At 35.0% G+C, this 72089-nt stretch overlaps 1 protein-coding gene and 1 pseudogene across 1 annotated transcript; both read right to left on the bottom strand.

Annotated features, from left to right (window-relative positions):
* Window positions 1-15880: 15880 nt before the first annotated feature.
* LOC149246817 (ubiquitin-conjugating enzyme E2 enzyme activator PEX22-like) lies at window positions 15881-19048 on the bottom strand (annotated as a pseudogene).
* A 30974-nt stretch (window positions 19049-50022) lies between these two features.
* On the bottom strand, window positions 50023-51132 carry LOC149246816 (NDR1/HIN1-like protein 2). The gene has a single exon (XM_089455768.1). The coding sequence runs from the start codon at window positions 50690-50692 to the stop codon at window positions 50108-50110; it is 585 nt and encodes a 194-aa protein (XP_089311894.1). The 5' UTR covers window positions 50693-51132; the 3' UTR covers window positions 50023-50107.
* Window positions 51133-72089: the final 20957 nt, after the last annotated feature.

The following is a 72089-nucleotide window of genomic DNA, read 5'->3' as shown; positions in this document are numbered from 1 at the left end:
ATTTTAGGGAGTCTTAGTGAACAAATTGACACCCTTAAAATAAAAAACAAGGAAAAAGTTGAAAATGTTGCATTGTCCATTTTTCCCCTAAGTGCAAAAAGAAACATGCCTTGAGAGAATGTCCTCTTGATTTAAAGAGTGTAGAAACATGTGTTATATGTGCGGAAAACCATGATACAAAAGAATGTCCCTCAATACCAGGTCTTAAAGTTGTCAATCAAGAAGAAGGAGTACCAAATCAGGTAGACCCTCTTTGTTTTATTGCTAAAGGACCATGGTAGAATCCACAACCAAATACAACTCAAGTTTTTAACACTCAACTATTTGCACAATCATCACAAAGTAATTGGAATACCCCAATTCCTTGGAAATCTTGGACACAACCTTGGTCACAAGGATGGAAAAATCCTTATGGAAAGTACCCTCAATATCCTCAATTTCCATAATTTCAACAATCATATCCTACGTTTCTCGTTTCCTCCACAATATTGTCCTCAGCCTATTCAACAAACTTAACACCACAATTTGAATCCACAATATTCATTACCATTTCCTCAAAGACCAAATCAATTGCCTACAAAACCACTTCCAAATCCAATTAATAATATAAATCCACAACCTGTTTACAATATGGAAGGACAAAATTTCTAAACTTACATGATAACTCCATTGGATCTAAAAAATGTTCAACTTAGATCTAGTAGAATATTAGATAAAAATTATCCATGAATTGTTATTCAAGAAAGTGAAAAAGAAAAGATCTCTAAAGAAGAGAAGTCCCTTAATGAAAAAAAAAAACTTAAAAACAAGTTACTCCAACACATTCAAATAACTCAACTCCTATTATGGAACAACCTTCAATATCTGTTTCAAAACCATCTTTTCGTGAGAGATTAAAAATAGATGAACGGGTAGAGAAACATATTTTATTGTTTGATTATGACATGTTAGATGAATTGAAGAATGTTCACATAAAAATCCCTTTGCTACAAGCCATTAAGGAACTACCGATTTTTTGAAAGAAAATTAGGGAATTGAGCATAAAAAGACCAGGAAGAAAAAGAAAAGAAGTCAAAAGAATCCAACTAGTTGGAAAAATTGCAGATACCATGATGGGTAAACAAAAAATTCAGGAATATATTGATCCAAGAAGTCCCATTGTGAAAACACACATCAATGGTGTACAGATCCCAATTACATTGATTGATCTAGAAGTAGCTATAAACATCATGAGTAAACAAACTATGAATCAATTAAAACTTTCTAATCTTCAGTATACACCTACATTGTTACAATTGGGAGATATATCCGTAATCAAACCCGATGGTGTATTAGAAGATATATATGTATCCTTAGATTCTTGGGAATACCCTATCAATTTTATGATTTTAACACTAAATAATAACGTAGGAGGACATCCATTGATTCTAGGAAGACCATGGCTAGCTACAGTCAATGCTTTTATAAGTTGTATATCTGGTGATATGTTTATTTCTGATGGGAGCTCAACAAATAAATTCACACTCTATCCACCTTCAAAAACAACAATAGAAGTTGAAAATGAAGAATGGATAGATGATGATATTGATATAAGACCAATCTTTTCTACTTCACAAATAGATGAAGAAGATCAAATTTTGAATTTAATGGTAAATAATGAATCTTCATCATATTGTGAATATAGTCAAAGTTTTCAAGAGCAATACAATATTGAATATTTATCATCTCGACAAATATCCTTGCATTCAATGGAAAATTTTGGCAATTCCACAATTGCAATCTTTCCATGAAAAACTTTGAATATCAATAATAATTTGGAATAATTTCAAAATAAAGAACTAATAAAGATGTTACAAGAACATTCATCTTCTTATGCATGGGAATATATTGAAATGAAGGGAATTGATCCTAGTAATCATATACAGCATATTTACACTGAAGAAAATGCCAGACCAATTTGACAACCTCAAAGGAGAATGAATCCAAATCCAAGGGAAATTGTTAAGGAGGAACTACAAAAACTGCTGAATGTAAATTTCATCTACCCAATATCAGACAGTCAGTTGGTTTCACCTTTACTAATTGTTCCTAAAAAGAATGGAAAATGGAGAGTATGCATTGACTACAGGGAATTGAATAAAGCCACTTTAAAAGATCATTTTCCACTTGTTTTTATAGATAAAGGTCTAGATACTTTAGTGGGAAAGAAATATTTTTCATTCTTGGATGGTTTTAGCGGGTATAATTAGATCCAAGTAACCCTAGAAGACCAAGATAAAACTACCTTTACCTGTCCATGGGGAACTTATGCTTATCAATTACTTCCTTTTGGATTATGTAATGCACCTGCAACATTCCAAAGAGCAGTATTAGGCATTTTTTTTTATCTAATTCATATTATGTGGAAGCATATATGGACGATTTTACAATTTATGGAAATTCTTTTGAAGAAGCTCTTAAAAAATTGGAAAAAAATCTTATTAAATGTAAAGAAGCAAATCTCTCATTAAACCATGAAAAATGTTTTATGATGTTTACTAAGGGAATTAGTTTAGGACACCATATTTCAGGAAATGGAATTAGAGTGGACATATCTAAAGTAGAAGTTATTTCTAAATTATCAATTCCAACTTGTCAACGAGATGTTAGAAGTTTTCTTGGTTTCACTGGCTACTATCGAAGATTCATAGAAAACTTTACAAAAAATGCATCCCCACTTTTCAAACTGCTCACAAAAGACTGTGAATTCAATTGGAATTCTGATTGGGAAAAAGCCTTTGAAACATTAAAGGAGAAAATCTCTGAAGCACCCATTCTTAGAGGACCAAACTGGAAACTACCTTTTCACATTTCAACTGATGCTTCAAACATGACTTTAGGAGTTGTACTAGGACAAAAGTATTTAACTCCTTATGCCATTTATTACACCAATAAAATTTTTACTCCTACAGAGTTAAATTACACTATAACAGAAAAGGAGTTTTTAGATGTTGTCCATGCCATCAATAGATTCAGACATTACATTACTGGCTACGAAAATGTCTACATATAGATCATTATGTAATTAGGTATTGAATGAATAAACTTGTCACTAATGGCATAATTACAAGATGGTTGTTGTTGTTGCAAGAGTTTAACATCACTATTTTGGATAGACCTAGGAAACAAAATACAATTGCTGACTTTTTATCTAGGATTCAAAATGATAATAATGATGTACCTGTAGAATGCAATTTCCCTAATGAATATCTTTTTGCGATATCTATTAAATCTCCAAGGTTTACATATATTCTAACTATTTGGCTACATGGAATTTACCATCATATTTGTCTCCTCGAGAAAAAAGGAAGGTAATTCAAATTAGTGCATCTTACTCATGGAGAACTGAAGAATTGAATAAAATAGGCCCGGATCTAATCATTCGAAGATGTTAAGAAAGGATGAAGTACTAGAAATGTGAAATCTTGTCATGAAGAGCCATGTGGAGACACTTTACCGATAAAAGAACTGCTTACAAAGTCCTTCTCTTAGGATATTATTGTCCTTCCCTTTTTAAGGATGCCAAAGAATATGTTAAGAGATATGATAGTTGCCAAAGAATGGGGAAACCTGTTCCATCTGACGAAATGCCTCTATAACCTCATGTATCTATTGAGCCTTTTGAAAAATGGGCTCTGAATTTTGTTGGTCCAATCAATCCACAATAAAGACATAAAAGGTAAATTCTTGTTTGCATTGATTATGTTACAAAATGGGTAGAATTTAAAGCACTCCTTTTACTACTGAAAATGTTGTAGTTTCATTTCTTTTCAAGGATTTTTTTACTCGTTTTGGTGTCCCAAGGGAAATCGTAACAAATCAAGGTACTGAATTCACATCCAAGATGGTACAAAAGATAATGGAGGAATAAAAAACAAAACATCGGAAGTCCACTCCATACCATCCGCAAGAAAATGGACAAGTGGAGTCCATGAATAAATTAATTGAAGCAATTCTCACCCAAACTATGCATCTGCATAGAAGAGATTGGGAAGAAAATATTCCAAATTATTAATGGGCATACCATACCACATGGATAAACACTACAGGGCACACTCCCTATGAACTTGCTTATGGGAAGAAAGTCCCTTTTCCTATTGAATTTCAACTAAGAACTTTCAAGAAAACAGTTAAATTGGGTCTTGATCTTTCAGAGGCACAAAAAAAATAATGGAGCAACTAAATGAACTTGATGAGATAAGACAAGATGTTATCCAAAGAACCGGCCTAATTCAACAACAAAGATCCAGGTGGCATGAAAAATACATAAAAGAAAGAAAATTTCAGCCAAGAGATTGCACATTACTTTTTGACTCAAGGTTAAAAGATTTCCAAGGAAAATTTCAAACTCATAGGCTTGGGCCCTATGAGCTTGAAACAATATTTGATAATGGTGCAATTAGGATCAGAACTGTTGATGAAGAAAATATCACATTTCTTGTGAATGGTCATTGATTGAGAATCTATCATAAGCCATTGACAAAGGAGGAGTTTATCAAACATTTGCAAGACAACACTGATTTCTAGTTGGTTCAGAAGGATTTTCCTTCTCCTCCAGCTTGACTCGCAAGCCTTTTTCTTTTAAAAATAAAAATAAAAAGTAATATATATATAATAAAATTTATATAAACATGAAAACCAACATTGTTGGCATGTTTATACAGAAAATTCAGGATGAAAACCAACTAATTTTGGCATCCTAAATTTTCTTTCCCATTCCTATTTTCTTTTTATCCCTCTTCTTATTTTAAAAATAATTAGCTGCAGAATTAATGAGATTCTGCAGCTTTGACAGAATTTTGCAGCTGATGTTTGACAGGAACCACTAATTGGATCAATTGAAGAAATGATCAAATCCATCCTTGGAAGCACCTGAAGAAAATGCAAAAAGGACCAATCAAATGTTAGAATCATCAATTCAAAAGGTAGGCAAATATTTAATTTAATAATAAGGGTCAAAACATTAGTATATGAATTATATGGATGATATACCACCGGTTCAAAAACCATCATTGCCGAAACTAAGATGAAAATTTCTTGTCATATCAAATAAAAAGTCGTAAACCACCCATTCATCCCTCATCATTACACAACACATGTATCAAATTCTGAATTCATTGTTGAAATTGCCCAAGCCACATTAATTCATACCCTAACGCTCACTTCACTCGTTTTTCCTCTCGCTCTCTTTCATGCTCTCACCTAAGCCATCATCCTAAAACTCTGACTCATACCCTGTCAAGAAGCGAATTTTGAGGTTAAACTTCTCAACCATGGGTGTCATAGTGAGAACAGAACAAAATGGAAGATTCATGAAAAGATATCCACAGGTGAAGGAAATTTTGCAGAAAGCACAATGGCTAGGGTTCATGGAAAAGTTTGATGGTTTTAACAAGGAAGTAACCAAATCATTTTCAAGAGTTGTTGATGGCATAGAGGTTGAAATTGGAGACATCAAGTTTGCACTGACAAAATATCTTATTGCTGAAACCACCAAACTGTTAAGAATCGAAGAGAGATGGTTTAAGAACAGAGGCGTTGAAGGAGAAGAATGGAAGACTTTCTTGAAAAACCCACGTATGGATATCACAATTTTTAAGAAAGGAAATCCCAATACAACACTTAAGGGTAAATGGAGGAATTTGTTGCTAGTAATTCAGAAATTTGTCACCTGTGAGGGAAGATTGGTTGTATGTTCTTCTACCATATTTGTTTGATGATGCATTTTATCGAAGGGAATGAAATCAATATCCCTTATTTTCTATTAAATAACTTAAGGAAAATGTCTGGGAATGTTCAGAAAAGGATCCAATTCATAGAAAATACCATGTATCACCACAACATTATAAAATTACTCATTAAATTTCATCTGGAAAGACTAGGAGATAATTGGGATTGCTTCCTAGTTAAAAATAATTTTAAGGAGGAGGATCAAGAGCCATCTAGCAGAAGTAAAGCAAAAAGAGGAAGGAAGAGAATATATGATAATCCTATTAAAAAATTACCTCAACAACGACTACAAGAATAGTCAGAAGATGAAACTCCTATTGCAGAAATTTTAGTAAGCATTAAAAGGGAATTTGTTAGGAGAAAGAAATTCAGCAAAAAGGAAGAAAGCACGTGCAATAAAATAGAGGAAGTTAAAACAAAAAATAAAAGAGCTAAAACTAAAATTCCTCTTCCATCAAATGTAAGAAGAAGCGTCAGTCTTAATAAAAAAACCATATCAACAGTCTACATATGTTGTTAATTTGGAGAAAGAAGAGAGAATGGAAGTTCCATCGCCTACTTTCATCTCACCTATTCATAGCTCGAGCTAAAAAACACCAGAAATAGATGTAGTACAACAAGAAATATATGAATACATTGAGTCTCTAGAGAAGAGAGCTGCAGGAAAGGCATCTTGTTCTACAATCCATGAATAATAAATCCAGTCTAGCAGTCCACAAGAACCTCCACCCATAAAAACTATGAAACGAGAAGTCTTTGAGTTGGAGACACTGAATAGACATCTGAAGAAGGAACATGAGACATTAAAGATGCAGAATGAGATATAAAGGACTGAGAATGACTACTTCTCTTACATATGGGTTTATGGTATGAAAAGAACAAGAAGTTAAAGAAAAAGAATTAATCTCTAAAAAGGAAGGCCATGGTTCTAAAATGCAAGATTTTGATGAAGAATCCCAGAATGAAAGTTGCAAGAAAAAAGGTAAAAAGGACAAACTTGGATGTTTTGGCCCAAGTTTCGAAGAGAGAGAAATAACAGAGAAGCACTTCCAATTTTGAATTTTTGCATGAGGACATGCAATGGCCTCCATGTGGGGGAATGTAGAGCCTCATGAATGTTTCATTTTGACACTCTCCCTTACCAATCTTTCCTCTGTTTTACCATCATCATCAACTTAAAAGGCATCAAACTACAAGATTTTTGGCATGGTAAGGTATTTAATTGTATTATCTTTCATATTTAATAATGTTTCTTATTATTGAATTAATGTTTTTATTAGCTACCGAATTCATGTAATTTTGCAGCTAATCTATGTTTCTGTAGCCGGTTCCAAGGTTTATGAGGATATGGGGTGCCAGCTAAGAGGAGAAATATATGAACAGGTCGAGATTGATCCCTCTAACGATTTCCTCCTATTCATCTGAACCATATCACCAAAGGATTTTTCGATTATGTGGTCAAAGGGTAAAAGTCAACATGTTGCTGAATAGGCGAACGAGAGTTTCAAATCCTTGCGTTTCAAGATTTTCTTTGTGAAATAGAAAAATGTGAGCAAATGATATTTTGATATTCGTTAGAAGCTAAAATTAGAATTATGTTATCTAGGGTATGCATAAAAGCCTCGAATAGTTATTGGCACAGGCGTTTATAAATACCCTGCAACAAACATGAATAGGAGGTTAATTTTATATGTGACAATATTGTTTTAAAACTCTGTTTTTACCTGTTAATTAAGAATGAAGTTTTGATACATATCTGACTATTTGAATGAAGTTTTGTGACCACCTGTTTGTGGAGGACCCCTGCAAACAGTGAATGTTTTTCATTTTCATATCTTTTCTTTATCATTTGTTGCAGTTATTTACATGTTTTAGAATCATTTTGGAGTATTGATTTCAATTAGATAGCGATAACAAGATTTCATTAATCATTCTTTGCAAGTTGATTTATAATGATGTTAATTGTAGTGTAATCAATTTTGACATATTTTGTTATAGTTACATTACAACACATGAGTTATTTCTTTACAGTATTTCATTACATAGCATGAGTGATTTCTTTATAGTATTTCATCATATAGCATGAGTGATTTATTTACAGTATTTCATTTCAAAGCATGAGTGATTGATAATGAGAAAATGTGTAGTTTTCGTTTTAACTAGAAGTCAAATTCATTTTGGTTTTTATGCAAAGGATTTCTAGAATATTAGATGAATAATTCTACTTTTAGAGATTAAATTTGTGTTGCAATACGTTGGTTAAGTTCTCTTAATTTAATGAGATAGTTTGAGTTTGCTTTAGTTTCAATTTGCAAGTGTGTAGAGCATTTTTTTGTCATTAGAAAGGAGTGAGAATGAATGTAATTGAGATTGAATTGTTAATTTTATTTTCTTTAAAGAGTAAAATAGGAACACAAAACATCATTAGAAATGATTTTTCAATAACTCAATCATACACATTAATAATCTGAAGGCTTCTAGCATATATAGTGCACTTGTAGTTCACAATTTTACCAACTCCGGTCGATAATTTATGTAGCAATTTAAGAAAATTAAATTGACAAACAAATTGTATGAATATTGTTGGATGTTTTTTGTTGGATTAACATGTCACTTTGATTTGTGGACTATTCTGCATTTCGGCTTGTGATACCATTCCGCACGTGTGTTCCCTTTAAGCTACATATTATTACAAACTTCTAAGAGGCACACATCATTTTCCCCTCTGTGTGTTAGAACCCCCATGCATCTCACTTGAATTGTTGCAAGGTCATGTAATTCCTTGACTGCGGTAGCACACAGAGAAAATTATGTTAGCTTTGGGTTGAAGCATGGGGGTTCTAACACACAATTACAACCCACTACTGGGGACATGTGCCAAAAATTCCATTTTCCCTTTTTAAAGCCTTTTCTTTTGCCTTTGCCAATTTCCCTTAGCCATAAACACATCTAGTGATTCCCACTAGGATATCTTTGCCCAAAATTCAGCTTGGAATAAGTGTCCCTTAACCGTGGTCTTCTTTTGCCTTTATTAAATTTTATTACATGGAATTTTCACCGGGGATGTTACACTTTTCAAGGGGAGAAAAACATCTATTTCTCTTCAATGAAGGAAGAGAATGGCCTCAAGGGAGGCTCAATAAGTCAAATGTAGGAAGCTAGAAGGAATAAACAAAAGTGCTTCTAAATGTTGAAGGTATGACTGAGTCCCCCTGCTGATTGCAGTAATGAATTTGTTTATTTGAAATGTATCATCATAACAAGGGAAAGGAGAGAGCAGCCAACACAATTTCAAGGGGAGTACATAACAACTTTTTATGTTGTGGAAAGAAGAGATGTCACAATAGAAGTGTGGAATGAAGTCAGGTCCACAGGATCTGTCCCCACACAGATGCAAGGAAATAACTGCAGGAGATCAGAGAAAATTAGCTCAAGGGGAACTGCTTTATTAAGAAGTAGCAACCAACAATTATCAGCCTGAGGAAGAAAGATTGCATAGAAAATGAAAATTTTGCATCTTTGGTGAAATACCCTTATTTCATTTAAGTTGTGAATTTGTTTTTTCCTAACAGTCTTGTATTGATAAAACACAATGGGTACATGATTTGAATGCCCCTTATCTTTCAATTGGGACCATTATGTCAATTAGTGGTCTGATTTCGTATGGATCAACCTTTTATCAAAATGGGAATTTCTTTCTAAAAGGAACTATTAGAGTTTGCCTAATACAATATCCAATTTGTATCAATTTCTTAGTGCAATTGGTATTATTTAAGAAACAATTCATATTTGGAGTGGCTTGATCTCAGGGGGAGAAGAGTTGGTTAATGAAGATGCTCACGAAAAATGAGCACAATCCTAGAAGAAACAACAAAAATGAAGAGAAATCTAAAATGCATCATTAATGGTTGGTATTTGCAGAAACAACAATATCATAAGAAATTTATATTAGTATCGATTTATTTTTAATTGGTACAAAAGATGCATTGGAAGAGAGAGTGTTCAGCCAATGTCCATAAGGTATTCAGAAATAGATAAAGTCAAACAAGAGGTAGTATATGTTCAGGGGGATCATATCACATATGTCTAGTTCATAGAGCAACAACAGCTACAAGAGAGCTAAGCTTATTTGACAGACTTCTAATGCCTCATTAGAGATATCAACCCTTGAGAAGAGAATTTTGCAGAAGCAGATTGCACATCAGTAGCCAAACCCTCAGTCATTGATCGTAAGAGGAAGAAAAAGAAACTTATATCCGTTTACCATTGATGTTAAAGGGGGAGACAAATATGGGAGAGTAAGTTATGATGGCCCATGCAGAGGAGAGAAAGCCATCGGTAGCTCATGCAAGGAAAAGTATGGAAGCAACCTAAGGATTGGCCATCAATGTGGTTAAGTGAAGAGGTGTTTCCATCAATGCCAAAGGGGGATATTATTGGAGAGTTGGAATTGCCTAGATGGCTAGGGGTAGCAAGTGTGTTGGCATTGATGTCATCAGTCATACTGGGAGTGGTAGTTGCCATTGTCTAACAATCAGAAATAGTGTTGGCATTGATTTCAACTAGACTAGCATGGCTGTTTGTGGTAACATATGCTGGTTTTGATGTCCACTTGCCTAGATGTGATGGTAACTCAGCTAGGTTTGAGGTGCTTGATGTGTTAAGATCGGGTGGATTCCCATGGTTGCTACAATCTCTTGTAGAGAATCACCATCGTAACATGCTTATTGGAGAAGCAATTAAATGATGATTATGGTGGTTGGTAGTCCCATGCTTCCCAAGAGGTTATTCCTCAAGAGATCAACTTAGATACTGTTGAAGATTGCATAGTTGGATAGTTTTTGAAAGATATTGCCAATGGTATATTGAATTTTTCAAATGACCTCTTGGATCAAAACTTATTTCTAGTCAAAGTTGTTGTGCCCCAAAGTCAAAGTGACAGAGCTAGAAGTGGTTGGAGGATCCGTTGGAGTGCGTTAGTTTTGGTGTTTTTCCAAAATTAGTAGTGAAAAAGTTAGCAGACCAGCCAAAGGATGACCAAGCATATGTGGCCAGACACACAACAGTGGAGATAGTTCTCATTGGCCAGTGAAGGACCCACTTAACCTGCAATCTCGATGGAGTTTTACAAGATTTTTTTTAAGCACACAAAGGAGGAGGTGGTGATGGAAGCGTCAAGCGGACATGGATCTAGCAGCAATTGGGAGCTCTTCCATTGGCGATAGGTGGACCCCACCTTATAGCCTGGCTCGATGGCGGAAGCCTGATAGTATAATTCTGACACAACCTTAAGGCTCACACAGTGAATGCGCCAGGATACAGGCACCAGGACACGTTGGCAGACTACAAACATTTAGGGATTTGAGTGGGAGGTCCCCACTCCAACAACTCAGCCCATTGAGGGCTAGACTAGAGGAATTACAAAGTGACATATGATGGAGAGTAATCCTGGAGGAAATTAATGCAGTGTAAAGAAAATAATTTTGGAAGCGAAAGAATTTTTATAAAGGAATTTAGTGGAAAAAAGGCCTCGAGGACTCTTCTCTCTCCTATCTGACAGTGTGATAGTTGGTAGAATTTAATTGACCTAGATGACGGAGGATGATGATGTCATAACCCGCCCAATAGGAGATGGACATGCGGCACGAATATTCAACATTTTTGGGTAGTCTAATGGGTCAAATCTGGGCAAGATGTGTCACCACTCGGGATGCACCATATAACACTAGTGATGTGAGCTTGACGTCATCCCATAGGTTAGGGCATAAAAGGTTTGAGTGGTGTTCACAGAGGAACCAATGGGCTCACTAGGCATCAGGCAGATTTGGTCATGTTAGAGCACAAGGCAATAGGAAATGCTTCAGGTGGAACACATGGGATGCGTAAGCCCACAAGGCTCCTCTTGGTGGAAATTGATGGGCGCACAGAGTTCTGGTAGAGAGGATAACATCGGGACATGTCAATGAGCTAGCACACTAGCATCTACCAATGCGAAAAGAGTGAGAGGACAACACAATAACTTTCATCCCACTAAGAAGAGTTGAGCGGTTTACAAAGGAGACCCAAACAAATGCATCGTGATTTTATGGAAAAATATGGAGCAGGAGAAGGAAACATTCCCGACAATTGATGACTTCATCAAGGGAATGGAAAGCTGCCCAAGACTTGATTTTGCGGTGGTTTTGTATGGTAAGCGATCATGGGTTGTTGGGCCAAAAACAAAGAAAAGGCATTGGGATGGAAAGGCCTTATAGGGGTGCTACATGTCATCTCGACAAGCTTATGATTGGCCAGTGCACACAGTGAGCAAAACCCATACTACACGTAATCCCATGAGGAATACCACAATGATTTCTAACTAATGCAAAAAAGCAAGAGGAGGGTAGCATGCACTGGGACATGATGGAACTAATGAGGCTTTATTGAAGAAGTGACAACTAATGAAAAATTGCCAAGAGGACCCCACAATATAGCTAAGCCGAAAAGTCCTAGCCTGATGGTTTATAAAGCAACACAAGTCTAAAAGTGCCAGGATTGTGAGCTTTGGCCTTAGCGCCAAGCATGGGTCATTTCACATAGAGATGAGACCAAGGGCATGGAGAAAATAACAATGATATTTTTGCCCATAACAATTGTAGAGTGGCTTGACGTCTAAAGGCTTAGCTGATGGTCACAATACTAAGTCTGGTGGTGGAAAAGAGGCTAAGAGCCAGCATGAGAGGGGCTATAATAAAAAATGGGCGCAAAGTTATATTCAATAGAGTTTTGGCACCTTGGAGCAAGTTTGGCACTAGTTCCATATTTGGAGGACCTCTATAGGATGGTTAACGCGTATTGAACAGGTCGGAAACTATGGCTTGAGAATTTGAGTCAATGAAATTGCCAAGAGCTCTGGTTCAAGGAAGAAAGGACCACATTGCGCAAGAAAAAATTAATGGAGCCTTATGAGAAACAGAAGTAGCCATCCCTAAATGTCCCTCACACAAGAAAGAATTAAATGAGAAGCAAAATTGGAATGGAGATACATGTTGTGTGTGCAGGTAGACTTTAATGGAAGAATTCCTTGAGTCTGCAGTTTGACTGAGATTTAATTCTAAGTATGGAAGAACACTCAAGTGCCTATTCCTTGAATTAACTCATCTCTCGTGTCTGAGAACAAAAGTGACTATAGTATGGGAAGCCATGCATTGAGTACACATTGGCAGTATGGAGGAAAAAAAATATAGCATCAACCAGTGTGCAATAGAGGAACAAAAATCATGATTGCAATTGAGCATGTAGGGAACAAAAAATTATTGAATGAGTTGTTTGGAGAGATCTGTATGTGAGTGAAATACTGAGAAGATTCCAAGTGTGCCTGTGATGCAGAAAGAGGCCGAGAGTGCCTATGTAGAGGAAATAGGTTGAGAGTGCCTCACTAGAGAGCCATGTTTAGGTGTATGTTGCTACAAAGTGGAGAGAGTGAAAATATGTTTGTGTATGAGTGACTATGGTTGAGCAGAACAAAATGCCGAATGTTGAAACTATAGAAGAGAGCAGAGCTGATATGAGGCAGAGTGGCTGCCATGTATAGTGAGAATTAGTTTCCTTATTGAGCGTGGGTTGGAGCTTGCATATAAGAAGTTGGTGATTCCATCTCTAGTGGGTGTCTAGAGAAATATTGAGGGTTGGTGCCTCCTGCAAGTTTGTTCTTGCATAAATCCAAGAATCTTCAAGTTGGTACTAGCAACAAATCTTTGAATTCGGTGCTTCACTTGGTGCTTCTGGTAAGTTGATCAGATGTCTATAAAAGGGGGGAGTTGGTTCTTCTTGCTAGTCGGTTCTAGCAAAAAATCAAAGGGAATTGCTTCTATCTGTGAGTGGTGGCTCACAAAAATTTATGTAATAGAGTAGGATCTCATATTTACATCAAACAACAAAGAAGCTTTGGTGGTTTTTTCTGCTAGAAGGGTTTCCACATTAAACCTCGATGTTTTATGTGCTTGCTTCTCTTGTTGTGTATGTGTATGTGCTTGGCACAAAATTTTAAACTAGCCTTAATACTGATTCACTCCCCCCCTCTCAGTATTAACATTGTTTCCAACAACATTAGCATGATGTGGCAATATGTAGGACACATGGCAGGCAATTTCGACATTTTTGGGTGGCCTAATGGGCCAAATATAGGATACATGTATCACCATGCAAAAGGTGCCACGTGGTCTAGATGATGTTAGCATGATATAAGCTAGTGATGTGGAAAAAACTCAAAGTTTGTGCCAAGGGGTTGTTTTTTGAAGTTTTTCTTGTGTATTTGGTTTTCAACATTGAATGAAGAGAATGGGAAAAAATATTGAAAAGGGACCCAAGTCTCGCCTATAGGAAAATAGAACCCCCAAGAAATTCCAGGCTATGGGAAAGTTGGGGTTCAAGGAAAATGAAGACATATAAGCAGGAAAAATGGGCCAACTCAAGACCTCCCAACCAGCATTAAAAGGGGTGTCCAACAGTTAGTTTTGGGGTGCTTTTTATTGTTAAATAATTGGTAGACCTCAAGGTCTAGTCGTGAAGTTGAAGGAAAATACAAATGCATAATAGCTAGAGCAGGCTGACCAACGTCCTTTCAACCCCTCGATCAACATTGCAATGTGCACCCAAGATTTAGTTTCACATGGTCATTGTGTGTTATTAGTGACTTCACTAACTATGGAAGAGGACCAACATTGTTTCCAATATTAATAACGACTATAGAAGATGAAGACAAGGCAGCGAGGACCATGACTTGCATAGCTAATTTACTAGGCCTAGCTCAAAGGAAGTAAGCCATCCCTAATCTATCCTACATGCTATGAAGAATTCAATGGAAAAGATGGTTGGGTACGAAAAAGTTGATTACAAAATAAGAAATCCATGCCTGAGGTGCAAGTAGATCACTGTGATCATTTTATAAGAATGGAAAGCCTCGTTGGAGTGCATGATTTGACTGAGAATTAATTCTAAGCATAGGGAAACACTAAGAAGTCCATTCTCCGCATTAACTCAACTTTTGTAACTGAGAACATAAATCACAGTGAAATGGGGAGCCTTGATGGAGTATGTAGGATGACCAAGTGGTCTATACAAAGTGAACTCATTCATGATTCTTGTTGAGTGCAAAGGGAAGCTTCAGATTCAATTAAAACTACGGGAGAACACTTAGGTGGCCATTATTTGCATTGATTATAATGTAGCTGTAGTTTTTGAGTACATTGAGATGGCCATTCTGTGGTTTAATGTAACTGCAATGTCCAGGAAATTCTATGTAACAACAAACATGGAGAGGCATGATGTGTATACTCTTAGGCATTGTGTAATGTACATTAGAGACAACATTGTTCCTAGCACTGCAGAGGAACAAAATAGTGGAAAGAAATTGAAGCAATGTGGGGGAATGTAGAGTTATAGTAAGCTGAAGAGTGCAATGTTGTGAGCATGTAAATGAGAAGGTGATTGGTCTAAGTGTTTAATAGAGATATAGTGAAGCAGAGGGTGTTGACCATAATTGGTTGAGTAGTAGAGAGAATAGTTCAAAGGAGAACTGCAGAGCTGAAGGAAAGGATTTGGTACAACAATAAATCATATTTATATTTTTGTGTATATGTATTAGCCCATGTTTTCAACTTCAAATTTGTATGAAAAGTATAAGAGAGGCTAGAGCCAGTATTTTACTGCGTCTATAGGAGGTTGGTGCCTCTTGGAAAGTTGTGGCTTTCTATATGAAGGGGGTTGGGGCCTCCTATGATTGGGTGCTCACAAATAACTTGATGTAATTAAGTGGGTGCTTAATTTAAATCATAATAACAAACAGATTGATGTTTTTTTCTCTTTGGGTTTCCACATAAAAAAAAAGTGTGTCAATATGTGTGTGTTTCTCAACTGATGAACTGTGTGCTCATGTGAATAGTTTGCTTTACTGCACATTTAAATTGTAGTCTAAATGTTAACACAAATAACTAGCAGAAGTCAAAGAAAATATAATAATTGAGCATAAAATTTTAATAACCTCACAATTACTGATTCACCCCCTCTCAGTAATTCCTTATTCCAACAATTTCTTTGTTGGAATCTATGCTATGTACATATAACGAGTTTCCTATTCGTCACTGTCACTCAACCCAACAAATGTAAATATTCCAACAACATCCAATGCTGAAATAACTTTTCCTTGCTATCATCATTAAGAACACTTGAAATTAGATAGAGATCACACCCTTTTGGAATCTCCAACATATCATCCACAAACATGGCCTCACAATAACATGTTCCAGCAACTCTTCTCGAGTAAACTCCTCAAGTACCATGCCAAGCAACTAGCATGTAATCTTTTGATCACCATTCAATCGCTAATTCACATCTTGTGCCAAACTTGGTTGCATTGTAGTAAATTCCTAGGGTCAAACTGTTGTTTTGTTCAAACTTGAACTCGGATGATAGAAAGTAGAATACAATATTATTTTTTCGATTGATTGGGATTTCGTATCAAAGTTTATTGCTTCATTTTTCCAATCTTTTGTGGTGTCCTCTAGGAGTTTTCATGTACTTTCACATGAAAATTGGTGCAAGAGAAATTCATGTAAGGGCTTCAATTGAAACAATAGTCTTGTGATTAATCAAGAGGGTGATGATATCTAACATATTGGCACTCACATGGGTGTTGTATATATTTATTATCTCGAGAATGGCTTCCCTCACATGCACTTAATTGAATTACACAGTGTCTTCTCTTTACAACAACGACTTCTTCGCTTTGCATAGCACTCTCTTGCAGCTAAACAATGCCCCCATGCAATAACCACTTCTTCAATGCTTCTCACAAAAAAACACATACAAACTTGGGCAGATTCCATATAAACAACAACAACACTATCACAAAAAAAATTCATACACTCTCTTAGGCCATAGATATACAAGTTACAATGTTAGTAGCAACTCTTTGGTAGAAATGGCACCTTCAGTTAATCATAGGCTCAATTCTCTTTACCACTGACTTCACACACTAGTCCCTTTTTCTTTGGCTATGATCTATTTCGAGTCCTCTCAAATTCAATGACCAATGATAACTCCATTCTCCACACATGGGAAACATACTCTAACACGACTCTCAATTGACAACAAAACTCTTCTTCCACAACAATTTGTTACACAAAGTAGTGGATGCTCCACATGTCTTAGAGATCTTCAATAAATGTCTCTTCAAATTCGATAACACCAAAATTCAAATTTTTTATGCTTGAACCTTTGCTTTAAATGTTCATTTGCATTCATTGAGATGTTATTGTTATAGCTTATTCCATTGGAAATTTCTGAATTTATGTATCATTCTTTAGATTCTTTTGTCTTTCTCTCGTGAGGGTTATCTACAAATGTTTTAGGCCTTTAATTGTGCACCTTGTTCCATAGGTAATGGTAATGAGCTTTTCTATAAAATAAAACAACTTCCTTCTTGAAACATTCACCAATAAAGCCAATGAAGTGCACCTTTCTCTCTACTATCTTGAAGAGGAATATAACATCACAACCTGTTTATAATCACTCCACAAGCATTTGACATATGTGTGCCTTCATCAACATGCTTCAGCTATAAACAATAATGTTTGCAAAATCTAGTTAGATATCCTCTTTGTATGGTGTTGTCTTCTTCATAGGCTAGACTCCTCATTGGATAGACTTTTTACTGGCGATACTATCTTATCCAACACTACAATCAAGAGTGGCTCCCTTCACTTTAATTGTGGCAATAATATTGGACAATAATTCTCCGAGATCAGTTTCATAGATCTAGCTTGCAAATCGATACCTTGTCTACTTTTCCAAAGTAGAGCGCTATACCTTACTTTTGTTAAGAAATGGAAAACATGGAGAAAAGATGCACTTCTCAATATTTAAAATCAGTTAAATAGATTACATACATAGGAGACATCAACATTAAATAACTAAATTGGAACTCAACTGAACTAGACTAAACTCTAACTAACTATGACACTTGGATGAACAATTGTGACACCTAGCAGGTATTTGGAATTTGATTCTCCAACACTCCCCCTTAATTACAACAATGAAAATTTAAACTAAGAATCATGTTGGTCTAAGTCTCAACTAGGCTTACAATTTAAAAAAAAAAATGACATCAACTAGATTTATTTTTCTTTTTCTTTTCTTCTAGATCCTATAGCCTCTAGATTGTTTCAACTTTTTATTTTTTTTTTAGGCTTCAAATTTGGGATTCTTCATTTACTGATGCAACTCTTCCATTGTTCTGGACTATCTAAGTATGTCCTTGATTTCTTCAAAAATCAACTTCTATGTGGACTACTACAACATGTCATTTTCTATTGTGTGCTTCTCATCATCAATATTTTGTTGCAACATAAGTTAATTATACAATTTCATATCTTCACCAATCCAATACATGAAAATTTCATTAATGTTTTCATCATATTTGTTGTCTTCAACATTCATTTCTGCAACTTATATGCATACTTTATCAAAACATGGTGTTGCAAGCAATGTTTTAAAGAGCTTTAATTTTTCTTCAAAATTGGTTTCTTCTTCCTTCTTTCTTCTTTATAATGAGAGGTTTCTCTTCGTGTGCTTCCTTCTCTACCTCTGTCGCTTCCACTTCTTTACTAACATGTGTTGCTCCAAATAGGTTTTCTTCCACTTGGTTTTTAGTATCAAGTGAGATTCTCTAATCGAATAACATCATGTCTATATGATGTTTTTGTTTCATCATTTGTGACCATTCACCTTTGGCAAGTTGGTCTTAATCAAAATTAACATCAACAAATTGAATTATCGAATTCACCATAACATTGGTTGCTCCAATGGAAGCTTCATTGTAATTAGCAAGCATTTTTGTTGGATTCACCAAATTGTCATCCACTTCTTGTTGTGCATAGTGGGATTCACAAGCATATGTGTTCTTTTTCTCTACTGCTAGTAACACATAATCAACATTGTCATCCACTTTCAAGTGGGATTCACATAATTATTCATCTAGTTGTAGATCTTCCGTTGCAGATCCACCTTCATATTCAACTTGAATACTCCCCTTTACACCAAAAGTACTCTCAAGGGTATCCCAAGATTTTTTTGTTGTCTTTGCATTTGCAATGAGGGGAAAAATGTTGTCATCTACAAATTCCTTTATGTATTTCAATGTGAAGGCATTCTTTTGCTTTTTGTCTTCCAATTCTTTCAAATAGACATTAAGCAATTCATGTTGTTTCTTTGACTTCCGAAGCCTCTTGGATTTTCCCATTTGTTGAGAACTGACTCACTACAACTCATCAAGAAAATCAACTTGGAGACATAGTGGCTAGCTGCAATAAAATTTCCGTTGTGGTGGCTTCTTTCTTGCTTAGCTTCCACAAAATAGATGGGTGTACAAAGTTCTCTACAAAAGGGACACTTTCCCAAAGCTTTCACAAATCCCTCTTTCATTGTTTCAAAAAAATATTTTAATTCTCACAACCCATTTGAAAAATGCCCACTTTTATTTCTTGACTTTGGATCTATTGAGATCAAATGTATTTTCACTTTAAAAGAGATTTTCACCTCAAAAGATTTGATCCCTCTTGACAGTAATCTTATATTTTAAAAATAAATAAATATTTAATATAAAATAATAATTAAAAAATATAAACTAACATAAATTCATTTAATCTTATATTTTTCAAGTAATTAATTTTATATTTTTCAAGTAATTAAATGTTTCACTTACACTCAAAAGCATTAATATGAATCTATTTATATTTGAATATTTTATGTATGAAAAGTTTGTAGTTTATATGAAGGAAAATTTTAAGGATGGAAAATTATCTTGAAGTTTAAAACATTGGCAAATCTCACTACCCTAATATGCAAACTATAAAATGTTTATTGATGTATTTGTAAAATTATTCAAATTTATAATAATTTTACATATACTCTCTATATCATATTGGCGATTTTTAAGGTAAAATAATTTTATACTATAAAATTTGGGCGAATGATTTTTATAAAAAATGGAAATTGGAGAATCTCTTTTTTGGAAAAATCATGGAAAATTAGCAACTTACCAACATTAGCCCCTAAAATTTTCCATGGTCATCATCATATATATATATATGTGTGTGTGTGTGATGATGATGATGATGATGATGATGATGATGATGATGGTTAACATCCACTGAGACCAAACTTTGGTCTATCGAACCTGAAGAAACAAATTATTTAGTTTGATTTAAGATTTTATTCCTATGCTCAAAAAGCTTGGAGAGAAGCCTCCCGAGGTCACTATAATTTTGACATCGTAAAAGGCTAGGAAGGTGAGTATTACGACAAAGATTATGAAACTGAGATCTAATGTGGTTGTAAGCAGGGAAATCTAAGAGGAAGTGGTTTTCATCATCGATGTTCCTATTCTCACAAAGATGGCAGATGCTTTCCATCCATGATGTTTTAGGAACTACCCAACGACCTGTTTCACTATAAAGCTCATGAGAGTTCGTTCTAATCTTCGCTATATTAATTTTCTTCTTTGAGCTAGTTAAAACAGTGATATAATTTTGATCTTCTAGGGTGGGGTTGATGACCTTCTTATAATAACTTAATTTTCTTTTAGCTGCTAAATATTTAAATAATATATATATATATATATATATATATATATATATAATTTATTTTTAATAACAAGGCTCAAAGTAATTATATCAAAATTTTTTATTTTATAGACCATTCCAACCATTTCTCCCAACCACATAAAATCAACATAGTTGAAAAATTAAATAATAGTATGTATATATATAATTGTATTTAGCTTTTGAATTTATTTTATCAAATATAAAAAAATATAAAAAAAAATAACAACATTTCTCCGAATTTCATTAAATTAACAATAAATTAACAACAAACTAGAGAATTTATATTGTATTAATATACTATTAATTTAATTAAAACTACCATGCTCTATACTTTCATATATATATAATCTTCTAAAAGTCTTTTAATCATTTTTTAAAATTATATTTATAAACATTGACTTATTATTATATATTATTAAAAATATACTAATAAAAAACTATTTCAAATTTTCCATAATGGAAATTATAATTATATATCTATCATTTAGTGCAGTTAATTTGATTTGATTTGTGAAATGCAGGGGAATGTCAAATTATTTCCCTCCCGTGGGATGTATTTTGAATCCTCCTTTACTTTATTATGGTACTTTGAATAATTTCACTTATTCTTGTACAACATTATCGTATTGATTTTCCTTATTAAATAATTATCCTATTTAAATAATGAATTCGTCTATTAATTATGCAATATAGTGTGGGGAGTAGGGGTTAAATATGAAGGGTACCCCTATCCCTTAAAGAATTTTTTTTATGACGGTTTTATTTCTAAATTACCTATAATTTTTCATATTTATTTGTATAAGTTTTATTTAATTTCTATAAATTGTATTTATAATTATTGTAAAAATTGTATGCTGTGTTGTACCAATCAACTCAAGTGCCATACCTACACTTTCATTTTAGACTAGTTAATTTCTATAAATTGTATTTATAATTGTTGTAAAAAATTTATGCTGTGTTGTACCAATAAACTCAAGTGTCATAGCTACACTTTCATTTTAGACCAGTTGATAAAACTTTTCTGTAATCGAAATGTACATTTTTTGTTTTTTTAATATAGAAATAGTGAGAAAATAAATAGAAAATATGCATCTACATATCTGTGAAAAATTTATTTCTAAGAAACAACAAAAATATATATTATAAAGTGAATATATATATATATATATATCTATATATATATATATATAGATATATATATATATATATATCTATATATATATATATATATATATATATATATATATAAAATGACTCTCACATGAAAATAGTGACTGTTTCTTCGTCACTCTAAACTTTCTATCATCCACTCATTTGTTATGTTTATATCAGCTTATAAGTATTTCATGGTAGCCGAAAATTATATATTTTAGAGTAACTGAATTATATATTTCCAATATTCAATCAATATAAACAAATCAAACAGTTGAATTTTGAAATATCAATAAATTGACTTTCCTTATAGCAATGAAAATTAATAAATCTAATTAAATCTACAAAGATGACATATTCATATTCATTGATTATTAAATTTAATTCTATAGGTTTGTAATCACCTTTAGACTATGATGGTACCAAACACACTTTATCTCCCACTCTAATGTAGCCATCTAGTGCGTGTAAATATTACACACTATAGGATAAATTGACTCATTGTTTTTACATTTTTATTATATAAAGGTAACATAATATTCATGTGGTAATTAATATTTTCATCTAAATAATGAATTCCTTTTCATTGAAAAAATATTCAGAGAAATTGTCTTGAAATTTGAATAATTTATTTTTACCAACTTGGGAATTTCAAAACAGATCCACTTATTAAAAATCACAGTTTTCACTCACCCATATTCATAATTTCAAAGAAAAATATTTATGATTTTGTAAAAATTTTAATTATATTTGACTAGAATCTCACCTAATTTTGCCTTTGCTTATGACCTTTTTACATGAATCCAACTAATTATGAGAGTCCATGTGGAAATTTAAAATGTAGCTATTGTCAATGATCGTAGAAGAAAAACATACAAGACACTTCAAAGTCTTATGGACTCAAAATTTATTGAACATCTTAGGGCACAAGTCACTGAAATCATCAATGCAAAATATGTAATATAAGCATTTACTAAAAAAGGCAATGACTAAATGTTGGCATTGATTTTGCACTAATTTCTGTAGTATTTCCGCCTACCAGAAAATACCAAGATGGACGAGGTGAAGGCTTCAAAGGAAAACAATGTGTTATGGTATCCGAGGAACCTGAGCCTAAACCTGAAGTTAGGGAATTGAAATCTCTCGTTAACTAAACGGAAAATGTTTGTAAATGGCGGTTGTGTATATAGGTTTACCTTTTATTTAGCTGGTTGTTTTGTTTTGGGTTTTTAGAGGGTTTGGGTTTTGAGATGATACTGTAGAGCCTTTGTGGCAAAGACATGGTAATCCTAATGTAAATGGTTAATGGTTTATAATTTTGGAAATAATGAAATAGATGGCCATTTTTACCCTGTTTGATTGTAATGGGTTGTATTGCTTTTGCTTGTATGTAATGATCAAGGCGAAATTTGTGTGGTTTTGGTTTTTGATGGAACAATTGGTTGTATTGCTTTTGCTTGTATGTAATGAGGGCTTTTGATGGATCATAAATTATGGAAATTAGTTATTATTATAAAACTACTCTGTTGTTTTAATCTGGTGCACTGATTATTGTTGTAGGTTTCTAATTAAAATTAGTTTTAGAAAGTTGTATTTGAATTGGGTTTAAGAAAGTTGTATTTCTGAATTGAGTTTTTGGTTGTTTTAAGTTTATTTTTGGGTGATGAATAAGTAATTCCTGATATATGAATTGGAAAAACCTATTATTCACTGAAATACAATGTACAAAACACTTCTTTTTGAATAGAAAGCAAAGCAGATAAGTTAATTTTTCCTAAGACCTTAAATTTTATAAATTGATTTTTACTTCTAATCAATAGTCCTTCATTTGTTACAATTGTAAATAAATTTTTTAATAATCCATGTGAATAGCATAGAAAAGACTGGCAAGAACAAGCACAAGAAAATTCTGACAAGCACAAAAATATTTTATTCATATATTAAAATCACTTTTGATCAAGAATATAAATATATTCAATGGAGTCATTATTTCAAAATTTCCTGATAAAAATACAAAAAAATTTCAGACAAAAATACAAAAAAAAATATGCAGATACCACCTACTTGGAACAAAATCTACCCTGAACATATTCATGTTCTCAAACTCTGCAAGTGTTTTGCAATCTGTTCTCAAACTATGATAGCTAAAATAGCTAGAATTTGGAACTTACTCACCAACCCAATTAATTCATGCTACATGAGATGGCATTCACAGTTAACGCTGAAATTTATTGCGTTGTCCTCTGTGTAACACCTTTTCATCACGGGTTCATGGCTTAAAAGAATATTATATTATTTTTTGTTTTAATCTTAGGTTAGGCTTTTATCATACCAGTTACTTCCCTTATCCATATTTTTATGAAATGTCTACATATACGTTCATGCCTTTTAAAAAATAAATAGTTATACAAAGTTAGACATGCTTTGTATAAAGATAAAATTATTTATATAAAATTAAAATTGTTCAACTATTAAAACAATTAATTTTATATCATCACATATGAGATATGGGATTTTTGTTCAACATATTGCATCAGAATCCATATTTTTATCATGCAGTAGTTATCTGGCACGCATAAAAATAAACGTGACATGGAAAAAGCCCGAAGAGGCATTCTAGGTCTCTCATTTAGTCAACATTAACTGAACGCTGAAACAGCTATTAACCTCTGTTGTCACTGCAATATGTGGTGTATATGTATAATAATATATATGATAAAAAAAATTAAACTGGTCAATTTTCAATACTCCAGTCAATATGACATTTTCAAAAATTATTGACCAATCACTGATGACGTGTAGATTTGGAAACCAATAAGATTTAAGGTGTAAAAACTCAAAAATACGGGTATACGCGAGTCAAATTTAACCCCTCGTGAAGAGTTTCCTCTATACTTTAACGCGGTGCTTGATGTTTCGAGTGAAATGCATGTTAGTGTCCAGGAAGATTCCCTTCGATGCTACTTTTTCTGAGTCGTTTCTTACTTTACTATCGTCCTCCAAATAAAGTTTCGCAAATTTCTTATACGACAATTTCCAATTGTTTTTCTTATTAAATTATTATTATAATCTACTTATCCTATTCATTTCAATGAATTCGTCTGTTTATTTTTTAAAGGGTGTCAGTTCTTTTTGAAGAAAGACATATATTTTATTATCAATATTTTATGGTCACATCATCATATCATGGTTGTGTAAAAAAAATAACATATTGTGTATCAATGGGGATTCGAACCTAAGTACTAATGATAACGTACTGGATAGGGAAATTATTAATGAATCGTCCCAACTACTCGGGATAATGTCCACCTTACCAATTACTCTATTTATTATGTAATACTGTGTGGGCATTTTCTCTAGAGTGGTGGTTGAAGTTTCGATATTGATGAATTTGTCTATTTATGCAATAATGTGTGGGGAGTTTCCTCTATCCTTTAAGGCCGTGCTTGGAGTTTTGATGGTGGTGATCATGGTGATTTTTTCAATACCAAAAAAGTTAGATTGCTATTTATTTCAAAAAGAGATAATAGTGCATCATCTATTGGATAGTGATAACATATAGGTGCAGGCTGAATAGGCAACCAAGCTAATGGAGTGAGATATAATATTTATGCCATAAACTCAAAACCTCATCAAAATACGGAAAATATGGACACAGAGAAAGTATCAACTAAAGTATGCAAGATCAGAAAATTCAAGAGTAACTTGAAGAGAAAAAGGGGATATTTGATATGTACCAAAGTTGAAGAGGGATCAAAAAGGATTAAGTACCCCACAGTATAAAATCCTGAATTTGGTGCAATTCATCCCCCACAGTTATGCTCATCTTCCAGTTTTAGTTTTGTGAAGAAAGTCCTTTTTTGAGAGAGAATCAGCTTCTTTGTTTTTTGCTCTGTCAATATGGCTGATAGTCTAGTCCTTTCTTCATGATAGAGTCAATTCTATTCAGCCACCCAGTAAGATTGTGGTTTTTTATGGAGTGTATTGATTTTACATGATCAATAAATTTGCAAAACCTGAATGTTTAGATAGTCACTAAACATAAGGAGACCAGGCCATTGCCTCTACTTTGTTGTTTGTTCTTTCCCACCGTGGTGATTTTAAGAGAGAGCTAGTATATAAAATGTCAATAGGGTTTAATTGTTTTTGATGTTTTGGTCTTTTATTTTGAAAGAATTGATATAATTTTGAATTGTTGTTTAAAATGTAATTTTTTAAATAAATATTTTTTTGTTTGTCCCGTTATTTATGATTTTTTAATTTTGGTTTATGATTTGAGTAACCACAATTCAGAATGGCATTATTTTGGCTGGGCCACACTAACCTTTTCTCTTAGTATAATGCACAGCCACTCTAGCCTGGGCCACGCCAGCTTCCTCCCGGCCCACGCCAGCTTCCTCCCAGCAGCATAAGGCACAACCACAAAGTGAAATTTAACCTTGAGCGACCTTGCTGACCAGACTCATCTGTTGATTATGCTAATAAAACTTGATGTAAATAAATTCAACATTATTAAAAACTTACTCGTAAATGATAAAAAATAAAAACTATTTTTTCATTAAACGACAGCTGCTGCTCTAAGTTATTCTCGCTGACCTAAGAATCTGAAATCTCCAATATCTCCTGTCAGACCTGAGTACCGATCCCGCTCCGGGCAAGAGAAAAAGCAAAAGCTTGACTGCAGTTACACAAGGGGTAACACACTGCATGATCGTGATTGAATTGACTTGACTTGGGTGACAGGACTTATCAATGGAGCTCGTATTGTTAAAGAGTTTCTATCAGTTCCAATCACTGGAGGTTCACAAAGTTTCTAGTGGCCCACTCTTAACGAAAATTCTGTGATATTGAAGTACTTTGTGAACGTTCTTTTTATCTGATAAGAGTGCAATTAAATAATGGTAAAGGGTAATGCAGTGTATTGTGGGGTTTTCTTATTTATCTATTTATCTATTTTATTTAATGTTTCTCACAGTTTAATTTTTCAAAAGTGTTTTTTTTTCTAAATCATTTTTCATGAAGTGATTTACTAAATTCAACACAATCAACCAGTTTAATTTTTCAAAAGTGTTTTTTTATCTAAATCATTTTTCATAAAGTGATTTACTAAATTCAACACAACCAATTAGTCTACATTTGATAGGTTATTTTTTATTGATTGGATTTCAGTAAAAATATTTTCCCAATAAATTTTTGCAAGGTTAAAGATTTCAATTCTTTTTTTCAGGGAAATATTCTAACAATGTAATTTGTTCGAATGTTTAGAAATTAATATTTTGATAAAATTTGATATATTTATTTTGAAATTTAATTAAAAAATTTTGAATTTGTACCATTTAAATGTTTTAAAAAAATTTCAAGCTAAAGAATTCATTTTTATATTCAGAATTATATTTTAAATGATAAAACATTGTCACATTAATTCTTAAATTTTAATTAAAAAAGTGTAAATAAGGAGAAAAAAGACTTTCAATCAATTTGTCCACTATTTTTTAAAAATACTCAGTTTCAAAATAAAATTCATGACATTGTAGTTTTCAGTTAGAAGGTCCAAATGCTAGTTCTAATTTTAGCATGTTTAGATCTTTTAAAAAATAATAATGATTAATTAGTCATATTTTTTTAATGTTATAAAATATTGAGGGGAAATTCTATAAGAGAGTTAATGTTCCAAACTTGCAGAAGTGGGGAGAAAAAAAACAAAAAAACAATTGGTGTAGCGGAGGCCAAATAATATCCCAAAATAATTTTAAGGGTTTAAATATACTTGGGTCATAATTTATTAAATTTTAAACCAATCCTTCACTGATGAGGGTGGCAAATGAATGAATTGAAACCAAGGACATGGGCGTTAATGCTAACTCCACATGTCATTAATGCACAAGAAGTGTGTTAGGAAAACCTCGCTTGGCACCTTAAGGGAAAATGTTCTAGAGGTGATCTTGAGTATAAGTGGCATGATTTTGGCGATTGAGTGCATTTGCAACTGTTGGGAGATGAGGGACATGATTGCATGGGGATAGTATTTACAGGCAAACAAGGAGGATTTCTAGTTGAGCCATTCCTATTCTTTGGCATGTAGTTCTATAAAGTGAGTAATGGATGGGAGAGGATTGGCATGGTGTTGGCTCCATAGGTAATGCAGAGCACTGTATGGGACCCTAGTTCATGGCGGATTTATGAAAATAGAGCCAATTTTGTGCTAGTTATGTGGGTGGCGGTGCATGTAGCTGGGTTTCTAATTAGCCTAGTTATTGGGGAAGCAACCCCTACCTTCTCGCATGTATTATTGTCTTATTTGTTCTCTGTTGGTTTTAATTTTTGGTTTTCTCATTTTGGATTGGACCTTGTTGTTGGTGTTGGGGTGGATAAAGGGGGTCTTTGTGGCCTATTGGTGGCCTTGCCAACCTTTTTCAATAGTCATTCTTTTCAATTTGGTTTGTAGAATTCAATATCTTCTTGTTATGTTTCTACACTACAATTTTTTTCATTTTATGGCCTTTGAAAGAAGTGTGGGTAGAGTAAGGAGTCCAGGTGGCAAGCTAGGGTGGTCAATTATATAATTCAAAACTTCCATAGGGAGGATGAGTTGTTAAGTGATGGTTTTTTATCCATGGAGAGGCATCATATTGATGGGTTGGAATGAGGAAATCCTTGTGACCCTCGAGATACAGTGGGTAGTGTTCAGATTAGTCGAGTAAGTAAGTGGTGGTTTTGTTCTTGAAAGGATTATCTCATAGCACAGGACTAGGGGTGGATTGTTTTTGCTCTTGGGCAAGGCACACAATGGGTGGGTGGGGATAGAATGAATTGGGGATTTTGGAAGTAGGGCTTGGGCATTGTAATGGTTGAAATATTCAGGATGAGAGGATGATTCACTTGTGCAGAAAACACAAATTTTGGCTAGTAGAAAAGGCGAGGGCCAAGGGAAGCCCTTAAAAATACATATATGCATTGACAAAGAGGATGGACGTGGAGAGGGGTGGCCCCTTGGGACAGGGAGATGTGCATCAAGTATGCCTGTAAGACAAAGAGGAGGATTTGGAGTAGTTTCATGTCGTCTCCCCTGGGCACGTGGACCTGCCTCCACCCTTCAACTACCTAGAGGCCCAAATTCGTCAAGTAAGTGTAGCAGTTGAACAATTGGCTCAAGATAGACACAATGACCAAAATGAGGTCATTGGTTTCCTAAAAATATATACAACATAAACAGTGGCATATTCTAGATCGACAAGTCTCCCTTCAAGGAGGTTAGAAACAGCTCCAAGTGTGGTTGGACAAATTTGAAGGGAGAAGGGCACACGTGGAGTCTCAGTAACATGAAGCATAACATTTCCGTGGAGATTGTAGGCCTAACAATCAAGCTTTGGGTAACTTACATGGTTAATGATGAGGGTGGGTTATATTCTAATTTTTGAGTAGTTATCGGCCATCGATTTTGGGTCTTCTAGTTTTCTTTTGTTGATGTTTGTGTCTTTTTGCCTGTATTAGCTAACCAACAAATCTAGTAGGAGTGAGGCCTTTTCTATTTTGAATTTGTGCTCACGACGATGTAAATTTGTCATGAATTAATAGAAATAGTTGATTCACAAAAAAAATTGTAAACCAATCGAAAAATTACAAACACGTTAACTAAAATATATATATTTGAATACTAAATTGATATTAATTATGATATACAGAATTTATTCTTCTAAATAACTCGTCAATCCTTTCTTTTTCTTTATTGTTTTCCTAGTAATTTTTATTTATTTTTTTCCTAGTAACACCCCTAGGTGGGACTACCTGGAGGGGTAGCACGCCCAACCAAGCCAAGTTTCCAACCCAAAATGGTCGGGTCCTAACATAAAAGGAATAACGAGAATCGAACCAACGCCTTGTCACAAAGGGCTAAAGACTTTCCAAGGGAACGTTGACCATCTGAAGAAGAACCAATGCCACTCTCATATTCACCTTCTAACACTCTATTCCCTACTACTTGACTCCTCAGAGCTGACTTGGACTATTTGGTTTGCTCTATTTCTTCCAATGATCTCAAGGCTCTTCGGATGATTTCCGAATTTGTATTGGTGCAAGGCCCTTCCTCATGTCAAGGGATTTGTGTAAGATGATACTTCAATATATGCACCCCACTTGTCATATGATGCCCACACAACTTGCAAGACAAGTTTGATCTGTCAAACCCTCCATGAGGTCCATGAAATTCTCACATAGGGTCCAATTTATTTGGCATATTTGTAACTTGGTTGAACTACTGAGTTTTAATGTAAAATGAAGTTTGAAGTTGAACCTAGGGCACTAGAAGAATTGCAAGTTAAAAAAAAAATTCATACAAAACATTGAATTTCTGACCAAAAAAAAACCTCAACTCAATGCAATAATTCTGTAGCATATCTTCCTGATACATCGCATTAAGTTTTTTTATAGTCGACGTTTCGAACCAGCAACGATGGTTCATCATCATGATGTGAAAATTTGTTGAAAGACTAATCCCATTTTTTTAAATATATAGAGATGTGTGAGAAGTTTAGTCGACAGTTATAATTTTACTTGTTTTATTATATTTTTTTAATTTTGATTGTATTCGTGAAATATAGGGTTTTAAAATTCTGCAAATTAATTTGATGCTTAGAATAAGAGCAATGCTCGCTTTGATGAATATTTGATTATTGTGCTGGTTTCTCAGAGAATGATTGATTGTGGCAAAAGGAACAATTGTTGAATCTCTGCATCTCTTCAAGAATGTGATGTCAGTCTTCTTTTTCGTTAAGAGTAATCTGTGTCATTCAAATCTGCGAATTTCTTTCAATATCTCCCTTCCGTATTGGGTGAGTATAGAAAAAATGAACATTTAAACCAAAACAAAAATTATGCAAAAATATGGAGCAGAAGAAGAAATTAAACTAATAAATCTAAAAGTCAATTGTTTGTATTTTTGACCAAAATGAATCCTCTCCACTCCATGCAAAAAAAAAAAAACACAATCAAATCCACTCAAAAATAATTGATAATCAATGGGTTATAGAAGCCCAAGCAAAAACAAAAAAAAAAACAAAAACAAAAACAAATGGCCAAATTTGGTGCCCATACCTCTAAACCACACTTTGCCAAAGAAATTTAGTCCAAACTCGAACTTGTCTTGCTTGGGATGCTAAATCTTTAGTTTTTCTCATCCTCTACCCTTGTAGTCGACCTCCTCTCCTCCTTAGCTCTCAAACAAGCCCACTATCTGAAAAAAAAAAAAAAAAAAATGACAAACAAAAACCCAAAAATCGCTTAAAAATGCATTGTTCGGAGCACCCACGATCTTTTCACATCGGATCGTGATCTTTTGGCGATTTTTTGAAAATAAAAAAATCGCCGAAAGGGCGAAACAATCATGATTTAATCACAATGTTTGCAACACTGAGGTGGAAACCCCAAAAGTTAATAGAGTTGTCTTTAGTGTGATTTTTTGGACTTTCCCGTGTGAAAATTTTGAGGTGAAATCCCTACTTGTGTAATTTAAACTGGTTTTTTAACTATGTATATGGATTCAACACCCTAAAAAACCCTGGGGCACTTCGATTGTGCAGAGATTACCCATCAAACTTATAATTTCAATAAATTCCTGCCGGATTTTAGAGAAATTAGACTGGAAAAAACTCCAAAAAGCCACACTAAAAACAACTCGGAAATTAATCGATTGACATGGATGGGCACGAGCACCGCAACTAAAAAATAGGTGCTTTCTTTTGCCAGATTGTGGATATGCCATGCTCTAACCTCTGTTTCATAGGGATGCATGTGATTGTGACTATTTTATTCTTGCTATCTATTCTTATTGACGTGTCTCATTGGAGAGTGCAAATGTAGAATGTTGTGACTTTGTAATTTTTATTTTGGTTGGGTACTAGTATTTCACCACTTTGATTCTTTTATGTACCTATTTGTCTCATGGTGAGTGCAATCACCATAGTCTACTTCGGGTTTGGGTTTTGTACAATTAGGAAAAAAAAAATTAGCACTAAAAGTTTTATGTGGTTTTAAAGGCTCTTGGTGCTCTTTGATGATGGATGGAGTCACCATTCTAAACATCCTAAAGGCTATCTGTGGTCTTTGATGATGGATGGAATCACCATTCTAAACGTTGGACATATCACACATATTACACAATGTTATTCCGGAAATCTCTAACACCATCATAGATCCATATTAAATACGGATCTAACATGAGCCCAGAGGGATCCAATCCAATTTCTTTAGGTGTAAATTATTTTATGGGCAAACATTATTTAAATGTTTTGTATAGTTAATTATTTTTTTAATTATTAATTTTTTAATTTTTAGATTTTAAAAAAAATATTCTGAATTACACGAACAAAATTTCAATTTTGATGACAAAAAGACACCTTGACACATCATAGTGAAATATAAAATAAACCTTTTAAGTAAAAATGATACTAAAACATCAATTTCACTGAAAAACAATAATATACATCCTAACTAAAAACGTGTAACCAATATTTATTCTCAATTTTAATTGAATTGAATAATAATACTCACTGCACATTATATCACATTATATTATATTGAGATTTGGAAAAACATGAAGAGATCAAATAATAGTAACATTTGTAAATATTTAATAGGAGTGGCAGAAATAAAAAGACAGCAACCTAAATAACACTTACAAATAAAAAGACACACAATTGTGTATCTCTTTTCAAGAATTTTCGCTACAAATCTCCAACAGCAGCAGATAATGGTAGAAGAAATTTCTTTCTACGTATAACGCACAAGTCAGAGACATCGAACTTGCTTAAGTGTGTTCTGGTCAGTGAGCTTAACCTCTATAAATAACAATCAATCTCAAGCAATTTAAATAGTTTTAAAATTAAAACTATTTTGATCGCAAGATTATTCTTGTAAACATTAATAATATTATTATTATTTATAATATTAAAAATAATATCAGCAATACATTATTAATAATTTAATATAAAAATATTTATATAATGATATTATTAAATGTAATAATTTAATATATTTTGTCAAGTTAATTAAAAATAATTAATGATATTTATTAATTAGAGGGCAGTAATGCATTTTATAAAATTAGAATTGACATTAAAACAATTAAAATAAATTTTAAATCAAAGGAATATAATCACATTAATAAATGTGATTAATACACAAACATATATAAATAATTTTTTTATCTATTATTATTAAGGGTACTAATGCATTTTAATAAATGGAAGGGTGCCATATGCATTTTATAAAATTAAAATTGACATTTAAAAACATTTTGCTCAGAAATTAAAATAAATTTTAGATAAAATAAAAATAGGGTTTATAAGATTAGATTTAACAATAAAAGTATTAATCCCTTGCTCAAATAAATTTAAAATAATATAAATGTGGTATTTAAAATTCAAAATGTTAAATATTATAAATGTGATGTTTAACATTATAATCTCACAACCCGGATGCGGGTGGTATCACGTTAATTTAATGATAAGCCGCACATCAAAGGCAGTTGGCAGCGCAGATGGCAGGTGGAATGTCTGTTGAGGACGCGTAGCAGGTGGGAAGCAGTGTTTAAAGGTATGTGAATTCATTGCTAGGCAGTCTCGAATGTGGGTTCAGCAGCCGGAGTTAATGCAGGCATGCATGATCGGCAGAGAATTTGTTATATTGCTATGGATCGGTTCATCACACCTGGTTCAGTCCCTGGAGCGATTCATTGTGCGACAAAGCGGTCTCAGAACCTCTGTCTTGTATGCCGAATCTCGCTATTAGCGCGGATTGGCAAACTCATCGAAGCTGCTTGCGTTCCTCAGGTAATTGATTTTCTCTGTTTCATTCTATCTGCTGGTCAATTTGTGCTCTGGAGAATGCCTCGACGACGCGGTGTTCCTCGCAGAGGTAGTCATACAGGGGACAGAGGCCAACTGTCTCGCCCTGTTCCTCAAAATGTCATTCCTATTGCCTCTGCGTCTCCTTCTTCTTCGCCTCCGGAACAAGCCAGGCCCATTCCGAATAGCTCTTTCGAGACTGCCAGATTCACTTTCCAAAGCCGGCTTAATAGGCCCATTTTGACTGCAAGCCTCACTATTGTTCTCGCGGAGGAAGATAGTAATCAGGTGAGCTCGGCTAATAGTACCCCCTCTCAGTTTCAGGGAGACAGCGTGCTTCTTGGGGACCTGACTGGGATGGTGTTTCAGGCAAATAACCAGCAAGAAGGTGGCCATGTCGCAGAGGTGCCACATCATCCTGTGGATCTGGCTCAAAATGATATTGTGCCTTGCGGCCCGACTCAGTGGGCAGGTGGTGTTTTAAATTTGGTGACCACTCCTGATGGTGGTGAACCTGTTTATGATGAAAGTGGATTTATGACCTCGGTTGCTTCTACCAGTCAAGCGGAAGCGGAAATGCCAGACTCATCCAAGCATGCATATTAGAATGGTTTACTCTCTGTCGGGGGGTCTAAGTAATATTGGGTATGTGTCGTTAATTCTGAGGATAGATGTCTCTGTCTGGTCCATACTCTGGCTACGGAGAGGGGCCAATGTCATTCCAGTCTCTGTTTTCTGTTTCAGATATGGTTTTGTTAGCTGTGTCTTAATTTTTGTGGTCATTACAGGGCATGATGAACTCAGTCACGGTAATCTTTTTAAGTATGTCAGTGCTCGAACCAAAAATTTTGCAGTATGTTTTGTAAATCTGGCATCAAGCCTGAACTATAAGGTCCATGATTTTTTGGTAGAGGAACGGCCGCGGCCTCCTCAGAGGTTCTAACCTCTTTGTATATATTTTTTATCTTTCTTAATAGAATTAGCATTTACAGAGAAAAAAAAAACATTATAATCTCACAAAATTATAATATGTATTTAACATTATTAATGTGGTTATGCCTAATCTAAATAAAATTTAGATTAAGTTAAAATAGAGTTTATAGAATTAGATTTAATAATAAATAACATATTTTTTGTTTCCTTTTAATTTTATTTAATTTTATTTTGTAATTTAAGATTCACTCTTTTGTTTTTTTCCAAACTTGATGATGTTTAAGTAGGAAATCACCCGAAAGCTCTTCAAAACTTCAAATATTATTTTTAAATTCATTATGATGATGCGTTCTTGAAAATATTTTCTCTTTATTTTCAAGGGGAATTTATAAAATGATTATTAAATTTTGAGGTTGATTCAATTAGCTCTTGGATAATTTATGTGATGTTTTCTTGGAGACTTGTGATGAAAGGAAATGCCATCATTACTATCTCATAGCAAAAATAAAAAGAAGGAAATATGAAATTATTATAAGGTGTAACAATAGTTTTGAAAGATTATATAATGATATTCCCAAAGATATTTATCTTTCTAAAGTTTCTCCCAGATTATATTACATACCAGCTCATCATCTGAATTTTGTTCTTTGATCTTAGAGAAAGGAGATCATTGACTTTAGAATAGAGGTTTTCTAATGCTAGGTAAGTATGAAACAATTTATGGGTTTTTGGGAAGCTATAAAAAAAAAATATGGAGATGAGATTCCAAAAAAATAAAAAGAGGAAGATCTTGGAGAAACTATAACAAACCCTTATATACCTTGGGTTTATAATATTAGTCTGTTGGGTTTAATATTATTCCATTGAGTTTATAATCCCTTGGGGTTTTAGTATTAATATCTTGGGTGTATTATTCCCTTGGGTTTAATATGAATATCAAACATGGTCAACCGTAGTCCAACATCACATTGTAATAAATATTGTCTCAATTTATGAAAATCAATGATGGTCAACCATGGTCAGTCATGGTCAATCACATTCAACAATGGCGAAACATAGTCAATTATGGTCAATCATGGTGAACCATGGTCAACAATGGTCCAATGTGACATTATGACAAATATTGTCTCAATCTGAAAATCAAGCATGGTCAACCATGCTCTAACGTCACATTGTGAAAGAGATTGTCTCAATATGAAAATGAACCATGGTCAACCATTGTCCAGCGTCACATTGTGACAAAGAATAACTCAATTTGAAAATGAGCCATGGCTAATAATCATGGTCACATTATGACGAAAATTTTCTCTTTGTCAAACGTCACATTATAACAACCATGGTCCAATGTCACATTATGACAAAGATTATTTCAATATGGAAATCAACCATGGTCAACCATAATACAATGTTGCATTGTGATAAATATTGTCTCAATATGAAAATCAATCATGGTCAACCATAATCAAACGTCGCATTGGGACAAAGATTGCATCAATATGAAAATCAACCATGGTCAACAATGACCAACCATGTTTATTTTAAGGTTTATATACCTTGGGTTTATAATACTAAACCCTTCAGTTTAATATTATTCCCTTTGGCTTATAATCCCTTGGGATTTTAGTATTAATCCTTTAAGTTTATAATATCAATGCCTTTGATTTATTAATCAAAGGGTTCATATTCCTAGGGTATAATATTATTGATAGGGTTTATAATATTAATCCTAGGGTTTAATATAAATCCCTTGGGTTTGTCATCATGGTCAACCATGGTCCAACATCACAATGTGACAACTATTGTCTCAATATGAAAATCAACCTTATTCAACCATGGTCCGATGTCACATTGTGACAAATATTGTCTCAATATGAAAATGAACAATTGTCAACCATGTTCAATCATGGTTAACGATGGTCAACCATGGTCGAACGTCGTATTGTGACAAAGATTGAATCGATATGAAAATCAATTATGGTCAATCATGCTCAATATGTAAATAAACCATGGTCAATCAAGGTTAACAATGATCTAATGTCACATTTTAACAAAGGTTGTCTCAATATGAAAATCAGCCATAGTCAACCATCATCGACCATGGTCAACCATGGTCCAACGTCGTAGTGTGACAATGATTATTTCAATATGAAAATCAACCATGGTCAACCAAGCACAATTGTGGTCAATAATCATGGACACATTGTGACGAAGATTGTCTCTTGGTCCAACGTCACATTATGACAACCATGGCCAACCATGGTCAACCATGATCCAACATCTCATTGCGACAAATATTGTCTCATTATGAAAATCAACCATGGTCAATCATGGTCCAACACTGCTTTATGATGAAGATTATATCAATGTGAAAACCAATCATGGTCAACCATGTTCCAACATCACATTGTGACAAAAATTGTGTCAATATGAAATCAATGATGGTCAACCATGATTATTTTAGGGTTTATAATATTTATCTTAGTGTTTATGTACCTTGGGCTTATAGTATTCAACCCTTGGATTTAATATTATTCCATTGGGTTTATAATCCCTTGGGAACTTTAGTATTAATCCCTTGGGTTTATAATATCAATCCCTTGGGTTTATTAATCTAAGGGTTTATATTCCTAGGGTATAATATTATTCATAGGGTTTTTAATATTAATCTTGATGTTTAATATGAATCCCTTGTGTTTAAAATCATGGTTGACCATGGCCCAACGTCACTTTGTGACAAATATATTCTCAATATGAAAATCAGCCATGTTCAACCATCATCAACCATGGTCATTCATTGTCAGACATGGTCCAACATCACATTGTGACAAAGATTGTCTCAATATGAAAATCAACCATGGTCAAATATTGAGTTGTGCCAAATATTGTCTTAATATGAAAAGCAATCATAGTCAACCATGGTCCAACGTCACATTGTGACAAAGATTGTCTTAATATCAAAATCAACCATGGTAAACCATGTTCAATCATGGTCAACCATGGTTAAATGTCACACTATGACAAAGATTATTTCAATATGAAAATCAATCATGGTCAACTATGGTCAATCATGGTCAATGATGGTGAAACATGATCAATATGGAAAACAACCATGGTCAATCATGGTCAACCATGTTCCAACATCACATTGTGACAATGATTGTTTTAATATGAAAATAAACTATGGTCAACCATAATTAACCATGGTCAATCATGGTCAATGATCGTCAATAATCATGGTCATATTGTGACAAAGATCGTCTCATGGTCCAATGTCACATTGTGACAACCATGGTCCAACTTCGCATTGTGACAAAGATTGTCTCAATATGAAAATCAATCATGGTCAACCATTGTCCAAGGTCACATTGTGACAAAGGTTGTCTCGATATGAAAATCAAACATGTCAACCATAGTCCAAATTCACATTGTGACAAAGGCTGTGTCAATATGAAAATCAACCGTTGTCAACCATGGTGAAACATGTTTTTTTTAGGCTTTATAATATTTATCTTAGGTTTTATAATATTAATTTCTTGGGTTTAATATTATTCCCTTGGGTTTATAATACCTTGGGGTTTTGGAATTTATCTCTTGGGTTTATAATATCAATCCCTTGAGTTTATCAATCAAAGGGTTCATATTCCTAGGGTATAATATCATTCATAAGTTTCATAATATTAATCATGATCAACCATGGTCTAATGTTGCATTGCGACAAAGATTGTCTCAATATGAAAGTCAACCATGGTCAACTATGTTCTAGCGTCACATTGTGACAAAGAACTTCTCATTATGAAAACCAACCATGCACAAATATGGTCAATAACCATGGCCACATTGTGACAAATATTGTCTCTTGGTCCAACATCACATTGTGACAACCATGGTCAACCATGGTCCAACATCGCATTATGACAAAGATTGTCTCAATAGGAAAATCAACCATTGTGCAATGTTGCATTCTGACAAAGGTTGTCTCGATATGAAAATGAAACAGGGTCAACCATAGTCCAACTTCACACTGCGACAAAGATTGTGTTAATATGAAAATCAATCATGGTCAACCATGGTGAATCATGCTTGTTTATGGTTTATAATACTTATCTTAGGGTTTATACCTTGGGTTTATGATATTTATCCCTTGGGTTTAATATTATTCCCTTGGGTTTTTAGTATTAATCCCTTGGGTTTATCACTCCCTTGGGTTTATAATATTTATATTAGGGTTTATATTCCTGGGGTTTATAATATAATCCCTTGGGTCTATAATCCCTTGGGTTTATCATTCCCTTGGGTTTATAATATTTCTATTAGGGTTTATATACCTTGGGTTATAATATAATCCCTTGGGTTTTTAGTATTAACTCCTTGGGTTTATTAATGAAGGGAAAAGGAAAATGGTCCTTCTTTGTAGCTTTGTTAAGTTCCCGATAATCAACATAGATTCTCCACTTCCTATTCTTCTTGGGAACTAAAACAAGAGTTGACACCAACTCACTATCTAATATGGGGTATATGAACCCTGCATCCTGTAGCTTTTGTATTTCTTCTCTCACAGCGTACCTAAGAGTTGGGTTCATCCTTCTCTGGGGTTGGTGCACAAGATTTCATCCCTCTTTGATGTAAATATGATGAGTACAAACTGAGGGATGCTCACCTTTAATTTCCTTATAATCCTAAGAAAAATCATCTAGGTGTTGTGAGGGTACATTGCAAAATAATTCTTGTTGTTTGGACGCGAGAGAGAGGTTTATATTTAGAGTTCTGGATGGCCCAAACTCTACAATATTGATATGTTCTAGGCTAGAGTTAAGAGAGCACAAGTCAGTCCACAGAATACTCTCAAATTATTTCAACAATTCTTCAACTAATATGGCAGTGGGCGGATAGTTCTGTAAGATATGGTCAATAAGGTCATCTTCACCAAGTTGTCCCCCTCCTATAACATTATCTAGGTTGCAAATTGGGTAGGAGGTTGTGTGATACACTTCATCCTCTTCCTCTTGAGTGTGAAAGTGAGAGTGGGAGTGGTAGTGAGAGAGAGTAAGAGCGAGAGTGAGAGAGAGGGTGAGAGAGAGAGCGAGAGAGAGTGAGAGGCTGAGTGTGTGCATTTGTGTGTGTGTGTGTGTGTGTGTGTGTGTGTGTGTGTGAGAGAGAGAGAGAGAGAGAGGGAGTGAGAGAGAGTGAGGGAGAGAGAGAGTGAGAGTGAGAGATTAAGAGAGACTGAGAAAGAGTGAGAGAGTGTGTGAGAGAGTGAGAGAGGTTTTTTAGAAAAAAAATGTTTCAAATATTTCATAAAGTATTTGGTCTCATTGGACCATTGAATTTATAATACCTTGGGGTTTTAGAATTAATCCCTTGGGTTTATCAATCGAAGGGTTCATATTCCTAGGGTATAATATTAGTCATAAGATTTATAGTATTAATCCTATGGCTTAATATAAATCCCTTAGGTTTATAAGCATGGTCAACCATGCGCAACTATGGTCCAATGTCAAATTATGACAAAGATTGTATCGAAATAAAAATCGACCATGGTCAAATTTCACATTGTGACAAAGAATGTCTCAATATGAAAATCAACCATGGTAAAACATGGTTAACCATGTTTATTTTAGGGTTTATAGTATTTATGTTAGGTTTTATCTACCTAGGGTTTATCCCTTGGTTTAATATTACTCCCTTTAGTTTATAATATCTTGGGATTTTAGTATTAATCCATTTGGTTTATAATATTAATATGTTGGGTTTATTAATCTAAGGGTTCATTTTCTAGGATGTAATATTTTTCATAGGGTTTATAATAAAAATTCTTAGATTTAATATAAATCACTTGGGCTTATAATCATGGTTAGCCATGGTCCAAAGTCACATTGTGACAAAGAATTTCTCAATATGAAAACCAATCATGGTCCCATGTCACAATGTGACAAAGATTGTCTCAATATGAAAATCAATCATGCTCAGCCATGATCCATCGCGGTCCAACATCACTTTGTGACAAAGATCCTCTCAATATGAAAATGAACCATGGTCAACAAGGTTTATTTTAAGGTTTATAATATTGATCTTAGGGTTTATATATCTTGCGTTTAGGGTTCAACGATAGTAAACCATGGTCAACCATGCTTCTTCTAGGGTTTATAATATTTAGCTTAGGGTTTTTATACCTTGGGTTTATCATATTTATCACTTTGTTTTAATACTATTCCCTTGAGTTTATAATACGTTGGATTTTTAGTATTAATCCCTTGGGTTTATATTATCAACCATGTGCAACCATGGTCCAATGTCACATTGTGACAAAGATTGTCTCAATATGAAAATCAACCATGGTCAAATGTCGCATTGTGACAAAGATTATCTCAATATGAAAATCAACCATGGTAAAACATGATCAACCATGTTTATTTTAGGGTTTATAGTATTTATGTTAGGGTTTATATACCTAGGGTTTATAATATTAATCCCTTGGGTTTTTAGTATTAATCCCTTTGGTTTATTATTCCATTGGGTTTAATATAAATCCATTGGGTTTATAATCATGGTCAACAATGATATACCATGTTCCAATGTCACATTGTGACAAAGATTTTCTCAATATGAAAATCAACCATGGCCCAATGTGACAATGTGACAAAGATTGTCTCGATATGAAAATCAATCATGATCAACCATGGTCCAACGTCGCTTTGTGACAAAGATTGTCTCAATATGAAAATGAACCATGGTCAAACATGGTCAGTCATGTTTATTTTAAGGTTTATAATATTATTTTCGAGTTTATATGCCTTGTGTTTAGGGTTTAACAATGGTAAACCATGATCAACCGTGATCAACCAACTTTATTTTAGGGTTTATAATATTTATATTAGGGTTTTATACCTTGGGTTTATAATATGTATCCCTTTGGTTTAATATTATTCCCTTGAGTTTTTAGTATTAATCCCTTGGGTTTATAATATTAATCCCTTGAATTTATTAATCTAAGGGTTTATATTCCTAGGGTAATATTATTCATAGGGTTTATAATATTAATCTTTGGGTTTAATATAAATCCATTGGGTTTATAATCATGGTCAACCATGGTCCAACATCACATTGTGACAAATATTTTCTTAATATGAAAATCAACCATGGTCCAATGTTGCATTGTTACAGATATTGTCTCCATATGAAAATCAATCATGGTCAACCATGGTCCGATGTCACATCATGACAAAGATTATATCGACATGAAAATCAGCCATGGTCCACCATGATTGTTTTAGGGTTTATATACCATGTGTTTATAATATAGATTCCTTGGGTTTTTATTATAAATCCCCTTGGTTTATACTATCAATCCATTGGGTTTATTAATCTAGAGGTTCGTATTCATAGAGCATAATGTTATTCATAGGATTTATAATATTATTCCTTATGTTAAATAGAAATCCTTTGAGTTTGATTAATTAACAATAATTAATATAAATTATAAAAAAATAAAAATATTTTTATAAATAATAATAATAATAATAAGTCTATTATTATTATTATTATTATTAATTATTTAATTATTTAATTATTAAATAAAAATAAAAATAAAAATAAAAATGGATGAATTAATTATTATTAATATTTATTAATTAATAATACTATTAAATTTAATTGACAATAATAATAATAATAATAATAATTATAATTATTATTATTATTTAATTAATTGATTATGAATGAATTAATTTTTTTATTAAAAAATGGATGAATTAATTATTATTAATATTTATTAACTAATAATATTATTAAATTTAATTAAGAATAAAGTAATAATAATACTATTAATTATTAATAATAGTAATACTAATTAGTAATACTAATCATAATAATCATAATTATACATTTTTAGTCTATATGAATTATATTTACTAATGTAGTTGTGTATGTGATTAATATATACCTTTAATGTATACCAATCACATTTACTAATATAATTGTACTAATTTTAAATAAATATAAATTTTCAATCTCAAACACTACCGAATTTTTTTTGTATACTTATCATATTTTACATATTCTACCGCATGTTGAGACACGTTCACATGATCATTCCATGACATTTCGAACTTGTGCATAATAGTGACATTCAAATACCATAACAGAGAATTGATCACTTGGCTCTTTAGCCACATAGACCAATGGGATTACTTTTCAGAGATTGTTGAGAGTTTCATTACAATATGCTCCTACATACAACCCTTTGTCATAACAACCCTTGTTCATAGATATTTTAGTTGGTTCCCTTCTCCTTCGTCTTCCCTATGTTTTTATTGGCCTTAATTTTCTTCTAACTCGAATGGTGAGGGTTGGTCTCGGTGTGAAATTTCCACCATCTATCGACCTATAAAGATTAGATATTTACTAGCTCATCTTTGGGTGGGTTTTTTTTCCAATTTGAATTTTTCATATGTTTTTTAAATAGAAATTGTTAATAATTTATCTTGTATTTTGGAATATAAAATAATTTATATCTATCTATTTTATTGGACTATTTAAATTATATAAGTTTATATCTATTTATTTTTAGATTTATTATATATTGAAATTGATCAAATCTTTTAAAGTGTAAACATTTCATCAAGTTTTACATTCTAAAAAGAAGGTTTACTTAAATGAGAAACATTAATTTAGGATACATGGACAATGTTTAAAAAATATTGAAAATATAAGCATGTGAATATCATGAATATCATGTACATTTACACTTTATGAAAGAGTTGTCTATTTTATTGTAAGAGACTAAGGTGTTGACCAATTCAACAATAAAAAAATCAACTCTATATTTTTTATGTGATTCTCAAATTACAATTGAAATTTTCCATTAATAATTTAAGTGCAAAAAGAAAAGCCCATAAACAAAATACATATTTAAAACATTTCATGTATATTTTTCTTTCCCAAATAAACAAAATAGTTTGAAGGGTTATGCTTAAACATATTTAATTAGTAGACTTTGAACGAAATAGTTTGAAGGGTTATGCTTAAACATATTTAATTAGTAGACTTTGAATATTTTGTAAATATTAAATTAAATATTAAACGATAAGGTTTATTGACTTATTTGTAAGTCTAAACAATTTTAATGTATATTAGTTAATTTTGTTATAAATTATTTATGCATATTATTTATATTATAAATATATACATTATAATATATAATAGACTAGCCGTGAAGTTCTTTGATATTGTTACTAGTTGTTTTTTTATCACAGATTATATCTATCTATATATATATATATATATATATATATATATATATATATATATATATATAAGTCCACTTTGATAAGCACATATTTCCTTTGTACTATGCTATAGAATGTGCCTCTCGGCGCAATAAATTTAATAATTTAAAATTACAATGGATGGAGGGAATCATACGTTGCCCTCATATTTGCCAATAAAATGTGTCACTTGGCGCAATAAATTCAACAATTTAAAATTACAAAATTTTCAATTTGAAACAAACTTTTGGACAAAATCTACCCAAAAAAATCTATCAAGAAAAAGGTGAAAAAAACACTTCTTTCATAAATAATCTTTTCAAAATGATGGGCTAATAAGATCTATCCTCATTAAATTAAGGGGAAGTGATTTACAGAAAATATTAAGCACAATGCACTAAGTCAATCATTGACTTATTTCCTTTTCATCTATGAACATGATGAAAAGGTATTGATTCAATGATTATCTTAGTGCATGGTACTTACTATTTAATATTTGTCGTAATTTACAACTATTAAACCTATTAAATGCTCATAGAACATATTATTTATTTATTAATGATTGATCACATTGAGGGGCTAGTATAGGGTGTTACTTCTCATAGTTGATTTAAAAAGATAAAACTATTTGTGGATCACCACCCATTGCCATAGCTCAGTTAGTTAATTGCACAATAATGTCATTTGTGAGGTACGATCATTATTTTCGTGGTGATTTCGATATTAAGCATATCCTATTGATCTAGATATATATTTATTAGATTTAAAATATTTGTAAGTTTCCTCCTTGGACTAACGAGTGGTTGGTATAATGGGATGTTATTTCCCCAACAAGGTTTCAAATCCCACTCGGTAACATCTTTGGCCCCTTGTAATAAGGTTGAAGGGGTATTCTCCCCCACCCTAGTAAAATCTTTCTAGCTTAGTCATAAATTCTTGGTATATTTGGCTAAGTCATAAATTCCTGGTATAGTTTCACTAAGGCATAGATTCCTGGTATAGTTTTTCTAAGCCATAAAGTCCTTGTATAGTTTTTCTAAGTCATAAAGTCTAGGTATATAGGGCTTAGTCATAAATTCCTAGAATATCTAGTTAAGTCATAAATTCCTTGTATATCTGGCTTACTTGTTGTTGGAGTCTTGCTAAGCCATAAATTCCTAGTATAGCCTTGCTAAGCCATGAATTCCTCGTATATCTCACTTAGTCCTAAATTCCTTGTATATCTCGTATAGTCATAAATTCCTTACTTACTAGTTGTTTAGTCTTGACTCTTACTAAGTCATAAATTCTTGGTATATGTAGCTTACCAGCTATTGGAGTCTTGCTAAGTCATAAATACCTAGCATTGTCTTGCTAAATCATAAATTCATAGTATATGTAGCTTATGGATATACACACAAAATTAGTCCAATAAATTGCATATTCACTATGGTAAAAAAAATAAACATTAAATTAGTATCTTTCCATCTACAAGGTATTAGTTTTTCATATCTTATATATATGTGATATATATTGCTTGGATTTTGCACAAATATCTTACTATATAAAATATTAAAGTTTTTATCAAAAATATAACAGATATATATGGTTTTTATGAAATATATTACACACACACACACACACACACACACACACACACACATATATATATATAATGATATATATTAATGATGAAAAAGGTTTGTACATCCAAAGATTTGACTTCTTTGAAAACTATATATATATATATATATATATATATGTGTGTGTGTGTGTGTCAAATTTTTTATTGTTTAAATTGTATTTAATGGATTCAATGCCTTTAAAATCTTCTTTGGCACTTGAATTATGTATAACTCTCAGAGTTTGGATTGTGTAGACTACACAACTTAGATTTGCAATTCCAACAACTCTTTGCTAACTTTTAACAAAATTGACAAAAAAAAATTTACTTAAAAAAGAACCAAACTGTAGAATAGTAAAATCACTTAAATATTTTAATCATAAGTTTGTTTGTTTGTTTGTTTGTTTTTGTTTGTTTCTTTGTTTGTTTGTTTTTTTTTCTTTTGTTCAATTGCCTTATATAATGCATGCATAGTTTTTTATTTAAACCACCCACACACATAACGATAAAATATTTTACATGGATATTGAAGTATTTTATTAGTGGACCACACTCTTCACAATAATTCTTATTTTATTAATGTATTTTTAAAAACGAGAAATATTTTATTTATAATTATATTAAATTTTATTATTAATAATATTTTTAATTGAGGCATATCAATTTTAGAGTAAAAATTGAATGAATTACACATTCTTTTTTATAAAGAAATTGAATTTTACTTTTTATTTTTTATTAACTTTAGTATTATTTTTCTCTCTATATATAATCTTAGAATACATTGGTCTATGGATATTTAAATAATTTATTTAAGATATATGTTGAAATATTTCCAAAAATATAAGAATTATACATATTCTTCACTTTGAAAGGTTAACTAAGATTTTTTTACTTTTAATTAAACTTTATCTTTCTCTAAAATTATAAAAAAATATTATTATGTTTTTATACATAGACATCTAAATATTTTATTTATGGCAAAACTTAAGAGTGAAATATTTTTACATATAATTTGGATTGTAATATCAACCATAAACAATTAAGTGAAACACAATTAACATATAATTATTAATATTTTAAATTAAAACTAACCAAGTACATATACTTATTTTTGTTTTTATATTATAAAAGATATTATTTTATTTTAATAACGAATATTTTTATTTTATTTTAAAAAAGAATATGTATCAATTTGAGATTGAATGGTAAAAAATTACATCTCTCTCATACCTAATTGTAGAATATATTTTTAATACAATAACAATCTAATTTAAATATTATTATTAAATAAAACACCAAATTAATATATAACACAATTTTATTACTAAAATCCATAAAATTATATATACTCTAATATATATTATAGTTATAAATACTCTAAAACTACACAAATCAATTAACACATATAATATTAAACAATTTATTATTAAATACATATTAACAACACTCAAATTTAATGCGTAAAATTTTTAGGCCGAAAAATCTTCTCATTAAACTTGATATGAATCACAAAAACTTACATTCAACAATAGTGAAATTCTTATATCTCATTCTAATTTATGAATACAACATACTATTCCACCAGCAAAAAGAAATGTGCATCCCAAAAGTGCCCCTTGGGAAGAAGGCCTTGTACATGCCTTTAACTTGTACCATCTTTGACCCTGATAAGGTGTAGGATTATTTTATTGTACAGTTTTTTTAAATGAATTAATACTTTTATTATTATAATTATTTATGATAAGGGTAAAATTTATTATAACATAATTATTAAATAGTATTAAAAGTAATTTTCATCATTAATAAAATTTATTACAATTTATTTTTGAATCAATATTAAAAGCAATCTTCGATTCATTACCGTTAATAAAAGAAAAAAACATCATTAAAAATGACTAATTAATAAGTTGTTAATTTTAATCCTTCCATAATAACCCTTTGAAAATGTGAAATAAATCTAAATAGAAAGTATTATGTTCAAATTCCCAGGATTAACTAGGCAGTATCTACGTGCTCTCACCACCAGATTACGAATAAGAAATAAAACCATTAAAAAAAAACATGGACACTACTAAATTATTTTCTTTACATTAAAAAAATATAACATAAAAATGGTTTCATAATAATGTATCATTTCAATTGTATAATATATATATATATATATATATATATATATATATATATATATATATATATATATACACTTTTATTTTGCTCCCCTTATATCATCTTCAATTGTATACTTTTTATTCTTCTAAGTTTTTTCTCCATTGGATTGGATTGGATTCGGATTCGGATTCGGTGGCCAATCATTATCAGTTAAGAAAATGTTCTGAAATTTCCCGTTACTTTACAATAAATAAAAACAATATACAATTATCTGTCATGCCAATCTCCATCTGATTTGTTAAAATCAATAATTTTTAATAAATAAAAACGACAACTAAAACCATTAAGTCGTATTGTACTGTAATACTTTTTTATTCTTCTATTTTTTTTCTCCATTGGATTGGATAAAGTGGCCAATCATTATCTGTTAAAAAATTTATAAATTTCCCATTAAATTCTAATAAGTAAAAACAATATACAATTATCACTGGTCCCAGTCTCCATCTAATTTGTTGAAGCCAATATTTTTTAGTAAATAAAAACGACAATTAAAACCATTTAAGGATGCATTACGAGAAATTTGAGAGTACGAAAGGTTTAACAAAATATAATCAATATTATGAATTCAGAAGGTATTAAAAAAATCAAATTTTATTTAGTATAATTAAAAGTAGTTTAATTAATAAATGTTCTGGCTATATAATTTTTAAATGAAATTGTGAATTTTTATTCAAAATATATTTATAAATGTATAAAAATTTGAAAATATTTAAATAATTTTAAATCAATTGAATTTTACAAATTATATAAGTTAAACCATTATAGTTTGAAAAAATCATATATCAAACAACATTCACAACATTCATATAAATAAAATGGCTCAAACCCATCTCCCCATAAATATCTAAGAACGATGGTTAGGGAGGAATTGCTGTGATTGTCAAAAGTGATAGGAATCTGGGCAAAAAAAATTCAATTTTTTTTTGCAGTAGCAATGTTTAATCATATTTTTGATAATGGAAATAGATTCAATACCATCAAACCTTTAGAACACAGAAAATCTTAAAATTTAACAACAGTAACTTACAAAAATCCCTTCAAAATTTTATCCGAATCTTACCCCAAAAAAAAATCAAATAACCCAAATCACCAACCTGCCCCATTAAAAACTATACCTGCAGTCTGCGCTTAATCTGGTAGAAATACAATCATTTAAGACGACGATGACCTTTCTCTGGAGAGCTGATAAAATCTGCACTATTACGGAATTTCTTTTAGATGTGGGTCCCCCCGTAGAAAATATCTGAACTTCTATTTAATGATGCAAAGCTCCATTGATAAGACCTTTTAGTCATATCAATACAAAGTTTATTGCCCCTTGTGCATTGCAGTCAAGCTTTTGCTTTTTCTCTCGCCCGGCGCGGGATCGACCCTCAGGAGGCATACGAGATTTCAGAGACATATACAGGAATTCATTGAAGATGGAATAACTGCACTGAGAATGGAATTTAGGGTCCTTGGTTTAAACTGCCTCAGATCTACTGCATTGAATGTGAAGTTAAATGGAGCAACAAATCTATTGAAAAATGAAACTTTGAATCAGGCCTGGGATTTGATATTCTGTGGAATGTATTTTAGGTTTTGAAGAATTTTAAAATGTCAATGTATTTTATGTTTTGAAGAATTTTAAAATGTCAATGTATTTTATGTTTTGAAGAATTTTAAAATGTCAATGGGGATCAGTAAAATATTCTCAAGTCTAAGTTTTAAATTTGAAGGGCATACATTTAAGCTAACCATCATAAATTCTAATGGTGGGTAGTGAATATGCAGATTCATTCAGATTGATTCCAGATAAAGCATTTCTCCTTTTCCAAACTTAAATTTAAATATACATATCTAAGTTCATTTTCATAAATTTTAAATTTAAATATTTAAGTTAATCATCATAAATTCTAATGACTATTTTTGAATATGTCGATTTAATCCCACTGATTCCAGATAAAGCAATTCTCTCATTAACCTAACAAAGCAATGCTTCTACTTATAACAAAAAGTCATTAGGTGAGGATGGCCTTCATGTTCTCAGCTACTTCTACTTTCAGGGTTTGCAGTGGCTTCAAATTGCCAAAAAAAAATCCCAAAACAAATCTCTTGAAAAACTGTTCTTAAAAATTGTTGTATAACACTCATGGATCTTGGTTCTGCACAAAATTTAAAAGGAAGGGTATGAAAAAAGTAATTAACACTAATGAATTTGCATAAAACTTAATGAAAAGTATGAGAAATAATTAACGGTCAACTAATCAAAATCTGTTGATCTCATTATTCATCTTTGTCTTGAATTTTCATAAAACAATTTGCATTAAACTTAAAAATCTGTTGATCTCATTATTCATCTTTGTCTTGAATTTACATAAAACAATATGCATTAAACTTAAAATGAAGAGTATGAGAACTGTCAATCAATCAAAATCTGTTGATCTCACTATTCATCTTTGTCCTGATAAAAAAACCTGGATAGAGGTTCAAAAAACTTACTCCAAATCATTAATATGATTTATCTTAAATTTTTTCATAGAGAAAGGAATTTGAAATTCCAAGCCTGCTTTCAATTACTGATCAAGAATGGAAAAAAACTTATAGCAGCAGCCTGCCTTTACAACGATTACCTCGAACATTCCAGTAGAAAAATATACAACGAAGGCAAGGAAACAGAATCACAGAAGAATAAAGTTACATAAAGTTACAGCAACATAATATATATATCTCGTTGGTCTACAAGCAAGAGAAACCCTAGATAGCCACACTGCATGTTGTGCGGTTAAAAGAATTGCTCCCATGACTATTATTCTGATAAACATTGACAAAGATATGATCACACTTCACCCTCATCTTCAAATCCCAGGACTTGAGGAACCAGATCTTGAAACGAACTTTACTGTGCAGTCTCAGAATCATCTCCACTGCTCCCCGGGATGAATTTTTCTGATCTTTCCCTGATGTCAGATTCCCAGTGAAAGCAGGATGCAGGAAGGTAGTGTTCTTGCGGTGCTGATGAAAGGGAAGCAGATATGAAGTTGCAATCCTCTGATCTCCATAATAAACGTTCCACTCCATCTTATGATAATATATGCCCATTTTGCCATTAGGGTTTCTCACTGTAACGTTGAACTCCATCCTGGAACTCGGCGGTTTTTCTGTGAGGTTCAGCTGTGAGAGTGAGGCATAGTCTACATAGTATCTTGGCTTGTGGGGACGCAGAATCAGCCATGACATTAATATGGAAAATCCTAGCCCGATCGCTAGGCGCAAGAAAAACGATATGAAGACACCGCAGAACTCGAATTTGCCTCCTCCATTAGCTGCTTGGTTCGCCATGAAAATAAAGCCTGTAAATACCCAACAGCCGTATTTACTATTTTCAACTAAACAGAGAAAAGAATTGGGGACTGTATCTGGTTTAAGAATGATAGAAAGCACAAGAGAGAGGACACAGTTATTCCTGTAAGGGATCCTTCAGACTGGAATTGTCTGTATTTATTTTAAAAACTCCTGTACAACGAAATTTCATCACAGCACCACAAGAAAGTAATAACGAGGAAACTACAGATTTCGAAATTTCATCCCAGCAGCACAAGAAAGTGATAACCAGGAAACTACAGATTTCATTCAAGCATCACAAGAAAGTGGTAACCAGGAAACTACAGATTTCATTCAAGCACCACAATAAAGCACTGAGGGAAACTTCAAGGAAACTTCCCAGGCAACTTCACACCCACACATCTCTGTCTAGCTTAAATATTTAGATCTTTTCACATAAATATTTAGATCTTTTCTAAATTTTTAGTAATGAAAGATGGTCGAATTTAATAAGTTTACAAATTTATTACAAGAGAAAAATATTATATATATATATATATATATATATATATATATATATATATAATTTTAATTTAAAAATAATATTTTTCCAATATAATTTAAAAAAATCACATTATCAAATATATATAAAAGAGATTTATCTTTCTTTACATGTAATATATTCAAAACTTAAATAAATTAAGATAAATAAGTTTTTGAGTTAATAATTTTAAATGAAAAATATTTATAATTTTTACATAAAATAATAAACCAAACTTAAATAGTAAATTAATAGATGAATTTCTAACAAGTTTTCCATAACCTTTGTGATCAAGTTAAATTAATTTAAATAAATATGATACTAACTTTATTTCATCATAATAATGAATTTATAGCTGTAAAGAAATTTTGAAGACTATCTTTCATTTAAAAATATTTTGGTGGATGAAGAATTGTATTGGAATACATTAGTCATTTAATGATAATAGATATATTTTGAAATACAATATTACAAAATTTAAAATGCACTTTTGAGTGCATAAATGAATTCAATGGCCAACAAAATCCTTGAGGTACTTTGAACTTTGGAGATTAAAAAACGTAAACTTATGATTCACTTATGACACACTCCCTACTATGTGTAGCCCCTACTAAGGGTAGAAAGGAGGTGAGCTACTATGATGAACCAACCTCCAATGTCCCCTTATGGAAACATGGTCTAATTTTTTTGATCTTTCTCGACCTGGCCCCCCCTCTTGATTCCCCTTTTTTCCCTTTTCTAACATTATTATATAATTTTATTTATTTATTTATATATAAAATAAATTTATTTAAGACATTTTCATATAGATTAGCTATTTAGTGGATTATTTTTAAACCTTTTAAGTTTTTTTTAGTTAAAGAAAATAATCAAAATAAACTAAGAGATTTCGTTAGTTAAAGAAAATAATTATTTCCAATAATCAAACTAAGTGATTAAATAATAATAATAATAATAATTAATTAATTAAATAATTAAATACCAAATTATTTATTCTTCACTATAATAATATAATTTTCATGTAATCTTTTTGTTTTAAAAAATAAAATAAAATTCAAATTTCTTAAATATTAGTTAAAGATGAGATTTATTTAAAATTCAAATTTCCTAAATATGAGTTAAAGATGAGATTTATTTAGTTACAAATAAATATAATAATAAATAAATTTAGCAAACTAATTTCTTAGTTATTAATTATTTAATTAATACTAATAATAAATACAATAGTAAAATATAGATAGTTAGAGATAGGATTTATTTAGTTCCAAATAAAAATAATATTAAATAAAATTAACAAACTAACTATTTATTTATCAATTATATAACTGATATTATTCCTATCTCTTGGCTCTGTCCAGTGAGTTCCCTGGTCAAATGTAGCCGTTGAATGATGTATCTCTCTATTTAACTTGTTACCATGTTCTCGTTCTTCATCTTGTCGTGACTATGAACCACACTTGCTGGTTCGAAACTCTTCGACCCATGAATTTTGATGTGATTTTCCCGTAAATCCTTCTCAAACATTAATATAAATCACAAAAACCTAAACTCAATAAACATTTAACATTGTGGCGTTGGTTCACTGGAAACCTCTGAAACAATATAAAATTTACATCAATTTCATTCTAGGATCAAAAGCTATGACTAATCAAACTCCGGCCTATCATGTCTTACCACATCATCTAACTTGCCACATAACACACGTGATCCCCATATGGCCACCCAAGACATGGCCACCTCACAACAGTACGGCAGCTCAACCCCAGCTACCAACACGTTCATATTCGGAGTCACTTTACCCTTTACCCATGGCTCGAGGAACATACTCATACATATTATAATACAAGGGGGGACCTGTAACGCCCTGCGGTCGTGCTCGGGCGCGCGCTCCTCCAACTCGCAAAAATGACTAAGTGTTAGTCACCATCGCATAGAGGCGCGTGGAATAATATAAGTTATGGGCATGCGAAGTATGTTTATATGCGATGGAAAGTTGAGCGATGAACATAACCAAACTTAGGGCGAGCCGACGGTGGGCAAAACTAAGTAGGGGCGTTCATCGTTATATTTTGTAGCGTCGGCCAGGAGACTACGCACAGTTAGGAGGCGTATATACATGGGCAACTTGCGGTTCATTTGGCATCATCTCACATCGCTCTCACATCGCACAAAGAGTAGTGCGCACTTGGAGAAGGGCACAGGTTTACCGCAGTTCGGTGGATGAGCCCGCCGAGCCGGGCGAAGGACGAGTCGAGGGTCGAGTTGAAGTTTCGGTGGTGCGCACGGGCGCCCACTCTTGTATCGCACTTGGTTCGGGTTGAAGCGTGGGCGAAGGTCGTGCACGGGTGCGCCCGCCCGCCCAACGCCGAGTTGTGTGGTCGTGTATTATCATTATATCTTGTCGTGTGTTGGCGGTGTGTTCGTGCACGGGTGCGCCCGCCCGCCTAACGACACGAGAGGTGTATGTTGTATGTAGAGTTGGATTTTGGTGGAGTCTTGGCAGACCGCCGTGCGCTCTTGCACGGGCGGGCGCCCTCTCGTTTATGGAACGCCAGTTGAGCGCGGCTCCCGGTCATGTAAACTTTGCATATATAATAAAAGATTGATTATTATTATATTGTCGGGTTGATTTATTATCTTTATATTGTTAATGGTTTCCGCACATTAATAATATGAATTCATGTTGATTATGAATTGTTAAGGCGTAGTTCGTAAAGTTTATTAATGATGGAACATCTTAATAACTTAGGCGGTGCCGCACCCGCTCAATTAAACGAAAAAAGAATTGGGGGCGTGACAGTTGGTATCAGAGCAAAGGTTGCTCGTGACGAAGGTGATATGGTGAAGCCTGATAGAGCAGGGTTGCTCATGACAGGTGAAGCTGATAAGGTTATGGAGAAATCGTGGATGAACAGTTTGGGTTTCATAGACTTGATGGTTCATGGCAAGACCATTCAAGCTCTGGTGGACACGGGTGCCACTCATAACTTTATGACGACACGGTTGGCAAAAGAGGCTGGGCTGACAATCACCCCATCGAATATGGAGGTCAAGGCAGTGAACTCTAGAGCTAAGGTGGCGGGTTTGGTACACAATGTACCTGTGCAGATAAAAGACTGGAAGGGTCAGTTGGACTTCACGGTGATGGAGATGAACGACTTTGATATGATAGTCGGACAGGATTTCTTGAAGGGCAACAAGGCTATTGTTTTCCCCTTCTGTGATGAGGCAGTGTTGGTTGGACAGTCACAAAATTGGACTTTTCCCACTCATAGGCAAAGGAGGGAAGTCAAGGTGCAGCATGTTTCGGCACTGAGTTTGGAGAAGGCTATGAAGGATTCAAATATGGAGACATATGCGGTGATGTTCAAGGATGTTGAAGGTGATGGAGTGGGGACGCCTGTTCCAGCTGAGATATCTGATGTGCTTACCAAGTATGCGGATTTGATGCCTGATGAGCTTCCGAAGAAACTTCCACCAAGGCGTGCAGTGGACCATAGCATTGAGCTTGAGCCAGGAAAGCAACCCCCGGCTAAAGCACCTTATCGATTGTCAGGGCCTGAATTGGAGGAATTGAAACGCCAGTTAAAGGAGTTAACTGAGGCAGGTTTCATTAGACCTTCAAGGTCCCCTTATGGAGCTCCGGTATTGTTCCAGCGGAAGAAGGATTCGAATGAGCTACGGATGTGCTGTGATTACCGTGCATTGAACAAGCAGACGGTAAGGAACAGGTATCCTTTGCCATTGGCTGCTGATTGCTTTGACAAGCTTGCGAAAGCCCGAGTGTTTTCCAAGTTGGACTTGAGACATGGGTATTATCAGGTGCGGATAGCTTAAGGAGACGAGAAGAAGACCGCGATAGTAACAAGGTATGGTAGCTTTGAGTTCCTTGTTATGCCATTCGGGTTGTGCAATGCTCCTGCTACGTTTTGCACTTTGATGAACGATGTTCTACGACCATACTTGGATTCGTTCGTAGTAGTGTACTTGGACGATATAGTGGTGTTCAGTGACAACATGGAGGATCATAAGAAACACTTGGCGATGGTATTCGAGGCACTAAGGACAAATCAGTTGTTCTTGAAGAAGTCTAAGTGTGTGTTCGCTCAGACCGAGATTCCGTTCCTTGGGAATATTGTTGGTCAAGGGTACATACGGATGGAGCCTAGCAGAGTGAAGGCGATCGAGGACTGGGTTGAACCGAAGAATGTCCATGAGATGAGGGTGTTTTTGGGCATGAAAAACTACCAATGAAAGTTTGTAGAGGGGTACTCCAAGGTGACATCGGCACTGACAGACTTATTGAAGAAAGACAAGAGGTGGAGTTGGACGAACAAATGTCAAGAGGCATTTGATGACTTGAAGAAGAGGATGGTTACAGCACCGATACTGAAGTTACCTGACTTCGAGAGACCATTTGAGGTACACACTGATGCTTCAGATTTTTCCATAGGAGGGGTTCTTATGCAGGATGGGCATCCGGTGGCGTATGAGAGTCGGAAGTTGCAGGATAGAGAACGAAGGTATCCGATTCATGAGAAGGAGATGACTGCCATCATCCACTGTCTTCATGTGTGGAGGCATTACCTGATTGGGAAGTCGTTTGTTGTCAAGACTGACAACGTTGCAGCAAGTTATTTTGCATCACAACTGAAGCTTTCTGCGAAGCAAGCTCGTTGGCAGGACTTCTTGGCAGAATTCGACATGACTATCGAGTATAGACCGGGTAGACACAATGCGTGGCAGATGCCCTTAGCAGGAAGGGACAACTTGCAGCATTGGAGGAGGAAGAAGATCGGGCAGCAAGGAGTAGGAGTCGAGTTTAGATGTCAGAAGAGATGCAGAATAAGATCAAGGGAAGTGTTGAAACCGATACTTTGGCGCAAAATATAGTGAAGCAGATAAAGGAGGGGAAGACACGAAAGTTCTTTCTACGAGACGGGTTCTTGTTCTTTGGAAACCGACTCTATGTTCCAAAGTCATCCGGACTCATGAGACACCTTTTGAAGGAGTGCCACGATTCTCCATGGGCTGGCCACCCAGGGCAGCGTCGTTCTTTGGCATTGTTGGAGAGAGGATTCTTTTGGGAAAAGATGAGAGAGGATGTAGAGGAGTATGTACATACGTGCATCATTTGTCAGCAGGACAAATCAGATACTCAGAGACAAGGACGACTGTTGCAGCCTTTACCGATTCCGGAGAGACCAATGATGAGTGTCTCGATGGACTTCATCACTCAGTTACCACAGGTTCATGGGTATAATGGGATTATGGTCGTGGTTGATCGTTTTTCCAAGTATGCTGTCTTTGTTCCTACAAAGATACCTTGTGGAGCCGAGCGGACTGCGGAGTTGTTCTTTAAGAACATAGTGAAGTATTGGGGGATGCCATTGAGTATTGTGTCGGATAGAGATCCGTGTTTTACAGGGAGATTTTGGACCACATTGTTCAAGTTGGTCGGGACAGAGTTGTTGATGAGTTCGAGTTACCATCCGCAGACAGATGGGCAGACCGAGAGGATCAATGCATTGCTGGAGGACTACTTGCGACATTATGTGACGGCTGATCAGAAGAATTGGCCCGAACTCTTGGATATTGCTCAGTTTAGCTACAATATTCAAAAGAGTTATGCGACGGGGTATAGTCCATTTGAGTTGGTAAATGGGCAGATGCCGGTTGCACCACATACCGTAGTGACGAGAGGCTTCTTGAGAAGTCCTCATGCGAAGAAGTTCATGAAGGCTTGGGAGGAGACCTTGGAGTTAGCACGGTTACGCTTGCATGATGCTGCAAGGAGGATGAAAAAGTATGCTGATCGTGGAAGATGGGAGGCACACTTCAGTGTGGGAGATATGGCGTTTCTCGGGATTACCGGGGAGCAGTTTCAGCCAGCCAAGGGGACGACGAGCAAACTGACACGGAAGTATGAGGGACCATTCCGAGTGAAGAAGAGAGTGGGGGAAGTTGCTTACGAGCTGGAGCTTCCACGCCATATGAACATGAAACACCCAGTTTTTCATGTGAGTCAGTTGAAGAGATGTAGACTTGATTCAGACCATCTAGAGAGGGTTGAACCGACGAGAGGACCAGCCGGGATTGTGGACAGACCAGGACTAGAGTTGGAGAAGATTTTGAGTCTCAGAACTACAGGAGTTGGTTGCCACATGCGACGGGAATTTCTTTGCAGATGGAAGGATGCACCGGAGGAGGACAGCTGGGAGACGGAGGATTCACTTTGGAGATGGAAGGAAAAGATCGCGAAGTATGACAGGAAGTTGAAAAGAAGAGCAGGAATTGTCGGGACGACAATGACTTCTGGTGGGGGAGGATGTAACGCCCTGCGGTCGTGCCCGAGCGCGCGCTCCTCCATCTCGCAAAAATGACTAAGTGTTAGTCACCATCGCATAGAGGCGCGTGGAATAATATAAGTTATGGGCGTGCGAAGTATTTTTATATGCGATGGAAAGTTGAGCGATGAACATAACCAAACTTAGGGCGAGTCGATGGTGGGCAAAACTAAGTAGGGGCGTTCATCGTTATATTTTGTAGCATCGGCCAGGAGACTACGCACAATTAGGAGGCGTATATACATGGGCAACCTGTGGTTCATTTGGCATCATCTCACATCGCTCTCACATCGCACAATGAGTAGTGCGCACTTGGAGAAGGGCGCAGGTTTACCGCAGTTCGGTGGATGAGCCCGCCGAGCCGGGCGAAGGACGAGTCGAGGGTCGATTTGAAGTTTCGGTGGTGCGCACGGGCGCCCACTCTTGTATCGCACTTGGTTCGAGTTGAAGCGTGGGCGAAGGTCGTGCACGAGTGCGCCCGCCCGCCCAACGCCGAGTTGTGTGGTCGTGTATTATCATTATATCTTGTCGTGTGTTGGCGGTGGGTTCGTGCACGGGTGCGCCTGCCCACCTAATGACACGAGAGGTGTATGTTGTACGTAGATTTTGATTTTGGTGGAGTCTTGGCAGACCGCCGTGCGCTCTTGCACGGGCAGGCGCCCTCCCGTTTATGGAACGCCAGTTGAGCACGGCTCCCGGTCATGTAAACTTTGCATATATAATAAAAGATTGATTATTATTATAATGTCGGGTTGATTTATTATCTTTATATTGTTAATGGTTTCCACACATTAATAATATGAATTCATGTTGATTATGAATTGTTAAGGCGTAGTTCGTAAATTTTATTAACGATGGAACATCTTAATAACTTAGGCGGTGCCGCACCCGCTCAATTAAACGAAAAAAGAATTGGGGGCGTGACAGGACCCCTTCCAATGTATTTGTCATGCGAACATCCCCTTTTCCACCTCACCCTGGAATTATAATCCCCGGGATTTCCTTTGCAGTCCCCATTGATAATTGGCATTGTCGGGAAAGAACCTCTGGGGTTACGTGGAACCCTGTAACTCTGCCATACCGCCACGTCTATCTATTGAGAAGCGCAGTTGAACCAATCACGTGAGCTTTGACCCCATTCTTGGAACCCTCTTCCTTCGTGGGTTTACTTCCATAAGGGCCCTGTAGTGCCAAACCAGCCCGAGAATAAAATCCTGGTGGTATTGGACCCAACTCCACGAGAAATCGCCAAGCTCAAGGTGTCAGGGTGACGTCAATGACTCTTATCATCGGGTGACATCACACCCTCCACATGGCTCCACTCCATCAATGCCGCATGTCAGCCGAACATAGACCACCTGACCCATAAAACCCAAACTCCAACACACACATGTCCTCCTTCCAGGTCACCACGTCACTGTGAGGCAACGTCACCTGCCACGCTAGACATGGATCCCACCAGTCTTCCACCGCCCAATGAACTCATTTTCATGTTATAATTAATTCGAGGGTCCTCCGCCCCATTTCCCCAAACGCCAATAAATCGACCCCATTTTGCCACGTCGTCCCATCGATTTAACTCGACAGAATCATATTTGTCTCCCTTAGAAATCATTGGGGTAATTCCTGTGAGACATGTGGATGGCGCTAAGAGTCTCAACATCCAACAACTTGGACCTTTCCCTTTGATGCGCCATATGATTGACTAAGGAGTCTACTTCTTCTTTCCTTCAGTCAATGAAGTTCAACCCCCATTGCATTCGTAAATGTGTTTTGGGATTTTCCCGCCCTTAGCTCTTACTCATGGGCTGGAGCTAACGGGCATACTATAGGGCATTAAATGCCCCGTTACATGCGTCCCTGTTAGCTATTTAACACGCGAGCGGGGTGATGGATAAATAAAAAATAAACCCCGCGCCCGTGTTAAATAGCTAATGGGGGCGCATGTAGCGGGGCATTTAATGCCCTATAGTATGCCCGTTAGCTCTTGCCCTTACTCATGGCACTCACACACATGGCTTATACGATTCAAATTGTTGGGCCCTTAATACCTTAAGGCTAAGACCCTACTCATAACCATATGAGTACATATATATATACATATACATACCATCATGAAGCTCTTAGATCTATACCTCTTAAATTTATATGGTATGAGCATAAAATGTATTCAAGCTATCCTTCTTTAGCTTAAACAGGCTTTAGCCCTGCTTGCGAGTATATATTTATTTAAACATACAGATGTGCACATGTTGTGACATCTCTCTTAAGATTTTAACTAGGCTTGACCCAACTCATATATATATATATATCTAGACCTCCTCATCTTCGCAACTAATAATAAGGCTTGAATGCTAGACCTATTATTTTCATAATACATACAACAAAGGTCCATCTATTCTTTTACACTAAGGCCTATTAGACAAATTTCAAGCTCTTAACAATTCATAAATATACAAGCCTCTTAGGCTAATGATAAGCAGAAAGACAAGCTCATGAATACATACAAGAATCCATTCATTTTCTCAGGAATTACAAAGAAATTCAACATTCCTCAAGCATGCAAGAAATCACATCCCATATTAGATCACATGCATAACCGAAACATTAGATCAATACAAAAACAAGAAATCACATTGCGCAAGCATGCATAAAATCACATTCCATAGCATATCATAAGCATTGGACCAACACATTGAAACAATACCAAACAAGCCTTAAGCCCACACATTTAACATCTGTTGGACATTCAAGGCGCAAAGCTTGGGTATACTTATCTGATTAAATGTGTTTAGCAATCGAGATTGGGACTTCTACTCTCCACCGAACATATACAAGCTACAACCAAATCTTTCTTGCATTTGTCACCCTTGAGCTAGATTCTAGAGCATGACTCATGAGGTAGACTACTTTCAAAAGAATTTTAAACTGAAATTATTAGCTAAAATAGGGTGTCTGAAGGTTGCCTCGCCTCCACCAACCAGCTACCAAAATAAACTAAACACAGTGAACCACTTCACTCACATACAACCATCATCCACTCAGGGGATTGAATCAATATCATCAACTAAAACAAGGTGTCTCAAGGCCACACTGTGTTCACCCACCAACTATTCAACGATTTCACATATGGCATGGAACACTATTTTTTATCCAGAGGGAATTATAATTCATCCCAAAATCTCAATGGTTTTAGACACAAAGAGTCTTAATTCAAATGTGGAGAGAAATTTATCGTTAATGATAAGGAGGTTTTATTAGCAGAGTTAACTTGGAAGGAATAAGAGTGCACACTCTAGAGATTTAGTGGAACTTCCACCTATGTTCCCAACCCAATCCCATGGAACTACCAATAGGTGTTATCAGTCCACTAGTCCTGACCTGCCTCCACCTGATCCAGGTGGATGTTGGTGGCCACCCACCTATCCCATTTGGACCCCCACAACTGTCTCTTTCAGTTTTTCAATTTCCATAATTATAGCACAGTTTATTATTTTTAGTAGTTTTTCGGGCCCTAAACTTCTGGAGCCGTTTTGAGGCCCTAAACGATGTTTTTTGGGAAATCCACCGCCAGCGATTATTCTGTTAAAAATCGTCGTTTCCGACGTAGTCCTCGGGGAGATCTTTCCAACGGGCTATCATGCGCGTCAAACGGAGATAATACGACCAATTCGCGACCCCGGGAAGTTGGCTGTCCAACTCACCTCAAAACGGGGCCCACAATTTGGCGTTTCATCTTCTAGGGTTAGGTTTTGGAATGTGAAGGGTTTTCCATTGTTTCTCAATAATAAAAAGGCCTTCGAGCCTCATTGTAAACACAGTTCAGGACAGTTTAGAGGCATGTAGCCACCACATCTCTTCTCAGAGATAAGCTACCATCGCCCTAGCTGGTTTATTTCTATTACTGTTTGTAAGCATATTTCAATATTCTCCATTAATGAAATGAAATATTATTTCCGCTGCATCTCTGTATTTATGGTTATCGCATCTCTATATTTATGGTTATCTCGGTAATCTATTGCGTTCCTGTTTAAATTCGGATCACCACCTCTAAAAAGTTATCAACCATCATAGTCGCCAATGGATTTGTTAGCCCTGTAAGGCACATCCACTGCTCAATGATTATCAACCTTCTATGTTTCTTAGTTGGGTTATCATCTGAGCTCACTCTCTAATTATCAACCAACAAGCCTCATGGGTTTCTCAATTGTGCTATCAATAGAGCTTCCCCCTCCCTAAATTCTCTTATTATTGATATCTTCTCTGCTCTCTTAACAGCTCAGCTGGATCACCTGGAAAATCTCTGCCTCCCTATCTTTTCCCGGTCCCTTTCTCTACTTACATGCATATATCAGCAGGATCCTCTTAGCCTCCTCTACCCTTTTCAATAGGAGCCTCCCCACCTCCTCTTCTCATGGTCGTTCTAATTTCCAAAAGGAGTGTCTCCTCATTGTTTTCCATGGACCAACCATGTGTCTTCCCCAGGATCCATGGAACCCATCCTCCTCATTAATTAATTTTTTTTCCTTTTCTTGCTTGTAACTATTGCTCAAAGAAAACATGGGCAAATACTTCATTTCCAGTTGAATTTAATAAATAATCATCTCGTCAAACCCACTCAATCAACCCATGATTGATATTTAAAACAACCAGTTCCTCAAGCAATCTCCCTTGTTAAGAAGTGGAATTTGTGTCCCTTTCTGTCATCCATTTTAATTTATGGTTACATAATTACAAGGAAAATGTTTTACAAGGGGAATTAACCCATACAAGATGTCACAATCCTCAACCCCTCAGAGAAACGCCATCCTCTGTGTTCTGATTTCCCAATAAAAAATAAAAATGCTTAAGCTAAGCAAAACTGATTTGGAGCATTATAATTACAACTCGTTTACAATTAAAATTCACAGATACATTTGCTTTCCTAGTAACTCAATGTATATATACCCATTAAATCGACCATCTTTCGGTGCCGCTTTTGTAGTAAACCCCAAGGGATTATAAACCAAAGGGAATAATATTAAATTGAAGGATTTAGTATTATAAACCCAAGGTATATAAACCTTAAAATAAACATGGTTGGTCATTGTTGACCATGGTTGATTTTCATATTGACACAATCTTTGTCACAATGCAACGTTTCACTATGGTTGACCATGATTGATTTTCATATTCATACAATCTTTATCACAATGCACAAAAATAACAATAGTGGGCTTCTATGGGGCATAATAATAATAACATGGGGACTATATGGGCACAATAATACAATAAGGGGGTTTCACTAATAACAATAAGGGGTTACACTAGTAGTATAGGGACCTAATAGCGGCACTGGGTTTCGCATCAATGATCTGCTTCCCTTTTTCATTCCCCTTGTCGAGTTGTGACTCAGAGTCAGAACATGTGTCTGATCTGGAAGCCTTCATGTCACGCCCCTACACCTGCGGTAGTATTTCAACCGCTTATAGTGAGGTGCGGCACTACCAATCATTTTCTTTTCACCAATACTTACGATCGTAGATTACGCCTAACATTCCACTTATCCTACTTAGTTTGTGTTTCGCAACCAAGTATTATTATGTGTTCCTTCATACAAGTGAAAGCCCATAACATTCACATAAACAGTGTTATACAAGAGAAATGCACAACAGTATAAAGGGAGGGGAAACTCCTTGCAATATGGGTCTGCCCGAATCAATATATTATACAATCTTCACTTTTACAAAGTACAAGTTAAATCTTGGGAAACCCCAAATTTACACTTCTAGCCAATTTTCAATTTCGGCAAACTTGGTTGCTCAGCTCGTCGACGCCTCCGCATGACTCACCAACCCTTTGTTTACCTCGTCGCACGATTGTGTTGTTTTCCCCACTTGGGTGCGCCTCGTCGTAACCAAGTCGCCACACACAGGCGCCTCCGCACGAGTCACACCTCCGTTCACAATCTCAACACTTCACTGTACACAACTTTCGTGTTTGCCTCTGCACGATGGGCGGGGGCTCACCCGAGCTGCCCAAGAACCCATGCACAACCACCCAACCGCACAACCGTACATAACCGGGCGTTTACGCCTTCACCTGTGCACCTTCGCACAACCGGGTGCTCTCGCCTTCACTCGTGAACGCCTTTCACAACCGGTCGCCCACGCCTTACCCGTGCATGCCTTACTTCGACCGGCCTTCGTTTAGACTTGTGTGTTCAAGAGGCCTGCCCAAGACTTGAGCGCATATCCATCTGCGCCTTCCTCTTTTCTGCGCCCTCTCCTCCACGCACTTCTCCTTGAAGACTCGCTTGTCGAATGATGATCTTTTGTTCCAAACTCATCGCATATATATAAGGTGCGTTGGGCAAGTCTTAGCTGCCCAGCCGACTTGCCAACGCCCTATACCTCCATCATAAAACGCCCTCCAACCATGTCGGCCTTCGTTCTAACGCGTTTTAAGCATAGGTCGGCCCGTGGGTGTACTCCATCCATGCTCCCACGCCAATAAACATGTCTCGCCCTTCCTCCATGCGTTATTATCACATAACCTTCACACACTTCGGTTAGGACTCGCACTTCGCACCTTCGTTCATTGTCAAACTTGGTCGCACTTCATCCGGTGGGCGTGCCAAGGACCACAGGTCCTTACATCCTCCTCCACCTGAAGTCGTTGTCGTCCTCAACAACATGCCATCCTGGTAGCCATCCACCAAGATCATCAACAACTGTCTCATCCATGATGTCAACTTCTCCACATACTGCAACCATCCCTACAACATATGTAGAACCACTATCTCCATCATGTCTCGTCCCGGCAACCATCTGTCACCAAGATCACCATACCAAGGTATACACCCCATCGGTATGTCATACATCGGAAATCATCTCAATCCATGATCATCGACCGCTCTATCACAATCTCCACATGCTACTCCCCATCATGGAAGGCTGGCCCCTCCATCTGAAGCTACATGCTTCCTGCAACATCTCGTGTCGACCTCATCATGTGTTGTCCTCGTGTGAACTCCTGCCATGATACTGCAACATAATGCTAACACATCTTTGTACATGCCGACCCCCATGTCTGAACTAGTCAGGTGATCAGTCCAACTATCATGCTCAAACCATGAGAATGCACTTCCTCATGCCACCATCAGTTGTTTCTCAGAACATCCTGTCACATCCTCAACTCGATCAAGAATCCATCTCCATACAAGTGTAAACCATGCTCAGGTCCATAAAGTAGTCCTCATCTCATCTGCAACATGTTGTCCATGATGTTTGGTGTCAATGTGCTGCATGAAATCAACCACATCTATCCCAACATCATCATCCATCTGCAAAACATCCATCTCCTCAATATGAAGAGACCATCTCATCAAACTCTGACTCTCGATGTGCCACATCCAAGTCCATGAAGCAACCTCCATCATATCTATATGTGTCATTCCTCAAGTCTGCCATAGAAACAAGTATATACCTATCTCATCTATCTGTGTCCTACCCATGATCATAGCTCAATTAGCTCCCATGTGTCAAAAGGTGGTTGAGTCTCGGCTCAACCCATGCCCAAGTGTTGCCACCAAGGCATCAACATCGTTGTAACTCCATCACTCCAAAGTGTCTCATATCTATCCTCCACATCAAGTCACTCTTCCAAGCCATTCCCATACATGTACTCGAAAATATGCATCCCGTCCTACATCAAAGTCTCTGACCTTAGCTCCTCAATGCATCAGATCCTCTAATTCCACCATATATGAAGTCCCTAAAAGTCACAACCTCATGCCATCATGAGCTCCATGAGTCATCTCCAACCAACATCTTAGCAAGCATACAAGTCTTGGCCTAAAGGTCTCTGCAAGATGCCTCAACTCTCCATCTAGTAGGAATGCTCCATAGTCTTCTCACAACTCCATCCAAGTCCACGGCCTTGTTGTACAAGAGTGCACAACCTCTCCATCGGCTCATAAGTAACACATCTCCATGTCACACCAACAAATCCACCTGCACAACATCCCTGCGTTGGCACTCCTCATTGGATGCCCGTATGACACCTCTATAAGTGCTCCTGCATAATGTCCCTGCATAAGACTGCCATGCTCCATGTCTCCAACCTGGTGTCCATGACTAAGTTGCCCATGTAGTCCAACCAAGTAGACCCATCACAACAATTGGTCATCCTCATCCAAGTCTGCAATTTTTGGTCTAGTGAACTCGATCACCCAACCATATCATCATCATCACGAGTCCCTTCCATCATAGCTCCCCCACTGAAGGTTCCACCAAGACTTGCTCTTCGTCTTGGCCATGAGAAGTCCACCCAAGCATCGTCGTACCTCAAGTGTGTGCCCCCCTCCAATCTGTCCATGAGTCATGCCGGGGACTTAGCCAATTCTCCATGTGGCTAAAGCATGACCCATTCCTCCACAACGATCATCATGTTCCTCCCTTGTCACGGGCCTTTGTACCTTCTACCATAAGGTCACAAAAAACTCCAACAAGTCCTTCAACAGTCAACAATCCTTGCTTCTCCATACAAGGTCTCATCGTAGACATCCATGGTAAGATCCTCCCTTGCATCGATAAACTGATTTTGCCCTTCCCTGCATGTGGTTCATCTACCAAAAGCTCAAATGAAACACAAGTATCAATAGTATTTACATCATTATCATGAGGCTCCTCCATGTGAGTATCCCCATCCGTCCATGTCTGCAAACTGCACGATCCTGGTCCAACTTGATCAATCTCAGGTTCATCCTCCACCGTTGTCACATTTGCAACATCTTCAATCTTCATGACTTCCTCTTCCTTGTCAGCACAATTTGCAACTTCATCTTGCTCCATTGTCCAACCAAGTTAAAGAAGTTCGTCTTCAACATTTTTTTCCAAGACTTCAAGCTTCTCTTGAATCCTGGGATTCTCTTCTTTCAATTGCTTCAACCTGTATAAGGTAAGCAAGAGCTTCCCTTCGCATTCTTCTAAACCTGCCATGCCTTGTCGTTCAGCTTGGCCCAAGCACAAAGCTTCTCCCCTGCTAAACCTGTTTCACCATTCACCTGAATCACCCTGATATTCCACCTGTCACCTGCAAAACTTGAGCTCCCTACCAAGTCTTCGATCTTTGTAGAATCAGCTCCTTGATTTAGTTTACCAGCTCTGATACCACCTGTCACGAAGTGCAGGTGTGTACAGGTTCAACGCTTCAACACCAGCACCAGCTCCTCGGCACCAGCTCTGATACCACCTGTCACGCCCCTACACCTGTGGTAGTCTTTCAACCACTTATAGTGAGGTGCGACACTACCAATCGTTTTCTTTTCACCAATACTTACGATCGTAGACTACGCCTAACATTCCACTTATCCTACTTAGTTTGTCTTTCGCAACCAAGTATTATTGTGTTCCTTTATACAAGTGAAAGCCCATAACATTCACATAAACAACATTATACAAGAGAAATGCACAACAGTATAAAGGGAGGGGCAACTCCCTGCAATATGAGTCTGCCTGAATCAATATATTATACAATCTTCACTTTTACAAAGTACAGGTTAAATCTTGGGAAACCCCAAATTTACACTTAGCCAATTTTCAATTTTGGCAAACTCGGTTGCCCAGCTCGTTGGCGCCTCCGCACGGTCACTGCACGACTCACCAACCCTTTGTTTACCTCGTCGCATGATCATGTTGTTTTCTCAACTTGGGCACGCCTCATCGTAACCAAGTCGCCACACACGGGTGCCTTCGCACGAGTCACACCTCCGTTCACAATCTCAACACTTCACCGTTTCACCGTACACAACTTCAGTGTTTGCCTCTGCACGACGGGCGGGTGCTCACCCGTGCTGCCCAAGAACCCGTGCACAACCACCCAACCACACAACCGTACACAACCGGGCGTTCACGCCTTCACCCTCGCGCCTTCGCACAACCGAGTGCCCTCGCCTTCACCTGTGCACACCTTGCACAACCGGGCGCCCACGCTTTACCCGTGGACGCCTTACTTCGACCGGCCTTCGTTTAGACTTGTGCGTTCAAGAGACCTACCCAAGACTTGGGCGCATATCCATCTGCGCCTTCCTCTTTTCTACGCCCTCTTCTCCACGCACTTCTCCTTGAAGACTTGCTTGTCGAATGATGATCTTTCGTTCCAAACTCATCGCATATATATAAGGTGCGTTGGGCAAGTCTTTGCTGCCCAGCTAACTTGCCAACGCCCTATACCTCCATCACAAAACGCCCTCCAACCATGTCGGCCTTCGTTCTAACATGTAGTAAGCATAGGTCGGCCAGTGGGTGTACTCCATCCATGCTCCCATGCCTATAAACATGTCTCGCCCTTCCTCCATGCGTTATTATCACATAACCTTCGTGCACTTCGGTTAGGACTCGCACTTCGCACCTTCGTTCACTGTCGGACTTGGTTGCACTTCATCCGACGGACATGCCAAGGACCGCAGGTCCTTACACTTCAACTCGAACACTAGTCATTGTTTGGTGCGACACTCACTCATGTTGTGAGTGGAGATATTACGGAACTCACACCATTTCCCTGTGTCCTTCTTTGTCTTTGTGGTGTTCTTCTTTACTTGCATCTTTGACTGGTTGTCCCAGTCCACCCTGTCTTGACTTTGTCCTTTTCTATGAGGTTTGGGGGCACCTTTCCCTTGCTTTGGATTCACAGATCCAAAGTCTCACTTCTTCTGTTTAAATTTCTACTCAATCTTGACAACATATCAGTACATCATGCTGAGCGAGGAGATTACCAGGAACTCCGTCGCATCCTGGATGTACCTGTGGAGACAGTTGCGGTACTTAAGTACGAAATGTCACTCAGAATCCTTGATACACAACTTTGGTATGAAAAATATTGGAAAACATCGGCATGTCTTGGTCCCCTCCCTGCCGCAGTGTGGTCCACTTTATGTATTTATCCTCATAGCTCCCGAAAGGGTAGTACTGCTCCTTAATGACATCCAAAAATGAATTCTATGTGGGTGCGACTGAAAATAGTGAGGGTTCACTTTCATCCTTCTTATCACAGTAGGTTTCCCACCAGTCCTTGACGTGGGGGGTGACTTTGAGAAGTTCAAAAGTAATCTTTTCCCGGATGGAAAAATCATGAACATAAAAATATCCTTCTATCAAATTTAACCATTTATCTACGACGTCTGCATCTATCTGACCTTCAAATCTGGGGATGTTAAAGTTAAATTGTACCTTAAATAGTGTGGTGCTTCCAGAGTAGCTGTTGGAAGGAGATGCGTCACCTTTGGATAACCGCTGAAGGATCTAGGAAAATTTGTCCATCATCATGTTCTTCTGTCGCTCGAGTGCTTCTTCGAGTAAGATTTTTAAAGGATCTCCTGCACCCTTATCTTTCTTCTCTTCCACCATGGGAGGCCGTCGGGATTTGTGAGGTTGTTCTTGCAAAGGTTCGACCAGTTCAAACACTAACTCCTTCTATCCAAACCTTGTTGGGAATGTGCAACGAAAAATAGAGAAAGAGCAGATTGCTCTGATACCACTAATCTGAAATTCAACACGAACACAACAAATTAAAGATATAACAATAAATACAAAGATGCATCAGAAATAATACTTCATTTCTTTAATGTCAAATACTGAAACATGCTTACAAATAGAAAGAAAATAAAAATAGCTTAGGCGATGGTAGCTTATCTCTAAAGAGAAATGTGACCTCCCAATAAAAAATGCATTGTTTACAAACATAAAATAAGATATTTTTATATTCCTAGTCACCTTGTATCTGATTAGCATGCCCCATAGAAGGTGTTTCACTGATCCCTCTACTTAATCCGTCGATAACCAAAAGACACAGAAATGGAGGCAAACCATAACATATGCGTTATGAGAAGTTGCTAATTTAGTCTTATATATTCTATTCATTTAAATTAATTGATCGGAAGTAAAGATATCCATACGACAGTTCGCAATTTCGTACGGATATCCATGGATTCACATAATATAAATATTTTTTGTGCCCCACGTCCTTTCCAAACAATGCTTCGGATCCATGACCTAGTATATATATATATGTGTTAGCCAAACATTATTTGAATCTTTATAACGTTATTTGAATCTTTATACTGGTATGAAAACTCTGAAAGTAAATTTTAAATTAAAATTAATTATTTCTAATCTACAGTTTTAATTAATTATTTTAATTAATAATTTATGAGTTGATTAATTCAGTAATAATTTATCGGTTATAATATTAGTAAATTTTTTATTAGAAATTTGAGTAAGTATTCGATTGTAATATTAATATTATTATTATAAAATATAAAATAAAAGTTGGTTAATCATATTAATAAAGAATTAGTAATTAAAAATAATAGTTTTTATTTTTGAGTTAAGACTTCTGTGATCCATAATATTATTAATAACATCTTTGTGGAGAAAATCACATAAAAAATATTCTTATCGATCTGTTTCGAATCACCCAGTGTAATTCATCTTCAGGATAAGATGAGGAACTAGATGTGGGCAATGAAATAAATAGATAGTGAATTTTAGTAAATTTTAGTATCTAATTGAATTTGAAATTTTGTAACTATGGAAATAGGTTAATAGTCCAAGACCTAAAGTGACACTTTAATGGCCCAAGGCCCAAATGTGTGAGAGCCCAAGACCCAAAGGTATCTGACAGAAGTGAAAGAATTCCACGGAGCATGGAATTCCAAGGAGCATGGTTTTCATTGAATAACAGTGATGAGTCAATCTACATTCACAGACAGCAACCATTCCTGGTTGTCCCCCTAGTTTGATAAATATGTTATAATAAACTTTCCCACTATATTAAAAATACTTAATAAATATTTAATTTAAAATAATCAAATTAATAAATCCCTATTTAAAATAATCTTAATACTTTAAAAATCTCTATTTAAAATAATCAGGATAACCAGATTGTCTTCAATTTTATAACATACTGCGTATATATCTAGATTTCTCTTCATTGTAATACAACACAACTTGCACTAAGCATATTTTTGGTTCTCTTTGTTGTAATTCATTTATCTATATATATATATGGGGCTTAGAGTAAGTCTTAGTTTTCATAAGACATAAAGAAATAAGTTCACTACCGAGGATCTAGAGATATCTTGCTGAAGTGAAACTATGTTTCTTAAAAATAACCAGCAAGTAATTCTAGATAACCTGATTTTCCTTGAATAAGAGTGATGAATCACTCCATAATAACTGGATTAGTTATTATAAAATAAGATTTCCCACGGTTATATATATATAAACATTTATGTCATGTGTATGTTCCGGCCTCGGCTGCTATGAACTATTATCCGTTTCTTATTAGTAATTGAAGTTTCACTGGTAACCTAAATTCCATTCTCTATGTTATGATTACATTTTAAATCCTGTAAAGACGCCGAAACCCCACATGTCTCACAAAAAGTAAAACAAAAACTTCCCAGCACCAATCCACCTTGTGTAGTCGGAACTAACTTGACTTTGACTGAAAGGTCTTATCAACGGAGTTTCAATCCTCGAGGTTCACAAATCTGCTTGGCAGTGGCCCACGTCTCAAAGGAAAGTCCGTGATATTGCAGTATTTTATCAGCTTTTACTTATAGATGGTACAGAGATATCCTCGGCGGTGTTGCAGGTAGAGACTTTGATGGTTGGAATGGTAGATAGCTCGGTTTAATCATACATAATCTGTCATAACATATGTAAATTATCTTAAACTTTGAGTACCTGCCTCCCATTTGAACATTAATAATTTCACTGAATTTTAAATATATAACCAAAGTTTAATTAAGGATATATATTATTTTCCATATTTTATATAAATAAAATAGTTTTCCTGATTGGCTAAGCTATCATGATGTGATTTAATTGCACCCTTATCTATGTAGGTGATTTTTTTATTATTGGTTAGCGTTTAATCAATGATTTTTAAAATTAAAATGGTTAGTTGGTTTTATATATCTTTGATATAGTAAGAATAGGATTCGGATTATTTAGAGTATTAGTTGAATGGAATGTTGTCTATATTTCGATTATGAAATAGATTCATTTTGGATAGTTTTTCTAGCAAATCTTAGTGTTATTCCTACAAAATTATTAGTGATTGGTGTAAGTCTCTTTAATACTAACATCACTGTAACTAAGGCTTTGAGACTTACATCTAGATCACTGGGGTTGATATACATATTCATTGTAGTCTATTTGTTAGACCCGTGGGAAGTTTTTTCAGCTTACTTTCGAGTTTAATGTAGCATGATTTGTTGGAATCACTAATTTGAATTGTGAAATTTTCATCATTTGAGTGTCTCATGTGTTTTCAAGGTGTTGAATTCATATGTACAATAAAAAACACCATTTAAAAAACAAAAATCAAGAATATATCAATTTGTTTTTGAAAAATTCCAACCAAAAACTCCAAAATGTCTAATAGTTAGACAACCCCACATATTATAATATTATTGTATTAGAAGGAGAAGACTTCCTATATATGAATTCTATAGGAATTCGAAACGAATGAGTGCTTT

This window comes from Pinus tabuliformis, chromosome 7 (genome assembly GCF_031772625.1).
Source record: "Pinus tabuliformis cultivar Carrire ecotype Pingquan chromosome 7, CPIR1, whole genome shotgun sequence".
Taxonomy (NCBI): domain Eukaryota; kingdom Viridiplantae; phylum Streptophyta; class Pinopsida; order Pinales; family Pinaceae; genus Pinus; species Pinus tabuliformis.
Note: the sequence above shows the minus strand (reverse complement) of the source record. Positions and strands in the feature narration are given on the sequence as shown.

Bases quoted from the DNA above. Each gene is read 5' to 3' on its own strand.
- LOC149246816 (XM_089455768.1), bottom strand. From the start codon at position 50,692: ATGGCGAACCAAGCAGCTAATGGAGGAGGCAAATTCGAGTTCTGCGGT.